Here is a 63921-nt window from a genome sequence, read left to right as displayed (position 1 = left end):
TGTTAGGGCTGTAGGAGTGCTTGACAAATTCTCCTCATCACTTTTGCCGCTCACAGACATTTTTTCTGATATTGACTACACAATTTTGTGACTGAACCACACCCTATAATCAGTATATAGAGGTGAAATCAATCTGACCACAGTGCACCTGATTTGAGGGTCAGTCAGGACTGACATTACACAGAAAAGTCAGCACACATACTAGCAGTCATTCACATGTTAAAGCATTAGACATTGTCATATGAGAATACAACCTCCATAATGAAAATTGTACTTCTGTTTAACTGGTTCTTTTTCAACATAACATGCAGAAAACACAGTAATATACAGGTCTCATATGCAATAGGTACTAAAAATTAACAGTGCACACTAAGAAGTAGAAGGAATTTTTAGTACTGTATACCCTGCCTCCAGGGAGCGGGATACAGGGAGACTCACCACACTTCCATATCCAAGCAAAGACGCTCGTAAGACGCTGAGTGGATTCAGACGCTACTGGTGTACACTGCCGCTCTTGGTAACTGATAACGGACACGGACGCTCACCAACGGACACGGACGCTGAGCGACTCCACGTGCATGCAGACACTAAAGGCCTGCGACTCGGTCTGGGCGGGTTTATATCCAGTGTACACAACCGCAGCGTCTAAGCTGCGACCGAGTACCCTCGTGGTAGCGTCTGAGCCGGAAGTGAGGTCATTCAGTTTATGAAACGAGAGACACGCGGGAACTGGCCATGAACTCGGAGGAGGGACGGCCAGGAGAGCGTCTGAAACCCCCTGTTGACTTAAACTCCCAGGATCGCGGCCTCACCTAGTCCTGGCGCCTATGATCCCCAGAGCTTAGCGCTGTCACAATCAAGATGTTCGGCGCATCAACACACTGTTTGCAGTCTCCACCAAATCAGTGTAGCCGTGTCCTGACCCCTCTAGTAAGAGGAAGTCCATAGACTCAACGTCTCCCCATGCTCCGGCCACAGCCTGGTAACGTCTGCTGGGCCTGCTAGAACATCCGACACAGACGCCCGTCGAGACAGCACTGTACCGCGAAGGTAAGCGTTGTTGCGACCCGGTGGGGAGTTGTTGGAGCGACTCTTTCTAATATGTGTTTTTAAGACGCTGTTAAGAGAAGTCGCTCAAAAACCAAAACAGTAAGTCTATAAAAATATAAAGTAATGAAACTTGAGGCTGCTTTCACAGCAGCCCTGTGACCATGCGGCTCCTGCCGCACCAAGCAAAAAACTGATCTGACTGAGTCAGTGGGCGGGACTATATAGTGGAGGCCCCAATGCATCCTGGGAGGCCAGAAAGCTTGTGACCGTGTTGGTGCCATTTTCGCTGTCGCTCGACAATAACCCAATGTTATCCTGTGGATAATCCTGTGGACCCAGCCAGAGAAAAAAACATATATCCACCGACATGTTGACACACATGTACTAAGTACCCCCCGACACACTTGCCGACGGGAGTAAAACTGACAGAGGACTTTTCCAGCACACAAACCAGCGCCAACCATATACAGTCTGGACAATAAATAAATATATACAGACATGTAGCTTATTATATTATATATATATATATAATTAAGCACCCATATTTTGTTGCACCCTGACTAGTCAGCAGTGAATGAAGGACCAGCTTCTCCCTGAGGAGAAAAAAAATTCGCTGAGCAGTGCTGGTGAGGCGAGGAAGAAGCCCCGCCACCGTAATGGTGCGCTTCCGTCCCGCCATTAATTAATTATTTATACTTGCGGGGGTCGGGACAGTGCCGCGGCACTTATGACCCCTCTGGCCAGTTTAACATAAGAGGAAAATGCTGCTCAGGGCGCACCCCAGCGCCCTGCACCCTGCCGTTGGTGTATGGGAGCATGGCGCGCACTTGATGAGCCGCTGCGCGGTACCTCTAACATGCCGTCACTGAAGAGAAGTCTTCTTTCTTCTTCTACTCACCTGTCTTCTGACTTTTGGCTCTGAAAGGGGGTGACGGCAGGCTGCGGGAGTGAGCATCCAAGCGTACCCGGTGATCAGCACCCTCAGGAGCTGAAGCGTCCTGTCAGCAGAAGTAGAGCCCTGAAACTCACTAGAAGTGGGTCGAACTTCTCTCCGCTCAGTCCCACGAAGCAGGGAGACTGTTGCCAGCGCCTCCCTGAAAATAAAAAAACCTAACAAAGTCTTTTCAGAGAAACTCAGTAAAGCTCCCCCTTGTGTGACCAGTCTCCCTGGGCACAATTCTAAAACTGAGGTCTGGAGGAGGAGGGATATAGAGGGATGAGCCAGGTCACGCCCCTTAAAAGTCTTAAAGTGCCCATGTCTCCTGCGGATCCCGTCTATACCCCATGGTTCTTTGAGTGACCCCAGCATCCTCTAGGACGTATCAGAAATAACATTTTTGCGACCCCGAGGGGTCTGAGGGAAAAATAGCTATGAACATGACATCCTCCATAGATATTTCTACGTCTGTGTCTGGGACACAGATTTATGCAACTTTACTCTGATATGAACACTATATCATGCAAGTTATTACCCAGCATACTTGCCTACCTGACCCTCTCCATGAGGGAGAAAATGCTCTGTTCCTGGACTCTCCTGGTAATGTATGATTTCCATCACCTGTGGTGAGCTAGGTAATTGATAAGAAAGGTGTTTCACCACAGGTGATGGCAATCATACAGGAAAGTCCAGGAACAGAGCATTTTCTCCCTCATGGAGAGGGTCAGGTAGGCAAGCGTGTTACCCAGTCAGTTATTGGTGGTGCCGACAGGGCCACCCACATATGTCTGTGTCCCTAATATAGTTTCCTCTTGGGAAAAAACATACAGCCACCGACATGTTGACACATATGTACTAAGTACCCCCAGACACACCTGCTTATGGGAGTAAAACTGTCAGAGGGACACAGTGGATTTTTCCAGCACACAAAACCAGCGCCAACATTATACAGTCTGGACAATAATAAATAAATATATGACAGACATGTAGCACATTATAATATATATATATATATATATATATATTTACACACACACACAATCAAGCACCAATGGGGGACGGGGCCTTTTGGGGGGGGGGAGTCCGGAGCGGCAACCGTTTCCCCCTGTATAATAATAATAACAGGACACCACGGGCCGCTCCCCCTGTACAACAACAATAATAATAGGACACCACAGGCCACTCCACCTGTATAACAACAACAACAGGACACCACAGGCGACTCCCCCTGTATATTAATAATACCAGGACACCACAGGCAGCTCTCTTTTTAGAATAATAACAGGACACCACAGGCTGCTACTCCAGCATAATAATAAGAATAATAAGACACCACAGGCTGCTCCCCCTGTATAATAATAACAACAGGACACCACAAGCTGCTCCCCCTGCATAATAATAATAGGACACCACAGGCTGCTCCCCCTGCATAATAATAATAGGACACCACAGGCTGCTCCCCCTGTATAATAATAATAATAATAGAACACCACAGGCTGCTCCCCCTGTATAGTAAGACGCCATTACCTGATCACGACGGACACTGGGAGGCTGCAAGAAACGATGAAAACTCACTTCCTGTGTGTGGAACGCACAACCCGATAGCAAGGTAAGGTGGAACGCACAGGCCGGAAGTAAGGCATGATTGGCACAGGCTGTTTCCTGGTGACTGGCCCCTCCCCTCCTACACCTCGGCCACAGATTTGGTATCTGTAATGAATCTTACCATACATATCCTCAGTGCAGGAGGCCGGCGGCCATTTTCTTGTAGACCAGTCCGGCAGCAGCAGCAGCAATAGGTTCCCTGGCCGTGTAGTGACGTCAGGAGCGGCGGCCATTTCACCCTGGTCTGAGCTCCGCCTTCCTTCTATCATTCCCACAATGCAGCAGGAGCAGAGAGCAGCCATTGCTGTGTCTGGTAGCAGGTAATATTATTATTATTATTATTATTATTATTATTATTCTATAGGCTGAGCAGCTCTGGTGTCAGGTTCTGTACTACAGGGGGAGCAGCCTCTGGTGCCTTGTTATAGTGCAGCTGGAGCAGCCTGTGGTGCTGCATTATGGGCTGTGTAGCAGGGGTGAGGATATAGGGCAGCACACCCCTCTGTGAGTATATATGTGTATGTATGAATTGGAGCTATGTGTGTAATATGTATGTGTATAGGGAGGAGAGTGATGGTGACATTTATACTCTGAGTAATAATGGGGAATGACAGTCTCAGTATCTCGTGTGTATTATACACAGAAAGTCACTTATCTGGAAACACCACGCTCTGTCCTCAGTCACTTATTACACGTATTATTACTTATTATGTGTATCTGGCACTACTAGGGGAATTATGTGTATCTGGCATTACTATGGACATTATGTGTATCTGGCATTACTAGGGACATGGGCCCTCATTCCGAGTTGATCGCTCTGTAAATTTCTTCGCATCGCAGCGGTTTTCTGCTTAGTACGCATGCGCAATGTTCGCACTGCGACTGCGCCAAGTAAATTTGCTATGAAGATAGTATTTTTACTCACGGCTTTTCCTTCGCTCCGGCGATCGTAGTGTGATTGACAGGAAATGGGTGTTACTGGGCGGAAACACGGCATTTTATGGGCGTGTGGATAAAAACGCTACCGTTTCCGGAAAAAACGCAGGAGTGGCCGGAGAAACGGGGGAGTGTCTGGGCGAACGCTGGGTGTGTTTGTGACGTCAAACCAGGAACGACAAGCACTAAACTGATCGCAGATGCCGAGTAAGTGTGGAGCTACTCTGAAACTGCTAAGTAGTTTGTAATCGCAATATTGCGAATACTTCGTTCGCAATTTTAAGAAGCTAAGATACACTCCCAGTAGGCGGCGGCTTAGCGTGAGCAACTCTGCTAAATTCGCCTTGCGAGCGATCAACTCGGAATGAGGGCCATTATGTGTATCTGGCACTATTAGGGTTATTATGTGTACATGGCACTAATAGGGGCATTATGTGTACATGGCACTACTAGGGACATTATGTGTACATGGCACTACTAGGGACATTATGTGTACATGGCACTACTATGGACATTATGTGTATCTGGCACTATTAGGGTTATTATGTGTACATGGCACTACTAGGGGCATTATGTGTATCTGGCATTACCAGGGGCATTATGTGTATCTGGCATTACCAGGGGCATTATGTGTATCTGGCATTACCAGGGGCATTATGTGTATCTGGCACTGCCAGGGGCATTATGTGTATCTGGCACAACTAGGGGTATTATGTGTATCTGGCACAACTAGGGGTATTATGTGTATCTGGCACTACTAGGGGCATTATATGTATCTGGCACAACTAGGGGTATTATGTGTATTTGGCACTACTAGGTGAATTATCTGTTTCTGGCACTACTAGGGGAATTTATGTGTATCTGGCACTACTAGGGGCATTATGTGTATCTGGCACTACTAGGGCTATTATATACATGGCACTACTAGGCGAATTATGTGTATATGGGACTACTAGGGGTATTATGTGTATTTGGCACTACTAGGTGAATTATCGGTTTCTGGCACTACTAGGGGAATTTTGTGTATCTGCAACTACTAGGGCTATTATATATACATGGCACTACTAGACGAATTATGTGTATATGGCACTACTAGGGGCATTATGTGTATCTGGCACTACTAGGTGAATTATCTGTATTTGGCACTACTATGTGAATTATCTGTTTCTGGCACTACTAGGGGAATTATGTGTATCTGGCACTACTAGGGGCATTATGTGTATCTGGCACTAATAGGGGTATTATCTGTATCTGGCACTAATAGGGGTATTATCTGTATCTGGCACTAATAGGGGTATTATCTGTATCTGGCACAACTAGGGGCATTATGTGTATCTGGCATTACCAGGGGCATTATGTGTATCTGGCATTACCAGGGGCATTATGTGTATCTGGCACTGCCAGGGGCATTATGTGTATCTGGCACAACTAGGGGTATTATGTGTATCTGGCACAACTAGGGGTATTATGTGTATCTGGCACTACTAGGGGCATTATGTGTATCTGGCACTACTAGGTGAATTATCGGTTTCTGGCACTACTAGGTGAATTATCGGTTTCTGGCACTACTAGGGGAATTTTGTGTATCTGCAACTACTAGGGCTATTATATATACATGGCACTACTAGACGAATTATGTGTATATGGCACTACTAGGGGCATTATGTGTATCTGGCACTACTAGGTGAATTATCTGTATTTGGCACTACTAGGTGAATTATCTGTTTCTGGCACTACTAGGGGAATTATGTGTATCTGGCACTAATAGGGGTATTATCTGTATCTGGCACTAATAGGGGTATTATCTGTATCTGGCACAACTAGGGGTATTATGTGTATCTGGCACTACTAGGTGAATTATCTGTTTCTGGCACTACTAGGGGAATTTTGTGTATCTGGCACTCTAGGGCTATTATATATACATGGCACTACTAGGGGAATTATGTGTATCTGGCACTACTAGGTGAATTATCTGTTTCTGGCACTACTAGGGGAGTTATGTGTACCTGGCACTACTAGGGGAATTATCTGTTTCTGGCACTACTAGGGGAATTATGTGTATTTGGCACTACTAGGTGAATTATCTGTATTTGGCACTACTAGGTGAATTATCTGTATTTGGCACTACTAGGTGAATTATCTGTTTCTGGCACTACTAGGGGAATTATGTGTACCTGGCACTACTAGGGGAATTATGTGTACCTGGCACTACTAGGGGAATTATGTGTATCAAGGAGGATGAATGTTCCTTCTCCTCATTAAGTTAGGCCAATTTGTAATGTAGGAGAGAGAGTATACCTGGTGCAATGAGTGCTACAGTGTGTACTGGATGGACCAGCCTGTGATCACACTATTACATGTGTATCTGGGTAGCAGCTGAATAACGAGGGAGGTCAGTAGCGGCTCAGTACTCAGGTGGTGCAGGGTTATAAGGCTGCGTGCTGGAGGAGGCAGACAGCACACTGGTGTTGATGGAAGCGCTGATTACAGCAGGAGCAGGTGGTAACTCTAGCAGCAGAATGATGAGTACTGATGTAGGCTGAGCCCACAGGAATGAGAGCACTCAGGTAAATGAATGGAGAGGTCGGAGCTCATTAGCCGGGATCTGCTTCTGCCACAGGGGACGAGTAGTCCTAGGAGACTTATTCTACTGGCAACGTACAGGTGACAATAAGCAGTTTAGGTTGGGTTCTAGCATTGGATTGGACGTGTGAGTCATGTGCAGCATAGGGACACTGTGGATGGCTGGGAGCGCTCAGCTGACCTTAGGCAAGATGGCGGCACTCTTGCTGTTCTGGACTGCAGCTACAGGAAAATCCTGACGTGACTGGTCAGCTGTTATGTACAAGCCAGTGAATCTGCAGCGCTGGGTAGGGTTAGAGCAGGGCTGGCCAAACCGGTCCTCGAGATCTACCAACAGTTCATGTTTTCCAGGCCTCCTGGAGACCTGTAGAATTGTCAGTTAGGAATGAATGCAGCACATCTTAATTAGTAATGACTACACCAGCTAGGTGATCTGGAAAATGTGTACTGTAGGTAGATCTCGAGGACTGGTTTGGCCAGCCCTGGGTTAGAGGGTTTAGGTACTCGCTTTGTAACAAGAGAATCCTCTGATAGACACCAGGGCTCTACAGCTTAGGGGGGATGGGAGACTTAATGGTCACTCGTGTTACATATATGACTGTTACATGTGTTCTATGTGATGTGTATTATATTTATTCCTAGACAATCCAGCTGTGAGGAGCGAGAGGTGTTATTACAAGGAGCACTCAGAATGGAAAAGGACAAGAAACACAAGACTGATTTGATAATAAATCTCACACTGGAAATAATCTACCTGCTAACTGGGGAGGTGAGGGGATCTGGGAGTGTCACATTATCATCACCTATATCTATAGTAATAATTCAGGGACATGACTGGCGAGGTGAGGGGATCTGGGAGTGTCACAGTGACATCACTTATATCTATAGTAATAATACAGAGACCTGACTGGAGAGGTTAGGGGGATCTGGCAGTGTCACATTATCACTTATATCTATAGTAATAATACAGGGACATGGCTGGGTAGGTGAGGGGATCTGGGAGCGTCACATTATCATCACTTATATCTATAGTAATAATACAGGGACATGACTGGGGAGGTAAGGGGGTCTGGGAGCGTCACAGTGATATCACTTATATCTATAGTAATAACACAGGGACATGACTGGGAAGGGGAGAGGATCTGGGAGTGTATATTGTAATATTTGTCGTCTCACAATTCTCAGGGTTACACAGTAGAGAAGAAGACATCTGGTGAGTATGAGACACCCAGCAGCCATTCCTGCCTGTCAGGAGGACTGAGCAGGATCCAGAGCCCCATCATGGTGCCTCCACCTCACTCACTGATACATGAGAGGCACAATGACCAGAAGATCCTGGAACTCACCCACAAGATCATTCAGCTGCTGACTGGAGAGGTGACTGCTAGGAATGGGACATTATACAATAGCACCAGTGGACGTGTCTGGGTGATGACTGGAGAGGTGACTGATGGGAATGGGACATTATACAGTAACACCAGGGGACGTGTCTGGGTGATGCCTGGAGAGGTGACTGCTGGGAATGGGACATTATACAGTAACGCCAGGGGACGTGTCTGTGTGATGACTGTATCACTGTGTGTGACAGGTTCCTATAAGGTGTCAGGATGTCACTGTCTATGTCTCCATGCAGGAGGGAGAGTATATAGAGGAACACAGGGGTCTGTACAAGGACGTGATGATGGAGAATCACCGGCCCCTCACATCACTGGGTAAGAGGAGACTGTCATGTATTGTACAGGGGAGAGCAGCTATGGGGGCCCCTATATACACACATCATCTGATAATCACATATATACACTGTACTCAGTCACTGTGTGTCTCCTACAGATGGGCCCAGTAACAGAGATACCCCAGAGAGATGTCCCCGTCCTCTGTATTCCCAGGATTGTACAGAGGAGAATCACAGGATCCCACAGGAGGATCAGGTAGGTGGGATTTAGGATCTCCCCAATATACCAAAGTGACTGTCACTGGGCTGATACTGAGGTGGGAGTGAAGCAAATAAGAGCAAGTAGGTGACACCGTGCTGCAGTGCAGGGGGCAGATCTGGGAGGAGCGTGTCCAATCTCAAATCTGAATGAATCTGTCATAATAAAACTGCCCAGTAGTTGTAGGCTCCGTGCAAAAGCATCCAGTATTTACCCTGCATAGAAACACAAGGTTTGACTAGATGCAAAGTTATATGATGTACAGAGCAGCTGTGTGTCTCATACACTGATATTATACTGTTTCCTCTCCAGTAATAACATCGGGCATTACACTATATTCTCTGATCTATTTAGGGGGAACAGCTGACTGATATGAAGATAAATGATATAGACAGAGAAGAAGAGACGTATGTGACTGATATGAAGGCAGAAGATATAGAGGGAGAAGAAGAGACTTATGTGACTGATATGAAGGCAGAAGATATAGAGGAAGAAGAGACGTATGTGACTGATATGAAGGCAGAAGATATTGAGGGAGAAGAAGAGACGTATGTGACTGATATGAAGGCAGAAGATATAGAGGGAGAAGAAGAGACGTATGTGACTGATATGAAGGCAGAAGATATAGAGGGAGAAGAAGAGACGTATGTGACTGATATGAAGGCAGAAGATATAGAGGGAGAAGAAGAGACGTATGTGACTGATATGAAGGCAGAAGATATAGAGGAAGAAGAAGAGACGTATGTGACTGATATGAAGACAGAAGATATAGAGGGAGAAGAAGAGACGTATGTGACTGATATGAAGGCAGAAGATATAGAGGGAGAAGAAGAGACGTATGTGACTGATATGAAGGCAGAAGATATAGAGGAAGAAGAAGAGACGTATGTGACTGATATGAAGACAGAAGATATAGAGGGAGAAGAAGAGATGTATGTGACTGATATGAAGGCAGAAGATATAGAGGGAGAAGAAGAGACGTATGTGACTGATATGAAGGCAGAAGATATAGAGGAAGAAGAAGAGACGTATGTGACTGATATGAAGGCAGAAGATATAGAGAGAGAAGAAGAGACGTATGTGACTGATATGAAGGCAGAAGATATAGAGAGAGAAGAAGAGACGTATGTGACTGATATGAAGGCAGAAGATACAGAGGGAGAAGAAGAGACTTATGTGAGGGGTGATCAGCAGTGTAAGGAGGAGGAAATCCCTACAGATATCAGCACAGGTGAGTAATAATCACTTATTACATATTCTCCTTGCTCAGTCACTACAGCAATCTCTTATCCTACACCGTCCTCTATCAGCCCCTGTTATACTCCTGCTCTCCCCCTCACATCATGTCACTGTGTTACCATGAACAAGTGAAGTTAGATCAGATGCAGTGCGCTAATCAACAATAAAATAGTACTTCCCTCACAATTCCTTTGTCATGGGGTGTACCATGTATTTCAGACAAATGGAATCCATATATGGGACAGAAAAAAATTCCAAATATAGTGTAGTATGTTCAAGACAAATTTTTTTTAATACAATCAAATAAAAATTGCCAATAAAACCATTCTGTCAAATGATATTACAATCAAATGGCGATAGATGGAGAATTACCAGAGAATGGTATAATAAAAGCCTTAAATGGTGCCTTTAAAATGTGGCTCGCTGGTATGTTTTTCACAGAACAAATAACACTATAATGGAGGTTTACCAGATTTAAGCGGGGTATGTGCCTTTAAGATGCCAACATGGGGAGACACTGGCTCCGGAACCTGCCTCCAAAGATCACACCACTCCGTCCGTCTGGTGAATCTTTCCCATATATGGATTCCATTTGTCTGAAATACATGGTACACCCCATGACATTATTTGATTAGCGCACTGCATCTGGTCTAACGTCCCTTGTTCACGCTAATATCTTGGTATTGGGGATACCTTCTGACCAACTTGTGTGCAGCTTATCTCTTTTTTGGCACCAAGGTACTTTTCTGTCGCCAATAGCACTGGGTGTTACCAGCCCAGAGATCTGACCAGTCTCCTCCCCACAGTCTCTGGTGTATCTCATACATCAGGAGCCATCAGCCCCTATTATACTCCTGCTCTCCCCTCACATCATGTCACTGTGTGTTACCAGCCCAGAGATCTGACCAGTCTCCTCCCCCACACTCTCTGGTGTATCTCATACATCAGGAGCCATCCGCCCCTATTATACTCCTGCTCTCCCCCTCACATCATGTCACTGTGTGTTACCTGCCCAGAGATCTGACCAGTCTCCTCCCCACAGTCTCTGGTGTATCTTACATCAGGAGCCATCAGCCCCTATTATACTCCTGCTCTCCCCCTCACATCATGTCACTGTGTGTTACCAGCCCAGAGATCTGACCAGTCTCCTCCCCACACTCTCTGGTGTATCTCAGACATCAGGAGTCATCAGCCCCTATTATACTCCTGCTCTCCCCCTCACATCATGTCACTGTGTGTTACCAGCCCAGAGATCTGACCAGTCTCCTCCCCACACTCTCTGGTGTATCTCATACATCAGGAGCCATCCGCCCCTATTATACTCCTGCTCTCCCCCTCACATCATGTCACTGTGTGTTACCAGCCCAGAGATCTGACCAGTCTCCTCCCCACACTCTCTGGTGTATCTCATACATCAGGAGCCATCTGCCCCTATTATACTCCTGCTCTCCCCCTCACATCATGTCACTGTGTGTTACCTGCCCAGAGATCTGACCAGTCTCCTCCCCACAGTCTCTGGTGTATCTTACATCAGGAGCCATCAGCCCCTATTATACTCCTGCTCTCCCCCTCACATCATGTCACTGTGTGTTACCAGCCCAGAGATCTGACCAGTCTCCTCCCCACAGTCTCTGGTGTATCTTACATCAGGAGCCATCAGCCCCTATTATACTCCTGCTCTCCCCCTCACATCATGTCACTGTGTGTTACCAGCCCAGAGATCTGACCAGTCTCCTCCCCACACTCTCTGGTGTATCTTACATCAGGAGCCATCAGCCCCTATTATACTCCTGCTCTCCCCCTCACATCATGTCACTGTGTGTTACCAGCCCAGAGATCTGACCACTCTCCTCCCCACACTCTCTGGTGTATCTCATACATCAGGAGCCATCAGCCCCTATTATACTCCTGCTCTCCCCCTCACATCATGTCACTGTGTGTCACCAGCAGCCATACTGTGTGCTAGCAGTACCTCTGCCTATGGTATTACATGCTATATTATGTACGCTATGGATGTGTTAGTGACATACAGCTGTGAGGTCACAGTATACTATCCTGGTAGTGAAGTGCATATTACAGATTATGGGAAAACTAGTCAGGTGACACCGCATCTTGCTGTCAGTATATATGATCCTGCTTGGTGAATTCTCCCATAGATGACACACCCAGGAAGGTCTGGTCCCATGCTGGTACACGTCACTTGTCTTACTGTGTGAGCTCTGTATGCCCTGAGAGTGTCACTATTTGCACTCGGCAGTGTATATATAAACCTCTCCCTATCTCTGGCATGGTGCGGCTGCTTGCTGGGACACAGGCTCGGGGTTCCTAATGCCACATGACACAGGAAATATCCGGTGCAGTCTCTGTCATGTATCCACATGACATTTCTGGCAGTGCATACACATACCATACAGAGGAAAGTGACACTGTCAGATTAATGTGTTAGGGTCTAGTCCTTGGCGTATCATCTACTGACCCATCAGCAGACAGCAGTAAGGAAAGGGTAACAGCTGGTGAGAACGTTCCCTTCCACCATAGAGGTGTCTTCTGTGCAAGATAGCAGGTGTGTAGATTCCATATGTAATACCATGTAGGATCACATGCCGGCATCTTGGGATCACAACGTCTGGTTACTGAGATCCACCAGAAGATGTCTCATCCGGTGTCATGATCTAAAGGTAACGACACAGGGAATGTCACCCTTACACCCAGAATGGCCGATACATCAGACACTGCCACAGGTTCAAGAGCTCACCTCAAGGCAACGATAGCACCAGGTATGTGGTTACGGGAAGAGAAGTGTCACATAAATGTCCTGTAAGTCAGAGCAGTATGTACAGTAGATCAATGTTTCCATCAACAGTTACTGGAGAAACATCTCCGAGTATTCTTAGACAGAGAGTGTGCCAGGAGAGCAATGGGATAGTGGCAGAGCTGATATCTTGTGTAGAGAGAGTCACCTCACGCGTTCCATGTAGCAGGCTAGGAGTATACAGTGGCCGAATAGCTGAAATAGAGGCAGGATGTTCCAAGGAACTGGTCCCTACATCAGGAAGTCTTCCAGCTACTGATAGAAAGATTCAGGCTTCTTCAAGTAGTCATTATGGCAACAAAGCAGAACACAACAGAACCCAGGTTTCCAGGGGCAGTAAGAATGGACGCACGGACTGTTTCCTGGGTGTATCCGCTGCCCAGTGTCCTCTCATCTCACAGGCTAAGAAAGATCTAGAAAGAGAAAGTAGAGGTGATGGCAATGCTTCCATTCTGTCCTCATCATCCTTGTTTCCAGGTAGCTTGGGATATGTTCAGGAAGAACCATGGCCTGTGCCTCGCTGTCCACATTATTGTCCCAGGGCCCAGTCTTTCACCTGAACATAGAACTAGATTTATTGCATGGAAATGGAGCAGGAGCATCAGAGTCTGTAATTGGGGCACTTTTGCAGGCAGAAAGATGAGCTCTACATTAGTATATAACAGAGTATGGAAGACATTTATTATATGGTGTTATTCCACTACAGATCCAACCAATGCAACCATTCCACACGTCTTTTCCCCTATGCGGTGTGGATTCCTCTATACCTCTCTCTATCCATGCACAATGCTTTGTGGGACCTCAGCCTTAATGCTCTGATGGATCTTCCATTTGTAGCACTACATGACGTCTCTCTGAGACTGGTGACACGGAATGTAGTGACACTGGTACCAGTTACTTCTGCCAGAAAGGTTGGAGAGATAAATCGCTTGGGTGAAGACATCCCTTTGTAAATATCTACAAGGGTACATGGTCTCCAAGAACCAGGCCAGATATCTTGTCCTAAGATGTATCTACATCTCACATCACCCAGGAGGTTGTATTACCGTCTTGTTACCTACAGCCGATGGATGGAAAGAAGTGGGACCTGCACCCGTTACATTTGGTGACAGCGATCACTATATATCCATGGCAGAGGGTGTTAGGAAGTCGGATCAGGTGTGTGATTACAGAGAGAGAGTAAGAGTAGGAGCTGCACTATATACCATCACTGCATGTGTATCTAGCCTCTGTACCTAATCTAGACGGGAGTCTCCCACTGTAATGTCTGACATGGAGCATTTCCAGTAACAGGGATAGCTGGTGATAATAGGATTTTATATACCTACCGGTAAATCCTTTTCTCGTAGTCCGTAGAGGATGCTGGGGTCCATATTGGTACCATGGGGTATAGACGAGTCCACCAGGAGCCATTGGCACGCTAAGAGTTTAACAGTGTGGGCTGGCTCCTCCCTCCATGCCCCTCCTACCAGACTCAGTCTAGAAACTGTGCCAGAGGAGACAACATATTTCGAGAGAAGGAAATACACAGATAGTGGCGAGATTCATACCAGCTCACACACACAGTAAATCCGGCAACAGGACGGAAAACTCGGCAACAGCCGTAACAGTACTGAAACAGTAAAGAACACAGAACTTAACTAGGAACCAGGCAGTACTGAACCAAATAACCACTGCAGGATAAAGAAGCGCTGGGCGGGCGCCCAGCATCCTCTACGGGCTACGAGAAAAGGATTTACAGGTAGGTATATAAAATCCTATTTTCTCTGACGTCCTAGTGGATGCTGGGACTCCGTCAGGACCATGGGGATTAGCGGCTCCGCAGGAGACAGGGCACAAAAATAAAGCTTTAGGATCAGGTGGTGTGCACTGGCTCCTCCCCCTATGACCCTCCTCCAAGCCTCAGTTAGGTTTTGTGCCCGTCCGAGCAGGGTGCAATCTAGGTGGCTCTCCTAAAGAGCTGCTTAGAAAAAGTTATAGGGACAGTATTTTATTGACTTTAGAGCAATTAAAGGATGCTTTTCTTTATATGCGAGATGCTCAGAGGGATATTTGCACTCTGGCATCGAGAGTAAGTGTGATGTCCATATCTGCCAGAAGAAGTTTATGGACGCGACAATGGTCAGGTGATGCGGATTCCAAACGGCATATGGAAGTATTGCCGTATAAAGGGGAGGAATTATTTGGGGTCGGTCTATCGGATTTGGTGGCCACGGCAACAGCCGGGAAATCCACCTTTTTACCTCAGGTCTCCTCCCAACAGAAAAAGACATGGTCTTTTCAGCCGCAGTCCTTTCGTTCCTATAGGAACAAGCGGGCGAAAGGACAGTCATATCTGCCCTGAGGCAAAGGAAAGGGTAAGAGAGTGCACCAAGCAGCTCCTTCCCAGGAGCAGAAGCCCTCCCCGGCTTCTGCAAAGCCCTCAGCATGACGTTGGGGCTTTACAAGCGGACTTAGGGGCGGTGGGGGGTCGACTCAAGAATTTCAGCGCACAGTGGGCTCACTCACAGGTGGACCCCTGGATCCTGCAGATAGTATCTCAGGGTTACAGGTTGGAATTCGAGAAGTCTCCCCCTCGCCGGTTCCTAAAGTCTGCTTTGCCAACGTCTCCCTCAGACAGGGCGACGGTATTGGAAGCCATTCACAAGCTGTATTCTCAGCAGGTGATAGTCAAGGTACCCCTCCTACAACAGGGAAAGGGGTATTATTCCACACTATTTGTGGTACCGAAGCCGGACGGCTCGGTAAGACCTATTCTAAATCTGAAATCTTTGAACCTGTATATACAAAAATTCAAGTTCAAGATGGAGTCACTCAGAGCAGTGATAGCGAATCTGGAAGAAGGGGACTTTATGGTGTCCCTGGACATCAAGGATGCTTACCTGCATGTCCCAATTTGCCCTTCACATCAAGGGTACCTCAGGTTCGTGGTGCAAAACTGTCATTATCAGTTTCAGACGCTGCCGTTTGGATTGTCCACGGCACCTCGGGTCTTTACCAAGGTAATGGCCGAAATGATGTTTCTTCTGCGAAGAAAAGGCGTATTAATTATCCCTTACTTGGACGATCTCCTGATAAGGGCAAGGTCCAGAGAACAGCTGGAGGACGTAGTTGCACTAACCCAAGTAGTGCTGCAACAACACGGGTGGATTCTGAATTTTCCAAAATCTCAATTGACCCCGACGACACGTCTCCTGTTCCTGGGAATGATTCTGGACACGGTTCAGAAAAAGGTGTTTCTTCCGGAGGAGAAAGCCAGGGAGTTATCCGAACTTGTCAGGAACCTCCTAAAACCAGGGACAGTGTCTGTGCATCAATGCACAAGAGTCCTGGGAAAAATGGTGGCTTCTTACGAAGCGATTCCATTCGGCAGATTCCACGCACGAACTTTTCAGTGGGATCTGCTGGACAAATGGTCCGGATCGCATCTGCAGATGCATCAGCGGATAACTTTGTCTCCACGGACAAGGGTGTCTCTTCTGTGGTGGTTGCAGAGTGCTCATATGTTAGAGGGCCGCAGATTCGGCATACAGGACTGGGTCCTGGTGACCACGGATGCCAGTCTGAGAGGCTGGGGAGCGGTCACACAGGGAAGAAACTTCCAGGGAGTGTGGTCAAACCTGGAGATGTCTCTTCACATAAATATACTGGAGCTAAGAGCGATTTACAATGCTCTAAGCCTGGCAAAACCCCTGCTTCAGGGTCAGCCGGTGTTGATCCAGTCGGACAACATCACAGCAGTCGCCCACGTAAACAGACAGGGCGGCACAAGAAGCAGGAGGGCAATGGCAGAAGCTGCAAGGATTCTTCGCTGGGCGGAAGATCATGTGATAGCACTGTCAGCAGTGTTCATCCCGGGAGTGGACAACTGGGAAGCAGACTTCCTCAGCAGACACGATCTACACCCGGGAGAGTGGGGACTTCATCCAGAAGTCTTCCACATGATTGTGAACCATTGGGAAAAACCAAAGGTGGATATGATGGCGTCTCGCCTCAACAAAAAACTGGACAGGTATTGCGCCAGGTCAAGAGACCCTCAGGCAATAGCTGTGGACACTCTGGTAACACCGTGGGTGTTCCAGTCAGTGTATGTGTTTCCTCCTCTGCCTCTCATACCAAAAGTACTGAGAATTATACGGCAAAGGGGAGTAAGAACGATACTCGTGGCTCCGGATTGGCCAAGAAGAACTTGGTACCCGGAACTTCAGGAGATGCTCACGGAAGATCCGTGGCCTCTACCTCTAAGACGGGACCTGCTTCAGCAGGGACCGTGTCTATTCCAAGACTTACCGCGGCTGCGTTTGACGGCATGGCGGTTGAACGCCAAATTCTAAGGGAAAAAGGCATTCCGGAAGAGGTCATCCCTACCCTGGTAAAAGCCAGGAAGGAGGTGACTGCACAACATTATCACCGCATTTGGAGAAAGTATGTTGCGTGGTGTGAGGCCAGGAAGGCCCCCACGGAGGAATTTCAACTGGGTCGATTCCTACATTTCCTGCAAACAGGATTGTCTATGGGACTCAAATTGGGGTCCATTAAGGTTCAAATTTCGGCCCTGTCGATTTTCTTCCAGAAAGAATTGGCTTCAGTTCCTGAAGTCCAGACTTTTGTAAAAGGAGTACTACATATACAGCCCCCGGTTGTGCCCCCAGTGGCACCGTGGGATCTTAATGTAGTTTTGGATTTTCTCAAATCCCATTGGTTTGAGCCACTCAAATCGGTGGATTTGAAATATCTTACATGGAAGGTAACCATGCTACTGGCCCTGGCTTCAGCCAGGAGAGTGTCAGAATTGGCGGCTTTATCGTATAAAAGCCCATATCTGATTTTCCATTCGGACAGGGCAGAACTGCGGACGCGTCCTCAGTTTCTGCCTAAGGTGGTGTCAGCGTTTCACCTGAACCAGCCTATTGTGGTGCCTGCGGCTACTAGCGATTTGGAGGATTCCAAGTTGCTGGACGTTGTCAGGGCATTAAAAATATATATTTCAAGGACGGCTGGAGTCAGAAAATCTGACTCGCTGTTTATACTGTATGCACCCAACAAGCTGGGTGCTCCTGCTTCTAAGCAGACGATTGCTCGTTGGATTTGTAACACAATTCAACTTGCACATTCTGTGGCAGGCCTGCCACAGCCTAAATCTGTCAAGGCCCATTCCACAAGGAAGGTGGGCTCATCCTGGGCGGCTGCCCGAGGGGTCTCGGCATTACAACTCTGCCGAGCAGCTACGTGGTCGGGGGAGAACACGTTTGAAAAATTCTACAAATTTGATACCCTGGCTAAAGAGGACCTGGAGTTCTCTCATTCGGTGCTGCAGAGTCATCCGCACTCTCCCGCCCGTTTGGGAGCTTTGGTATAATCCCCATGGTCCTGACGGAGTCCCAGCATCCACTAGGACGTCAGAGAAAATAAGATTTTACTTACCGATAAATCTATTTCTCGTAGTCCGTAGTGGATGCTGGGCGCCCATCCCAAGTGCGGATTGTCTGCAATACTTGTACATAGTTATTGTTACAAAAAAAAATCGGGTTGTTATTGTTGTGAGCCGTCTGTTCAGAGGCTCCTACGTTGGTCATACTGTTAACTGGGTTCAGATCACAAGTTGTACGGTGTGATTGGTGTGGCTGGTATGAGTCTTACCCGGGATTCATAATCCTTCCTTATTGTGTACGCTCGTCCGGGCACAGTATCCTAACTGAGGCTTGGAGGAGGGTCATAGGGGGAGGAGCCAGTGCACACCACCTGATCCTAAAGCTTTATTTTTGTGCCCTGTCTCCTGCGGAGCCGCTAATCCCCATGGTCCTGACGGAGTCCCAGCATCCACTACGGACTACGAGAAATAGATTTATCGGTAAGTAAAATCTTATTTTCTCTTACGTCCTAGAGGATGCTGGGGTCCATATTAGTACAATGGGGATGTACCAAAGCACCCAGAACGGGCGGGAGAGCGTGGAGGCTCCTGCAGAACTGCTTGACCAAACTTGAGGTCATCAGAGGCCAAAGTATCGAACTTGTAAAACTTAGCAGACATGTTCGACTTAGACCAAGTAGCCGTTTGGCAAAGTTGCAGAGCTGAGATACCCCGGGCAGCCGCCCAGGAAGAACCCACTTTACGAGTAGAGTGGGCCTTAACAGATTTTGGACACTGCAATCCCGCTGTAGAATAAGCATGCTGAATGGTGGACCTGATCCAGCAAGAAATCATCTGCTTAGAAGCAGGACACCCAATTTTCTTGGGATCATACAGGACAAACAGAGAGTCCGATTTTTCTGTGACGAGCAGTCCTCTTCACATAAATCTTCAAAGCCCTAACAACATCCAAGGCCTTTGAAGCAATTGAGGAGTCAGTAGCCACTGGCACCACAATAGGTTGGTTGATATGAAAATCCGACACAATCTTAGGAAGGAACTGTGGACGTGTCCTGAGTTCCACCCTATCTTCATGGAAGACCAAATAGGGGCTTTTACTGGATAAGGCCCCCAATTCCGACACACGTCGCGCCGAAGTTAAGGCCAACAAAGTGACAGCCTTCCACGTGAGAAACTTGACCTCAACCTTCTGTAGAGGCTCAAACCAATCCGATTGCAGGAAATGCAACACCATGTCCAAATCCCAGGGTGCCATCGGTGCTACAAACGGAGGCTGGATGTGCAGAAACCCTTTCAAAACGGTCTGAACCTCAGTTTGGGCATCCAATTGGTTCTGGAAGGAAATGGATAAAGCCGAAATCTGGACCTTGAGGGATCCCAATCTCAGGCCCATATCCACACCTGCTTGCAGGAAAAGGAGAAAACGCCCAAGTTGAAACTCCACCACAGGAAACTTCCTGGATTCACACCAAGACACATACTTTTTTCAAATGTGATGGTAATGTTTAGACGTTACCCCCTTTCTAGCCTGTATCAGGGTAGAAATAACTGCGCTCTGAATACCCTTCCGCGCTAAGATCTGGCGTTCAACCGCCATGCCATCAAACAAAGCCGTGGTAAATCCTGATAGGCGAACGGCCCCTGTATTAGAAGATCCCCTCGAAGAGGCAGAGGCTTTGGATCTTCCAGTAGTAGATTTAGCAGATCCGCGTACCAAGCCCTCCTTGGCCAGTCCGGAGCAATGAGGATTGCCGGAACCTTTTGTGAGGACCCCGTGTTCATGTGTGCATTATTCTCGCCTTTTGCTATCTCTGCCTTGAGAGAGGCAGCGTTTAAAGCTCTGCACTGCGCCGCGAGGTCGCTACCGAGTGCCCAAGATCACAAAGTAAAAACGCAATAGCAAGGTACAACGGCACCTTTATTTTCATACACACTAATTATACAGGAAAATCCGTAACACACTTTGTACAATATACACAGGTAGCATTAATAATGATTGATTAAGATTATAGCCGAGAGAGAACCACACAAAAGCAACAACTCCTGCCCCTACAAAGTCACTAACCACCCCAGGGACTACTTGCGTTTGGCGACACCTGGTGGATACTGGTTCCTGGAAGGGGTGATGTCTGTTTTGCTGATCCCGGCCCTGCGGCCTGTGTGAATCCACTACTCTTGCGACTAGGGTAACCTGGAAAATTCACCCAGCTCCTGCTGGCAAAACTTAAGCCAGTTACGTAGGATGGCTTCGGTGGGAGCAATACGCTTGGGTACATTATCGCCTGCTGGGCCTCAGGTACCCACACACAGGCTGACAGGACAGTCTCCTGGCAACAGCTTGCTTTCCCTCATCAGAATCACATTCCCATCTCTCTGCAGGCCCTTTTGAAACCTCCTAAACTCCCATGATGCTTTGCTCACCTGGTGATGCCGCAGGGTGTCCCGATTGGAGGGATTTTCAATCCTAATATGTAAAAGTGTCCAGGGACACCAGGGGACCCATGTGGCTTTGGAGTCACTTAGTCTACTGGCAGGCACTGAATTATGGAGATAGGAAGGTTGGCCGCCCTGAGGCCATAACCGGAGTCAATCTGAACCCCATGTAGTCATTTGTGATGTCACAGCCACTTCAGCTAAGTGATGCTTCCTGTGAAGGGGTGCTGTGACAGAGGGGGGGGGGGGGGTCAGCCCTGCACTTTTGGTACATCACCTGGCTGGGCACCCACCTGACAATAAGCACTTACCTCCATTAGTGCAATACAATACAATCACACATATACATTTCATAGGCATTGTGTAGGGAGCAAATCAGGGCTAGAAAGATATTCCCTCAGAGTCACAACCATATAAAAAAAAAGGGACAATTACCTAAATACATATAGGTCCTACTCCTTTAGGTCCACTGCATACAGTAGTATGGGGTATACAGCTCAGATACGAATGATAGCTGGGTGTTATACAGGATAAAATACAGTTATCTCTGGCATTCTGCCGTTCACTACTGAAGCGCAGGACCAGGCTGGCCAAAAAATATGCGACGTGACGCTAGCGTGGCCACCGTCCGTCACACCTTTGTTCTTCTTACAAGCTGTAGAACTCTTGGAATGAGAGAAAGTGGAGGGAACACATACACTGACAGGAACACCCATGGTGTTACCAGGGAGTCCACCGCCACTGCTTGCGGGTTTCTCGACCTGGAACAGTACCTCCGCAGCTTCTCGTTGAGGCTTGAGGCCAACATTTCTATGTTAGGAATCCCCCACCAACTGGTTACCTCCTCGAACACCTCCGGGTGGAGGCCCCATTCTCCTGGATGGAGATCGTGTCTGCTTCCCAGTTGTCCTCTCCGAACCGACACCCAGGTAGGCTTCAAGACATTCCGGACCATTGTATGTATCACCAACTATTTCTCCACCGGGAGAAACACCCTCTTCACCTCCGTGTTGAGGATCATCCCCAGGAAAACCAGCCTCGTTGTCGGTTCCAGATGAGACTTGGGAAGGTTGAGGATCCAACCGTGATCCCTGAGCAGCTGCATCATGAGAGCAATGGACCATAACGTCTTCTCCCTGGAGGACGCCCTTGATCAGGAGATCGTCCAGATATGGAATTATGTTCACCACCTGCTTGCGGAGGAGAACCATCATCTCTGCCATCACCTTGGTGAAGACCCTTGGTGTTGTGGAGAGACCGAACGGCAGTGCTTGAAACTGGTAGTGATCGTCTAACAGTGCAAACCGGAGAAAAGCCTGATGCGGTTACCAGATCTGAATGTGGAGGTATGCATCCTTGATATCCAGGGATACCAGGAATTCCCCCTCTTCCAGGCCCGATATCACAGCCCTGAGAGACTCCATCTTGAACTTTGAACTCCTTTAGAAAGGGGTTCAGCGATTTTAGGTTCAGAATGGGCCCGACCGAACCATCCGGCTTCGGTACCACCAAAAGGTTCGAATAGTAGCCTTTGATTTGCATGAGAGGAGGCACTAGAACAATGACCTGTGCCTCCACTAGCTTCCGGACAGCGTCTTGTAATACAGTGCTGTCCGCCAACAGTCGGTAAGCCTGATTTGAAGAAACGATGAGGGGGAGATTCTGAAATTCCAGCCTGTATCCCTGGGATACAATATTTAACACTCAGGGATCCAGGCCGGACGAAACCCAAACGTGACTGAAGTGTCCGAGTCTCGCACCTACCGGCCCCACCTCCCGGCCGCGTGGTCCACCGGCATGCGGAGGACTTTGGCGTACCAGATGCCGGCTTTTGTTCCTGTGAACCAGTAGCGGCAGGTTTCTTGGACTTAACGCGACCTCCTTTAAAAAAGGTATTGGACGGTTTGGCCTTTCTAGACTTGTTGGGCCGAAAGGACTGCGTAGCAGAAGAAGAAAAATACTTCTTCTGCGCAGGCGCTGCGGAGGGAAGAAACGGAGACTTACCCGCCATAGCCATGGAGAACCACGCGTCCAGATCTTCTCCAAAGAGAGCCTGACCTGTATAGGGTAGGGACTCCACACTTTTCCTGGATTCCACGTCGGCCGACCACTGGCGCAGCCACAGTCCCCGACGAGCTGAGACAGACATGGAAGAAATTCCCGCAGCCATGGAACGCAGGTCCCTCATTGTATCCAGATCCTCAAGCAAGGTAGCCAACCACATTACTATTGCCTTCGCAATCCATGCATCAGCAATAGTGGGGCGCAAGATGGCCCCTACAGCAGTGTACATTGATTTAAGCGTGTTATCAATCTTCCTATCTGCCGGCTCCTTTAAGGTGGTAGAACCTGGAACAGGTAAAACCACCTTCTTTGAGAGTCTGGACACAGATGCATCAACAATCGTCGGATTCTCCCATTTTTTCCTATCCACCTCAGGGAAAGGAAACGCCACCTGGACCCTTTTAGGGGTGTGGAATCTTTTCTCAGGGTTTTCCCATGCTTTTTCAAAGATAGCGTTTAATTCTTTTGATGCAGGGAAGGTTAGCGAGGTCTTCTTATTGTCAGTGATAAAGGCCTCAACCTGCTCAGGTGTGGTATCATTAACATTTAACACATCCCTGACCGCCTCTATCAACAGTTGCACCCCCTTTGCAAGAGATGCAGACCCCCGCAACATATCCCCATCACCGTCGGAATCCGAATCTGTATCCGTGTCGTCTTGTGTGATCTGCACAAGCGCATGCTTATGGGGGTATATAGCGGCGCGTCCCGAGGTACCAGAACTTGGCCATACAGCCACAGAGCCCTGTAACACCTGGGTTGCTGATTCAGTACTAGGAACCCTGTCAGAAATCTGAGAAATCCAAGATTTGATAGAGGAAAACTACTCTGGTTCTTTTACCGGAATCAGTGCTAAACCAGGGCTATCCTGATTACTTGGAATGGGATCACCCTAGGAGGATAAATCCTCAGCAGCGTAGGACACAGTGTCCCTGGACATAGGCCCTCATTCCGAGTTGTTCGCTCGCAAGCTGCTTTTAGCAGCTTTGTACACGCTAAGCCGCCACCTACTGGGAGTGAATCTTAGCATAGTAAAATTGCGAACGAACGATTAGCAGAATTGCGAATAGACACTTCTTGGCAGTTTCTGAGTAGCTCCAGACTTACTCGGCATCTGCGATCAGTTCAGTGCTTGTCGTTCCTGGTTTGACTTCACAAACACACCCAGCGTTCGCCCAGACACTCCTCCGTTTCTCCAGCCACTCCCGCGTTTTTCCCAGAAACGGCAGCGTTTTTTCGCACACACCCATAAAACGGCCTGTTTCCTCCCAGAAACACCCACTTCCTGTCAATCGCATTACGATCACCAGAACGAAGAAAAAACCTTGTAATGCCGTGAGTAAAATACCTAACTGCATAGTAAATTTACTTGGCGCAGTCGCACTGCGGACATTGCGCATGCGCATTAGCGACTAATCGCTCCGTTGCGAGAAAAAAATACACAGCGAGCAACTCGGAATGACCACCATAGTGAAAGGAGACCACAAAACACACTACACACACACAGGTGAGGGCAGAGTTTCCACCCCAAGAATGGCAAAAGAGACACAGATTGGAGCCAACCCACACACAGCACTATATGTAAAGGGAGACCCCCAACCAGCGCTGACTGAGTTCCTTAATAGGACACACAGTATAATTACAGTCTCCCCTCCCTTCTACAACCCCCTGGTACCGTATACTGATAGCTGGAGCTGCTGTGGAGGGACCTGTTCGGTTTTCCAATGCTGTGCAGGCAGGAAAATGGTGCTGGAACGCTGCTCGGTCCACTCTGAGGAGAAGCTTCACCCCTTCAATGGCGCTGTCTTCCCGCTCTTCCAAGATTATACTGGCCTGAGGTAATACTTGCTGGTTGAGATCCGCAGACCCCGACAGACTTTGTGACCAGTGTGGGGGTAAGCGCTGGCCCAGGGCGCCCCTCACAGCGCCGCACCATGTGCCGCTGAGCCTTCCAGGAGCGCGGTTAATGCCGCGCTCCCTCCCCATGCCGCCATCTTCACACTGGCCCACCACTTGCTTGGGGGGTCGATGACTCACTCACCACTACTTCAGCTCTGTAAGGGGGTGGCGGCATGCTGCTGGGGCAAGCGTTCCCCTGCGGCGGCGAACGATCAGACCCCTCTGGAGCTCAATGTCCAGTCAGTGGATACAGTGGCTCAGACCCCGCAGAACAGACACTGCTCCCCCCTTAGTCCCTCGCTGCAGGCAGGCTGTTGCCAGCAGCCTCCCTGTAAAATAAAAAACTCCAGATAAACATTTTCAAAGAAAGCTCTATAGAGCTCCCCTAGCTGTGACCAGCTCCTCCGGCCACATTTTCTAAACTGTGTCTGGTAGGAGGGGCATAGAGGGAGGAGCCAGCCCACACTGTTAAACTCTTAGGGTGCCAATGGCTCCTGGTGGACCCATCCATACCCCATGGTACTAATATGGACCCCAGCATCCTCTAGGACGTAAGAGAAATTCCTTTCTGTTCTCTCGCTGTTACCTAAATGTATGCACAGGCGATGTTATATTACTGCACAGCCCATGTCACCTCTAATAATCCCACATGTTCTCTCAGTGTTACCTAAATGTATGCACAGGCGATGTTATATTACTGCACAGCCCATGTCACCTCTAGTAATCCCACATGATCTCTCAGTGTTACCTAAATGTATGCACAGGCGATGTTATATTACTGCACAGCCCATGTCACCTCTAGTAATCCCACATGTTCTCTCAGTGTTACCTAAATGTATGCACAGGCGATGTTATATTACTGCACAGCCCATGTCACCTCTAGTAATCCCACATGATCTCTCAGTGTTACCTAAATGTATGCACAGGAGATGTTATATTACTGCACAGCCCATGTCACCTCTAATAATCACACATGATCTCTTAGTGTTACCTAAATGTATGCACAGGCGATGTTATATTACTGCACAGCCCATGTCACCTCTAATAATCCCACATGATCTCTCAGTGTTACCTAAATGTATGCACAGGCGATGTTATATTACTGCACAGCCCGTGTCACCTCTAGTAATCCCACATGATCTCGCTGTTACCTAAATGTATGCACAGGCGATGTTATATTACTGCACAGCCCATGTCACCTCTAGTAATCCCACATGATCTCTTAGTGTTACCTAAATGTATGCACAGGCGATGTTATATTACTGCACAGCCCATGTCACCTCTAGTAATCCCACATGATCTCTCAGTGTTACCTAAATGTATGCACAGGCGATGTTATATTACTGCACAGCCCATGTCACCTCTAGTAATCCCACATGATCTCTCAGTATTACCTAAATGTATGCACAGGCGATGTCACCTCTAGTAATCTCACATGATCTCTGTGTTACCTAAATGTATGCACAGGAGATGTTATTTTACTGCACAGCCCATGTCACCTCTAGTAATCCCACATGTTCTCTCAGTGTTACCTAAATGTATGCACAATGTTATATTACTGCACAGCCCATGTCACCTCTAGTAATCCCACATGTTCTCTCAGTGTTACCTAAATGTATGCACAGGCAATGTTATATTACTAATAATCCCACATGATCTCGGTGTTACTGCACAGGCGATGTTATATTACTGCACAGCCCATGTCACCTCTAGTAATCCCACATGTTCTCTCAGTGTTACCTAAATGTATGCACAGGCAATGTTATATTACTGCACAGCCCATGTCACCTCTAGTAATCCCACATGATCTCGGTGTTACCTAAATGTATGCACAGGAGATGTTATATTACTGCACAGCCCACATCACCTCTAGTAATCCCACATGATCTCTGTGTTACCTAAATGTATGCACAGGCGATGTTATATTACTGCACAGCCCATGTCACCTCTAGTAATCCCACATGATCTCTCAGTGTTACCTAAATGTATGCACAGGTGATGTTATTTTACTGCACAGCCCATGTCACCTCTAGTAATCCCACATGTTCTCTCACTGTTACCTAAATGTATGCACAGGCGATGTTATATTACTGCACAGCCCATGTCATCTCTAGTAATCCCACATGATCTCTCTGTGTTACCTAAATGTATGCACAGGCGATGTTATATTGCTGCACAGCCCGTGTCACCTCTAGTAATCCCATATGATCTCTGTGTTATCTAAATGTATGCACAGGCAATGTTATATTACTGCACAGCCCATGTCACCTCTAGTAATCCCACATGATCTCTCAGTGTTACCTAAATGTATGCACAGGCGATGTTATATTGCTGCACAGCCCATGTCACCTCTAGTAATCTCACATGTTCTCAGTGTTACCTAAATGTATGCACAATGTTATATTACTCACAGCCCATGTCACCTCTAGTAATCCCACATGATCTCTCAGTGTTACCTAAATGTATGCACAGGCGATGTTATATTGCTGCACAGCCCATGTCACCTCTAGTAATCCCACATGATCTCTCAGTGTTACCTAAATGTATGCACAGGCGATGTTATATTGCTGCACAGCCCATGTCACCTCTAGTAATCCCACATGATCTCTCAGTGTTACCTAAATGTATGCACAGGTGATGTTATATTACTGCACAGCCCATGTCACCTCTAGTAATCCCACATGATCTCTCAGTGTTACCTAAATGTATGCACAGGCGATGTTATATTACTGCACAGCCCATGTCACCTCTAGTTGTCCCACATGATCTCTGTGTTACCTAAATGTATGTACAGGCGATGTTATATTACTGCACAGCCCATGTCACCTCTAGTTATCCCACATGATCTCAGTGTTACCCAAATGTATGCACAGGCGATGTTATATTACTGCACAGCCCATGTCACCTCTAGTAATCCCACATGATCTCTCAGTGTTACCTAAATGTAAGCACAGGCGATGTTATATTACTGCACAGCTCATGTCACCTCTAGTAATCCCACATGATCTCTCAGTGTTACCTAAATGTATGCACAGGCGATGTTATATTACTGCACAGCCCATGTCACCTCTAGTAATCCCACATGATCTCTCAGTGTTACCTAAATGTAAGCACAGGCGATGTTATATTACTGCACAGCTCATGTCACCTCTAGTAATCCCACATGATCTCTCAGTGTTACCTAAATGTATGCACAGGCGATGTTATATTACTGCACAGCCCGTGTCACCTCTAGTAATCCCACATGATCTCTCAGTGTTACCTAAATGTATGCACAATGTTATATTACTGCACAGCCCGTGTCACCTCTAGTAATCCCACATGTTCTCTCAGTGTTACCTAAATGTATGCACATGCGATGTTATATTACTGCACAGCCCGTGTCACCTCTAGTAATCCCACATGATCTCAGTGTTACCTACATGTATGCACAGGCGATGTTATATTACTGCACAGCCCATGTCACCTCTAGTAATCCCACATGATCTCTCAGTGTTACCTAAATGTAAGCACAGGCGATGTTATATAACTGCACAGCCCATGTCACCTCTAGTAATCCCACATGATCTCTCAGTGTTTCCTAAATGTATGCACAGGCAATGTTATATTACTGCACAGCCCATGTCACCTCTAGTAATCCCACATGATCTCTCACTGTTACCTAAATGTATGCACAGGCAATGTTATATTACTGCACAGCCCATGTCACCTCTAGTAATCCCACATGATCTCTCACTGTTACCTAAATGTATGCACAGGCGATGTTATATTACTGCACAGCCCATGTCACCTCTAGTAATCTCACATGATCTCTGTGTTACCTAAATGTATGCACAATGTTATATTACTCACAGCCCATGTCACCTCTAGTAATCCCACATGATCTCTCAGTGTTACCTAAATGTATGCACAGGCGATGTTATATTGCTGCACAGCCCATGTCACCTCTAGTAATCCCACATGATCTCTGTGTTACCTAAATGTATGCACAGGCGATGTTATATTACTGCACAGCTCATGTCACCTCTAGTAATCCCACATGATCTCTCAGTGTTGCCTAAATGTATGCACAGGCAATGTTATATAACTGCACAGCCCATGTCACCTCTAGTAATCCCACATGATCTCTCAGTGTTTCCTAAATGTATGCACAATGTTATATTACTGCACAGCCCATGTCACCTCTAGTAATCCCACATGATCTCTGTGTTACCTAAATGTATGCACAGGCGATGTTATATTACTGCACAGCCCATGTCACCTCTAGTAATTCCACATGATCTCTCAGTATTACCTAAATGTATGCACAGGAGATGTTATATTACTGCACAGCCCACGTCACCTCTAGTAATCCCACATGATCTCTGTGTTACCTAAATGTATGCACAGGCAATGTTATATTACTGCACATCCCATGTCACCTCTAGTAATCCCACATGATCTCTCTGTGTTACCTAAATGTATGCACATGCGATGTTATATTACTGCACAGCCCATGTCACCTCTAGTAATCCCACATGTTCTCTCACTGTTACCTAAATTTATGCACAGGCGATGTTATATTACTGCACAGCCCGTGTCACCTCTAGTAATCCCACATGATCTCTCTGTGTTACCTAAATGTATGCACATGCAATGTTATATTACTGCACAGCCCATGTCACCTCTAGTAATCCCACATGTTCTCTCACTGTTACCTAAATGTAAGCACAGGCGATGTTATATTACTGCACAGCCCATGTCACCTCTAGTAATCCGGCATGATCTCTGTGTTACCTAAATGTATGCACAGGCGATGTTATATTACTGCACAGCCCATGTCACCTCTAGTAATCCCACATGATCTCTGTGTTACCTAAATGTATGCACAGGCGATGTTGTATTACTGCACAGCCCATGTCACCTCTAGTAATCCCACATGTTCTCTCACTGTTACCTAAATGTATGCACAGGCGATGTTATATTACTGCACAGCCCATGTCACCTCTAGTAATCCCACATGATCTCAGTGTTACCTAAATGTAAGTACAGGAGATGTTATATTACTGCACAGCCCATGTCACCTCTAGTAATCCCACATGATCTCTCAGTGTTACCTACATGTATGCACAGGCGATGTTATATTACTGCACAGCCCATGTCACCTCTAGTAATCCCACATGATCTCTCAGTGTTACCAAAATGTAAGCACAGGCGATGTTATATTACTGCACAGCCCATGTCACCTCTAGTAATCCCACATGTTCTCTCAGTGTTACCCAAATGTATGCACAGGCGATGTTATATTACTGCACAGCCCATGTCACCTCTAGTAATCCCACATGATCTCTCAGTGTCACCTAAATGTAAGCACAGGCGATGTTATATTACTGCACAGCCCATGTCACCTCTAGTAATCCCACATGTTCTCTCAGTGTTACCCAAATGTATGCACAGGCGATGTTATATTACTGCACAGCCCGTGTTACCTCTAGTAATCCCACATGATCTCTCAGTGTTACCTAAATGTAAGCACAGGCGATGTTATATTACTGCACAGCCCATGTCACCTCTAGTAATCCCACATGATCTCTCAGTGTTACCTAAATGTATGCACAATGTTATATTACTGCACAGCCCGTGTCACCTCTAGTAATCCCACATGTTCTCTCAGTGTTACCTAAATGTATGCACATGCGATGTTATATTACTGCACAGCCCGTGTCACCTCTAGTAATCCCACATGATCTCAGTGTTACCTAAATGTATGCACAGGAGATGTCATATTACTGCACAGCCCATGTCACCTCTAGTAATCCCACATGATCTCAGTGTTACCTAAATGTATGCACAGGCGATGTTATATTACTGCACAGCCCGTGTCACCTCTAGTAATCCCACATGATCTCAGTGTTACCTAAATGTAAGTACAGGAGATGTTATATTACTGCACAGCCCATGTCACCTCTAGTAATCCCACATGATCTCTCAGTGTTACCTAAATGTATGCACATGCAATGTTATATTACTGCACAGCCCGTGTCACCTCTAGTAATCCCACATGATCTCAGTGTTACCTACATGTATGCACAGGCGATGTTATATTACTGCACAGCCCATGTCACCTCTAGTAATCCCACATAATCTCTCAGTGTTACCTAAATGTATGCACAATGTTATATTACTGCACAGCCCGTGTCACCTCTAGTAATCCCACATGTTCTCTCAGTGTTACCTAAATGTATGAACATGCGATGTTATATTACTGCACAGCCCGTGTCACCTCTAGTAATCCCACATGTTCTCTCAGTGTTACCTAAATGTATGCACAGGTGATGTTATATTACTGCACAGCCCATGTCACCTCTAGTAATCCCACATGATCTCTCAGTATTACCTAAATGTATGCACAGGAGATGTTATATTACTGCACAGCCCACGTCGCCTCTAGTAATACCACATGATCTCTCAGTGTTACCTAAATGTATGCACAGGCGATGTTATATTACTGCACAGCCCATGTCACCTCTAGTAATCCCACATGATCTCTCAGTATTACCTAAATGTATGCACAGGCGATGTTATATTACTGCACAGCCCATGTCACCTCTAGTAATCCCACATGTTCTCTCAGTGTTACCTAAATGTAAGCACAGGCGATGTTATATTACTGCACAGCCCATGTCACCTCTAGTAATCCCACATGATCTCTCAGTGTTACCTAAATGTATGCACAGGCGATGTTATATTACTGCACAGCCCATGTCACCTCTAGTAATCCCACATGATCTCTCAGTGTTACCTAAATGTATGCACAATGTTATATTACTGCACAGCCCATGTCACCTCTAGTAATCCCACATAATCTCTCGGTGTTACCTAAATGTATGCACAGGCGATGTTATATTACTGCACAGCCCATGTCACCTCTAGTAGTCCCACATGTTCTCTCAGTGTTACCTAAATATATGCACAGGCGATGTTATATTACTGCACAGCCTATGTCACCTCTAGTAATCCCACATGATCTCAGTGTTACCTAAATGTATGCACAGGCGATGTTATATTACTGCACAGCCCATGTCACCTCTAGTAATCCCACATGTTCTCTCAGTGTTACCTAAATGTATGCACAGGCGATGTTTCTTCTCTTGCGTCCTAGAGGATGTTGGGCAGCATCAAAGACCATGGGGTATAGATGGGTCCTGTGAAGCCTTTGGCACTATAAAATTTGAATAGTGTGGGTTGGCTCCTCCCTTCTATGCTTCTGTTCCAGACCTCAGTTTAGAAATTGTGCCCGAGAGCCGGCAGCACTTCCAGGGAGCTCCAGAAGAGGAGCCCAGTAAAGAATATTTCTAAGTTTTTAAACTACAGGGAGACTGCTTGCAACAGCCTCCCTGCTTCGTGGGACTCATGGAGGGAGCAGGAACCAACTTCCTAAAGAGTTCATGGCTTCTGTTCCCGCTGACAGGACACCATTACCTCCTGAGGGTACTGATCGCATAGCCCCTGATGGCGAACGCTCACTCCTGCAGCACCAGCCGCCACCCCCTGAAACTGCCAGAAGACGTCGGTGGTTAGTATTAAAATGCTAACAAGCCGGCAGCGGAAAGCTAGAGTCTATGGCGGCTGACGGGGGACGGAGACGCAGGTATGAGGCGCTGCACTACACTAGCTTAAACTGCAATCTACTGGGTGCAGAGTGCGGGGGGGGGGCGCTCTGAGCTGCCATATTATCCCTTAACTGGCCCAGCGGCAACCAAGGGTGATTAACCCTGTGTTTGCGTATAAATCCCTCCGGCCAGTATAAATAACAAAAAGAGCGGGAGAATCGCACCATCTTGTGGGCAGCGTTTCCTCTCATTTCAGATCCAGCACACCAGCGCCATTTTGAGACTGCATGCACCGCAGAGGACACGCTGCAGAGACCGCTGACCTCCTCATAACTCACTGTGGTACCAGGGAGTTAAAAGTCAAAGGTGTATTGGTGATGATGTTAACGTATTAATTAACAAAAGCAGAAGGTTATAAAAAAGCTTCTAGAAGCGCTGGTATGCGTCTGGTTCATACTTCTGTATTAATCTGATCTCTGAGGTAACTGTTCTCCAGACCCTCTGTGACTGGGTATGTGGGTGAAAGGTCACATTATCCATCTATAGAGTATATAGCAGAGGATGTGGAATGTATGTCAACTACAGATGAATTCCTGCCATATTAACCTGATCAATCAGTATGATAACTGTTCTGCATACACTGTGTATGTGTGAAATTGCGGTATATCATGTCTATAAGGAATATGTCAGAAATGCAGAATGTAATTCAGCTATTGATTCCTGTCAGTAAGACCGGACGGTGTAATGTTTCCTGGTCCCCATGACAAGGATTTGGAGAACATTAAGTTATAATTTCTCAGTTGAATGATAGATTTGTACAATCTGAAAACTTCTTCAGACCCCTCAGATCCCTCGAGGCGTGCTATTACACGTATAATGCAAGTCGACAGAGGTCGACACGGGGGACGTGGAAGGGGATATGTAGACAGACTGCTACCCTAGCAAACTGTATTCAAACTATGATGCAAACTTCGGGGCAGAGTTAGAAATCACTGTTGTACCTCCAGTACAGGAGAAAAGGGTTTATTTTCATATAAATACGAAACCTGTGATAACATTCTCTATTTCAGATACATTAAATGCTATGTGTGAACACGCCTGGGACATCCCAGGCGCATAAATTCCTGATCTTTAAGGGGATTTTCACAGCTTAGCCGTTTCCTGAAAAGGATAAATCATAATGCGAGACTTCTTCCATGGTGAACACCGCCGTGTCCAGATTATCAGATTACTGTTACCTGGCCCACCCCCGGTACGGATTCACTAAAAGAACCGGCTGTCCGCAAACTTGAGACTACACTCAGATTTATATACACGGCCAGTAAAACTGTCCTCAGGCCACCTATTGTGGGTATATATATATGTTCGATTGACAGGGATGATATTGTCTCAACCCTTGGGCCGGGAAAACAAAATGGTCCCGAGTCCCCCCCCCCCCTTTTTTTTTTCTCCGGGAGAGGAGGGGCAGGAACAGAATACATCTGTCCACCTACTACTTTAGCATGACGCTAAGGCTTCCGACTGGGAGTCAAAGCAGGTGGGAGACAGGGATCCGCTAAGGGTAGGAATTACCTAAGGTCACAAGTCAATGACTTAACAGGCTCCCACCTGGCAGAATTATCAAAGAAATTTGAAAACTAAACTTCTGATTTAAATTCGGAAAGGATGTCTCTAAGACTAGCGGGGCTAGGCCCGCTTCCCAATTAACTTCTGCTTCTTGCCTTCATAAGGTTAGCAATGCTACACTGTTAGAGCAGTTCCGGAGGTTCTTAGACCTCTCCAAGTTGCAGAGGGTCCTTGTCCAGATGTTGACATCTCCCCAAATAACGTAATATCTCACAGCACTGCTGTGGCGGAATTAAACGATTCCAGAGCAAGTTCTTCTAGCGGAATCTCTAGAACAAGTGTTCAGATCACATCTTTGGATGTAACAGTGAGTATGCCGTTGTGCTTCCACCAAGATTTCATTCCCCTAAAAGGGGGAATACGGTACCATCTACTCGAGGGACGCAGGTTCAGGAGTCAGACCTGGATCCTCCTCTATCAGGAGAAAGATTGGAAGACATTCGCGCAAGGGTAGTACTTCCGCGCATTTTCAAACTTCTTCGTACAATAATTCTAGGAAGAAGGTCAAACAGACAAAGTCTCACAATAAAGTTATGGACACATGGGGGTATATTTACAAAGATTCGTGTTTTTGCTGTTTTGAAGGGTGTTTGATCTCGAATGGTATCGGGTGCATTTTACTGCAACTTTTTGAATCCTGATACGGTCATTCACTAAGCTGACGACTTTTCCCAATTCGTATTTTCCAATGTCGATGTGATTCGTAATGTCAGGCAGTGTTTTACGGGAGTGATGAGTAAAACACTGCCTGACAAAACACAAGGAATCCCAGGCGGATCTGTGAGATCAGTGCAGGGCTTCATTGTGTACCTTAAAAAGGTGTTTAAAGTGTTTTAAAATCTGAAAAAAATTGCGTGGGGTCACCCCTCCTAAGCATAACCAGCCTTGGGCTCTTTGAGCCGGTCCTGGTTGAAAAAATATGGGGGGGGGGAATCACAGGGGTTCCCCCATATTTTATCAACCAGCACCGGGCTCTGCGCCTGGTCCTGGTTCCAAAAATACGGGGGACAAAAAGTGTAGGGGTCCCCCGTATTTTTAAAATCAGCACCGGGCTCCACTAGCCAGGTACATAATGCCACAGCCGGGGGACACTTTTATAGCGGTCTCTGATGCCCTGGCATTACATACCCAACTAGTCACCCCTGGCCGGGGTACCATGGAGGAGTGGGAACCCCTTAAATCAAGGGGTTCCCCCTCCAGCCACCCAAGGGCCAGGGGTGAAGCCCGAGGCTGTCCCCCCATCCAAGGGCGGCAGATGGGGGGCTGATAGCCAAGTGTAAAAAATGTGAATATTGTTTTAGTAGCAGTACTACAAGTCCCAGCAAGCCTCCCCGCAAGCGGGTACTTGGAGAACCACAAGTACCAGCATGCGGTGGAAAACCTGGGCCGCTGGTACCTGTAGTAGTACTACTATTAAAATAATACCCCCAAAAAAACAGGACACACACACCGTGAAAGTATAAGTTTAATTACATACAGGCACACCTACATACATACATACATACATACATACATACATACTTACCTATGTTCACACGAGGCTCGGTCCTCGTCTCCATGTAGAATCCTCGGGGTACTCTCCTGATTGGCTGTGTGCTCCTGTAGTGTCTGTGAGGCTGCACACGGCACAGATACAATGTAGCGCCTATGAGCTCCATTGTATCCAATGGTGGGAACTTTGCGGTCAGCGGTGAGGTTACTTTCGGTCAACCGCTGACCGCAAAGTTCCCACCATTGGATACAATGGAGCTCATAGGCGCTACATTGTATCTCTGCCATGTGCTGCCTCACAGACACTACAGGAGCACACAGCCAATCAGGAGAGTGCCACGACGTTGCGCTCCCTGATAGGCTGAAGGGACCCTCTTTGACAAGAGTTAGGGGGGGTCCTGGCAGTCGGGGAAAGGGGTCCCATGTGTAAACATGGGACCCTTTTCAGTGCGTGGTCGGGTTTCCGTTTTTTTGTTTTGCCAACTATGTGGATTATACAAAGGACAGAATCTACACTGGATTATGTGACTATAATTTTTTTCACAGGTCCCCAAGGATTCTACAGGGAGAAGAGGACCGAGCCTCTTGGGAACATAGGTAAGTATGTATGTATGTATGTATGGAGGTGTGCATGTATGTAATAAACTTATACTTTCACGGTGTGTGTGTCCTGTTTTTTTGCGGCCCAGGTTTTCCACCGCATGCTGGTACTTATAGTTCTCCAAGTACCAGCTTGCAGGGGAGGCTTGCAGGGACTTGTAGTGCTGATACTAAAAACAATATTCACTTTTTTTACACTTGGCTATCAGCCCCCCATCCGCCACCCTTGGATGGGGGGCGGGGCAGCCTCGGGCTTCACCCCTGGCCCTTGGGTGGCTGGAGAGGGGGACCCCGGCCAGGGGTGACTAGTTGGCTATGTAATGCCAGGGCCGCAGGGACCACTATAAAAGTGTCCCCCGGCTGTGGCATTATGTACCTGGCTAGTGGAGCCCGGTGCTAGTTTTAAAAATACGGGGGACCCCTACGGTTTTTGTCCCCTGTATTTTTGGAACCAGGACCAGGCGCAGAGCCCAGTGCTGGTTGATCAAATATGGGGAAACCCCTTTCATTTTTTTCCCCATATTTTTTCAACCAGGACCGGCTCAAAGAGCCCGAGGCTGGTTATGCTTAGGAGGGGTGACCCCACGCAATTTTTTTTTCACTTTTGACTCTAAACACACCATTTCTCCTAGATAACCATGCACAGATCTCACTGATCCGTGCGTGGTTATCCAAACTCGACTGGAAAAAGCATGTCTATTTTTTTCCTGCTTTTTTAACGATTCGAAAAAAAATAGACCCGCACTTGAGCACTCAGAGACTAACACCCAAATACGAATGAATAGTGAATACCCGTATTGTATGAAATAACAGCCGCATTTGACCGATGGTCTATTCATTCGTATTTAAGAACTTTGCCAATCAAACCATTACAAATAGACCAGACACTGCCGAGTTTTCTGCTTAGTGAATTCCCGGATTGGGACTTAGAAAAAAAAACACAAATCGGCAAAACTCGGATTTTTAGTAAATACTGGCCATGGTTCCAGAACAAGCCCACATACATTGACAGCCCTCTGTTGGTTCAGGGGGCGTTTTAGTTAATGGAGGTGTTCCCTCCAGTTACACTAAATGGAACATAAAATCTGGCGTCCCTCATTGCCCTGAGACGGCCAAGGAGAACTTGTTATCTGGTTCTCAGGTTACTTCAAAAGGTTCCAAGGCTTCTTCCTCGTCAAGAGGACCTGCGTCTTCAGGAGCCAGTTCTTTAATTAACACTTACCACAACTAAGTTTGAAGGCATGGAGGTTGACCACCAGATATAAGCTCGAAATATTATTCCGAAGTCATCCCTACGCTTATTCAGGCAGGAGAAAAAGGAGTCACGTCAAGACATTACCATTGAAATTGGAGGAAAGATGTCTTGGTGTAAATCCAAGAATTCCCTTTGGTGGAGTTTCATTTGGGTCATTTACTTCTCTTTCTACAGTCACGTATGGTTGTGGGCCTACGATTAGGCTAGCTCAAGGACCAGATTTCGGCCTTGATTTCTTCCAGAAACACGGACTGCACTTCCTCAGGTACAGACTTTCTTGAAAGGGATTCTGCACATCCAGCCTCTATTTTTTTTTTTTTGTGTTCCTCCTATGGTGCCGTGGGATCTTGATGTTATGTTGCAAGTCCTGCATTCGGATTCATTGAACCTTTACGAGAGGCTAACTTTCAGTTTCTTACATGGAAGCTGGTCACTTTGTTGGCTTTGGCATCCGCAAGGCGGGTGTCAGAATGTGGGGCTTTGTCTCACAAGAGCCCTCCTTGTTTTTCATGAGGTTGGAGTTGAGCTCAGGACGCGTCAATCTTCCTTCCAACGGTTGCGTCAGTTTCTCATATCAACCAACCTGTTGTGATGTCAGTGGCTGCTGACATTTCTACTTCAGCTAAGTCATTGGACGTCTCACAAGAGGCTTTGAAGATATATGTGAAGAGGACTGCTCCTCTTAGAAAGTCAGAAGCGTTGTTTGTGCTTCATGATCCCAATAAGATTGGGTGTGCTGCTTCAAAGCAGCCTATTCCTCGCTGGATCAGATGTACTATTCCGCATACTATCTACGGCAAGATTGCCGGAACCTAAATCGGTAAAGCCTCACTCTACTCTTAAAGTGGGCTCTTACTGGGCGTCTGCCCGGGGTGTCTCGGCACTTCAACTTTGCTGCGCAGCTACATGATCAGGATCAAACGCATTTGCAAAGTTCTACAACAGGCTTTTTCAACCAGTGTGCCGTGGCACACTGGTGTGCCGCGACCAGTTGCAAGGTGTGCCGCGGAGCCAGAGCAGCTTCCTGCACCTTCAGAGTGAACCGTTGGCCCGGGCTCTTCTTAGAGGATCAGTCGTGCTCCGGCCGTGACGTATGCCTTGAAGACGTGGCGGTGCAATATCATAGGTCAGGGCCGCCGCGTCTCAACATCCAGCCAGCACACCCGCCTGTATACACATCTTCCAGTACCCGCCTGCATACACAGCTTTCCTTGCCCACCCACATCCACACCTGCCCGACCGCCCGCTGCTCAGTATTCGCAGCACTCCACTATGAACAACGCACTGAGGGACAGGGAGGAGGACAGCTGACCAGTAGGGGCTAATATTTGTTTTTTTTCTTCTCCTGTGGGGAACAACAGGATTTATGGGGGGAACAATGTGAATAATTCATGTGGGGAGCAATAGGATTTATATAGGGAGCAATATGATTTATGTGGGGAGCAATGTGATTGTTTTTTTTGTGTAGGCCAATGTATGTGTGGATTTTTTTTTACTATGAGGGCCAATGTGTGGTTTTTTGTTTTTTTTCTGTGGAAAACTGATGGTGTGCCTTGGCAATTTTAAAATATGGTTCGGTGTGCCGCGAATAAAAAAAGGTTGAAAATCACTGTTCTACAAGTTTGATACTTTGGCCTCTGATGACCTCCAGTTGGTCTATAAGTTTTGCAGGGAACATCAACACTTTCCCTCCCCTAGTGGGAGCTTTGGTATAGGCCCCATGGCATTTGATTCTCCCCAACATCCTCTAGGACGTACGAGAAAATAGTATTTTAATATACCTACCAGTAAATCCTTTTCTCGTAGTCCGTAGAGGATGTTGGGCGCCCGCCCAGTGCTTCTATTCTCTGCACAGTTACTTGTTAAATAAATGGCAGCGGTTGCGGTCTCTCTTTGGTACATGTATACTGACATGTTTCCATTGAGTTACATGTGGTTGCATGTTATAAGTTCAGTGTGAGTTAGTGTGAATCTCGCCGCATATCATTGTAGTATCCTCTCTCGAGGTTGTCTGTCTCCTCGGGCACAGTTCCTAAGCTGAGGTCTGGAGGAGGGGCATAGAGGGAGGAGCCAACCCACACTATTCAAATTTTATAGTGCCCAAGGCTCCACAGGACCCATCTATACCCCATGGTCTTTGATGCTGCCCAACATCCTCTACGGACTATGAGAAAAGGATTTACCAGTAGGTATTTTCTCCTGCAGGGTCCACAGTAAATTCCACAGGGTACCTTGGGATATGAGGTAGCATCAGTGGATTGGCACCAAAGATCAAAGTTTTTGGCCTCCCAGAATGCAATGGGCCAGTCCCCTATATCCCCACCTCCTGGCTCAGGCGATTCTGTTTTTTATGTTGGTGCGGCAGGAGCCGGACCACGATCTTTGGGCTGTTGTTCTAGCAGCTGTAAGCTTTGTACCAGCCCGTTTTCAGTGGAAGCGAAGGCCAGGGCTTTACAGGAGGCAGTTCAGAAGTTGGTACAATCAGGGGTGATAGTACTAGTCCCACCTGCACAGCAGGGACAAGGTTTCTATTCCAACCTGTTTCTAGTACAGAAACCAAATGGGTCATTCCGGAGCATTCTCAATCTCAAAACTCTGAACAAATACATTTGAGTGCCTCGGTTTCATATGGAGACTTTACGTTCCATTATCTTGGTCATGGAGCCGGGGGATTTTATTGTATCCCTAGACATTCAGGATGCTTACCTACATGTACCTATAGCAGAGTCCCATCAGTATTATCTCAGGTTTACTATCCTCCGGCAACATTTTCAGTTTCAGGCCTTAACATTTGGACTGGCTACAGCTCCAAGAGTGTTCACCAAAATGATGGTGGTGATGGCGGCTTATCTCCGTCGTCAGTGGGTAAGGAATTTCCCATACTTGGGTGACCTGTTAATTCTGGCTCAGTCCCAGGAAACCAGTGCCATCTGCAACTGACAATTGCCTATTTACAAAGCCACGGCTGGCTCATAAATTGGGCAAAAGTCATCCTTGGTTCCATCATAAAGTATGACGCACTTAGGGGTTGTATTGGATTCCGGTCTTCAGAGGGTGTTTCTCCCTCTGAACAAAATATCCACAATACAGTCAAGGATTCGGGAGCTTTTACACAGTCGAAGGGTGTCCATTCACGCAGCGATGCTTGTGATGGGATCTATGGTATCGACATTCGACATGGCGGAATATGCTCATGTCAAAGTCAAAAAATATAATGTATATGCCTTGTGCTAACCCCATGCACATGCCCGCTGCGCGTGCACTCGCTCTGACGTGCGTGCGCATATCCGCACTTTGCGTAATGGAGCTTTCACGGCCATGCGCCTTGGCGCGTGGTATGCGCATTTACGGTAGGGTTTGTGAGCGTGTAGTGTGTTATTAGAACATTGCATATTTAACCCAAATAGCGTACATTTTAGAAGTAGTTCCCCTAGACCATGTCAGCGAGTATTATTAGTTTAAACAGTTCCTGGACAAAGGGATTTGCCTTTTCATGATAGGAAGGGTCAGATAAAGGTTGGAAGGTGATGTCTAGTATCCAGCTGTAGGGTATTTTGAGGGTAACATTCCGGTGTTAGTTAGAGAAAGATAGCTTGCTCCTGCGTATAGTTATGTACAAAAGTAGAATATGAACATTAACTGTATTTACTGTAAATTACACATGCGGCGGGAATCCAGAGGATACCACCCACAAGAGCAGATGGGGAAAGACATCGCCCACCCTTTCAAATCCACCTATGACCTTTACTGTAATGTAGAGACATGTCCCTGTGTCCAATGAACAATGAGATTACAGTGAACATTGTATTGTGTATGCATGTTGTGTATAAAAAGACCACTGTTGCCTGGCCGGTCAGAAGACTCTGAACGCTATCTACCTGATGAGCGGAGGACCGGATTCGGGTTGCGCTTGCGAATATTCTCACGTACGTACATTCTCTGTAGCCATTAATCTGTTTAGATTTACTTGTTAGCCTGTAGTGTATACATTTTATTGTTTTTATCTTTTGGAATCAAACCACGGTGGCCTTAGAACCCTGTGGTTTCAACTACAAATCAGTGTTGTGTTTTCACTTTCCTGCATGGGCTTTAAAGTAGTTTAACCTGTTTAATGTGTATAAGCATTGTTAAGGTGTATGCACTGCGGGTACTTTGTATCGCCAGCGCTACTTAAGGTTTAAAGGTATAACATCATTACAGTACTGTTAAGGGTTTTAAGTGCAAGCATATTACATTATATCGTTAACAAGGTTTAAAGTTTATTAATTGTGTGTGCGCTCGCTGTGTGTTCTCTGTACACTCAGCGCGGCGTGTGTACGCCAAGTGCGTATCGCGTGCAGGACTCTGTACGCAAATAGCGTACAAAGTGCGTAGCACGTGCACGTAGTCTAGCGGCTCAACAGTAAAAGTGTATTTAGAGGTATAGCTTTGCGGTCTAAGATAATACCGACATTATCACTCAATTCCACTTGAGGCTCCTTCTGCGTCTGATTCCTTCCAAATGGAAGTGGTTACATCAGACAATTAAAATTCAGAATTTGGTCCTTCCTTTGGAAGTTTGTAGGTCATTAGCCTGGTGGCTACAGACGTCCCATCTGAACAAAGGGCGACCCTTTTGGATCTCGGATTGGGAGATTCTGATAACGGACGCCAGCCTTTTGGCCTGGGGAGCCGTTTCAGAAAAGGGTTGCTTTTAGGGGCAGTGGACCAAAGAAGAAAGTTGCTTGCCGATTAAATATATTGGAGCTTCGGGCCGTGCATCTGGCTCTCGCTCAGGCGAAGGACATTCTTCAGGAAAAGCCGGTGCAGATTCGTTCGGAAAATGCGACGGCAGTAGTGTACCTCAATCATCAAGGAGGAACGCGCAGTCAAAAGGCAATGAAGGAGGTAAGTCGCACACTAAGGTGGGCAGAATTTCATTATCCGGCCTTGTCCGCAGTATTCATTCCGGGAATCCTAAACTGGGAAGCAGATTTTCTCATGCGACACACCATTCATGCAAACGAATGGGCTTTACACCCAGAGGTCTTCCAGAGCCTGGTAGACAAATGGGGGTTGCCAGAGAGAGATCTCATGGCTTCTCGGCAGAACTTCAAGGTGCCCACATACGGGGAGAGGAAGCCACATGGTCTTACGTCAATACATTCATTAGACTTTACGCCTTTGATGCCTCTCAGGACACTGCATTCGGGCGAAGGATTCTGTCCAATCAGGAGCATCCCCTCCACTAAATGTTTGCTTTGGAACGTCCCAAGGTACCATGTGGACTACACTGTGGACCATGCAGGAGAAATATCGAGTTGTGATAGACCTACCGTTGATAACTCTATTTCTCCGAAGTCTATAGTGTCCACGTGGGTTCCCACCCTGACGCACCTGATTTGAGGATGCTTATATTTACTAACCCCTTCCTTTTTGTATGGAAGTGTGTATGTGTGTTCTTCTCGCCTGATTAGGGTTCTCTATGATGCTTCTGCCTTGAGCTTTGGAAAATAACTGAATTGCCTGAGCCAAGAGGCAGGGATATAGGGGACTGGCCTGTTGCATTCTGGGAGGCTGAAAGCTTTGATCGTTGGTGCCAATCCGCTTAAGATACCTCATATCCCAAGGTACCCTGTAGACACTGTGGACTTCGGAGAAAGAGTTATCAAGGGTAGGTCTACCATAACTCGATTTATTACTGCACAGCCCATGTCACCTCTAGTAATACCACATGATCTCAGTGTTACCTAAATGTATGCACAGGCGATGTTATGTTACTGCACAGCCCATGTCACCTCTAGTAATCCCACTTGATCTCTCAGTGTAGGTTGCACTCCAGTCCAAGCTTCCTAGTATTGTTAATTAAGCAGAAAAGCAATGATTGAAATATAGTACGGATTACAATGTCATTTATAGAATTATATATTGTACCATGTAACATCCTGGGTCTTGTCTACTAATTTTATAGGGATTTGCCATTTTTTTACCATTATTCTTTACAAGATTAAAATTGTTACAGGAAAATTAATATTTCCATAATGTATTTTATTTCCAGCAGATGGACACAAAAGTAGGACTATCTCAGAAGGACATCTAATGTTATCCCCGGATTGGGAAATAAAAGATAATGACAGTATACAGGATTCTCCAGGAGCTGACCCCATTACCCCAATTGTACATCCAGCTCTATCAGCTGATCCCTCTGATCCTGGGAAATGTTCTCCTGATCACTCTGATATTGGTGCATCTGTTACAGCTCTGACAGTAGATACAGTGTTTCCCTGTTCTATAGATGCCAAATGTTTTACACCGAACACAAAGCTTATTACCCATCAGTCAGCTAAGGCATATGAGAGGCCATTTCCATGTGCTGAGTGTGGGAAATGTTTTACATGCAACTCAGCTCTTGTTGCACATCTGAGAATTCACACAGGTGAGAGGCCATTTCCATGTTCTGTGTGTGGGAAATGTTTCACACACAAATCAGTTCTTATTACACATCAGAGAAGTCACACAGGTGAGAAACCATTTCCATGTTCTGAGTGTGGGAAATGTTTCACACACAAATCAGTTCTTGTTACACATCAGAGAAGTCACACAGGTGATAATCCATTTCCATGTTCTGAGTGTGGGAAATGTTTCACACACAAATCAGTTCTTGTTACACATCACAGAAGTCACACAGGTGAGAAACCATTTAAGTGTTCTGAGTGTGGGAAATGTTTCACACACAAATCAGTTCTTGTTACACATCAGAGAAGTCACACATGTGAAAAACCATTTCCATGTTCTGAGTGTGGGAAATGTTTTACAGCGAAATCAAAACTTGTGATACATCAGAGAACTCACACAGGTGAGAAACCATTTAAGTGTTCTGAGTGTGGGAAATGTTTTACTAAGGCATCATATCTTGTTATACATCAGAGAAGTCACATAGGTGAGGAACCATTTTCATGTTCTGAGTGTGGGAAATGTTTTACTAAGGCATCATATCTTGTTATACATCAGAGAAGTCACACAGGTAAGGAGCAATTTTCATGTTCTGAGTGTGAGAAATGTTTTGCAAATAAATCAGCTCTTGTAATACATCAGAGAAGTCACACAGGTGAAAAACCATTTCCATGTTCTGAATGTGGGAAATGTTTTACATGGAAATCAGCTCTTGTTATACATCAGAGACTTCACACAGTTGTGAAGCCCTTTGCATGTTCTGAGTGTGGAAAATGTTATACTACTTCATCACAGCTTGTTATACATCAGAGAAATCACACTGGTGAGAAACCATTTCCATGTTCTGAGTGTGGGAAATGTTTTAAAGCGAAATCACGTCTTGTTAGACATCAGAGAAGTCACACAGGTGAGAAGCCCTTTGCATGCACTGAGTGTGGAAAATATTTTGCTCAGAAATCACATCTGATTAGACATCAGAGAAGTCACAGGTGAGGCCATTTGCATGTTCTGAGTGAGAAATAAATCAGCTCTTGATGCACACTGTAGACATCACACAGGTGGGGAAGCATTTTAATCTTCTAGAGTAGACTCGTCTTCACCATTTCCCTGCATTGTTCCTTCAGGTGCTATTCTATGTCCTATGTTTTGTTTTTTGGATTATAAAATCTTCATTGAAGCATGAACATAAACTATTGAGGTATCTCGTTCCCTTTCCGTTGGGCACCAGATTTTTTAGTGTATTTGGTACTCCGATTTCCAGAGGATATATCCACTCTTTATTTGGTTAGTTTTACTTATTTTATTACTCAAATGTTGACTGATTTTGATAAATGGCGTCATTTGCCGTTATCCTATATCGGCCGTTGATGGTTTCCTTTCCCAGACTTCTTTACCCAATCCAGATGTTGCCTTTCCTTCTGACTGACCGTGATGTTGCACATATTAATAGGGCTATAACCAAATTAATATCGTCTGGTAAACGCCCCAGGATATCACTGTATAAATTGCAGGAGCCGTTGCTGGGAGGCATTAACTTCCAGAATGTTCAGGCTTATGCCCTGGCATCTAACCTACGATATGCACTGGATTGGGTAAGGAGTGTGGACAATTATGTTTGTTATTCTCTTGATCAAGCGTTTCTTTCTGCTGTTACTTTGGATGCCTTATTACATTTACCGATAACTTATTTTCCAGTGGAACTATGCAATAATCCATTACTCTACTCTACTCTATACCCTATATTTCTCTTACGTCCTAGAGGATGCTGGGGTCCACATTAGTACCATGGGGCATAGACGGGTCCCTTAGGAGCCGTGGGCACTTTAAGAGTTTAATAGTGTGGGCTGGCTCCTCCGTCTATGCCCCTCGTACCAGACTCGGTTTAGAAAATGTCCCCGGTGGAGCTGTTCACAGCTAGGGTAGCTCCTTGAGCTTTTCTGGTTTTATTATTTTTTAAGAGATGTTAGGCACAGGGAGGCTGCTGGCAACAGCCTCCCTGCTTCGTGGGACTTAGGGGGGGGGGGGGGTAGTGTCAAACCCTTGAGGTTAATGGCCACTATCTCTGCTGACAGAACACTAAGCTCCTGAGGGTGATGATCTCTAGCCCCCGAGGCAACCGCTCCTGCCACCTCCTAACCAAGCCAGAAAATTACGATGGTGAGTAGGGCACCATCGACCTGACAAGCGGGGAGCTGGTGAGAATGGCGGCATCATGGTGGGAGCACAGTACTGAAGCTGCACTCCGGTGGGCTCAGCGGTACTATGGTGTGGCGCTGGGAGGGGCCCCCTGGGCCAGTGCAATACCCTAACACTGGTCACTTCTAAGCTATCAGGGACTCTGTCTGCTGCCAGCGATCATTTACTTCAGACCTGTATAATCAAAGTGCGGGAAGACGCACCATTTTAGGGGGCGGAGCTTCTCATAGCAGACCCATCAGCTCACCAGCGCCATTTTCTCCCTGCAGATCATCACACTGAGGCGCCGACCGGGAGCGCTGCCCCTCCACAGAACTTCAGCTATCCTGTGCGGTACCAGCGGGTTATAGAGGGAGAGTGTATATTCATTATAACTGTGTGGTCTATTACGGGTGCACAGTCAGCGCCAGGCACTTATTCTATAACTGCCTACTGGGGCGCTGTGTGGGTGCTGGCTCCATTAACTCTGTTTCTCTGAAGGTACTTGGGGGAAACTGACATTTTCCTGTGTGTGTGTGTGTGTGTGTGTGTATAGTTTCTCACAGTACCATGTCCAGGGACTCTGTGTCTTGTGCTGCAGAATATGTATCTTCCTCAGAGTAATCCATTCCATGTACTCAGGAATGTAATATGTCTCAGCCTTCCGAATCCGAACACCAGTGGGTGGCTTCCATAAAGGGAATGATATCCCAGATTTCTACTAGGATAGCACATAATGAGACTGAAACACAGGTTTTGAATTTATCTGGAGGTTTTGTCTGGTTCTGTTCTCACTACCATATCAAAATCCCCTGGTATAGGGGGCGTGGCTTCGGCGGACATGAAGTAGCACACAGGCTGTGTGACTCCAGCTAAATAATCCTGTTGCCTCATCCTGTCTCCACCTGGGCCTGAAAACTGCCCCAAAACCTGTGTGAAGGTGAGTGGGACCCTTGTGCCACTCTGAGACCTGCTCATCAAACTCCTGCTGCAGACGGACGACATTTGTGTGCTGGGCTCCTGGGACGGATCACTCACGTGGGACACCGCCATCCTGTCTCCCCGCACTGAGTTATTGTGCCCGGATGCCGCACTGTACATTGCCTGCATCCGCCGTTGCTGCCTCTCCTGTGAGTGACTGCGGCCGGGGAGAGCTCCGGTGAGCGCTCCTCTCCCCCCTGCTTGTGTCCGGGTGCGTGTCAGCGGGATCTCCCGCTGCGACCCTGACACATGACCCGCCGCCGCTCTCCTCTCTCTCTCTCCTGCGGCTCTAGCCTCTGATCTCCCTCGTTGAGCCTCTGGACGGTGCGGCTGAGGAGCGGGGCTTGGAGGGGCTGTGTACTTCTCTGTGCCCCCTCTCCATTTTCTCCAGTCATAGGTGTTGCCCTGCTGTGCTCTGCGCTGTATTAACCCCTTGAGGGCCTGCTTGTGGTTCTGCCCAGTGCCCCGCACTCTAGGATCCCCTGGGGCTCAACTGGACAAGTTGCCGAGGGGCACGTTTGGCCGGGTTGCATGCTGTATGCGTCCCCTGTGCTGAGGATTCTCCTTCATGCTTCAGGGCAGACAGCGGCTGGATGTTTCTGATATACTAAAGGTCCACGTGAGCGCCTACTGGTCAGTTTTGATATACTACATTTATCCGCGGGCAGCGACTGGACAGTTTTGATATACTATATTGCATTGCGGGCGGAGACTGGACAATATTGATATACTGCATTCCCCTGATTCCCGCCGTCGGCAGGCTACCATGGTTAAGCAACACCAGAATGCTGCGGCTGCAGCAAAACTGGAGAAATACGCCAGAAACCCTCGAGCGCAGTCGGCCTCGTCTCCGTCACCACCGTCGCCTTCCAATAGCTCCTCTGTGGAGGCCACGGATTCGGCCCTACAGAAAGTACTGGAGGCGGTTGCTGCCAGCGAAACCCGCCTGGCAGACCAGATCGGCCAGGTCCAGGCGGACCTATCCATCATCCACCAAGACCTACAACGGGTGCGGGAGAGGGTCGGTGAGGTTGAAACACGCATCTCCACGCTGGAAGACACGGTACCACCAATTGATAGACGTACCGCTGCCCTGGAGTCCCAAATGTCGGAGGTACACAAGAAGATGACCGATATGGAGGGGAGACTGCGGCGGAACAATGTCCGCTTCGTCGGCTTGCCTGAGAAAGGAGGAGGGCGCCTCCCCCAAAAAATTTCTTGAACGCTGGTTGCGGGATGCGTTTGGAGCAGAGGAGCGCGCTCACAGAGTCCCGATGCGTCCATTGCCTCCGGGGGCGCCTCCTCGTACACTCATAGCCAAGCTCCTTCATTACCGTGATAGGGATGTGATTCTGAAATTGGCCCGTACTAAGGATCCTCTCAAGTGGAACGGATCTCCGGTCTCAGTCTTCCCTGATTTTGCCATTGATGTTCAAAAAGATAGAGCTCAATTTGTCCCTGTGAAACGCAGGCTGCGTGAACTGCACATCCCCTATGCCATGCTCTTTCCGTCTAAACTGCGGGTGGTTTCAGACGGAGAAACTAAATTCTTCATGACCCCCCGCGAAGCATTGGTGTGGTTGGACAGACGCTTTCCGGCTCGGCGGGCGCTGGCCGCTGACTGATCTCCTGCACTTCGTTCCTTAATTAGGAAGTATATTGCCCCTTGCTTGTATGTTGTGCCATACATGAAGATGGTCTAGGGAGGGGGGGGGGATTTCCTGTTGATGTTTTGAGCTGGGTTGCTGTGCTGAGTCTATACAGGCTCTCTGCTTGGCGCGTGACATCGCCGGGGTCATACGGCCATGTGTAGACGAGGAGAGTGCTGATTGCTTTCTCTGTACTTTTGTTATGTTCTATGTTATGGGTATTTGTTTTGCTGTATAGTCTAGTCTCAGATATTCTATATAGCTGGGGTTGTTGCGGGGGCCTGTGTGGGGGGTTGAATTTAGCTGGGGGCTTCTCTTGCCTTAAGGTCATTAAATTCTTGGCCCTCTCTTGGTTTTCGGGATAGTGGATTCTGGGGTTTTGTTTTTGTGTTTGGGGTTTTTTGTTTTTTTTTACTGGTGGGATATGCATAGGTGTTTTCTGCCTTAGTTGCTATTGTTAGTGTTTAGAGAGTTTTGTTTGTTAGGGAACCAGGTATGCTGCAAGTTTTAAGTGGTGTATGGGGTGGGGGTGGGGGTTATTTTAGGAAAATTATATTTTTATTTCCATTTCCTAACATGTATTGTGTTTGTTTCTGATATGCATGTGTCACAGCTACTAACGGGCTTCGTTTCCCTTATGTGTGTTGGAGTCGGCTGGTCGCGGGTAGTTTGCTTTATTAAAGTGATGCTTTGGTTATCCACGCGATGGATAGGCTTTCTGCAGCATCCTCCAACCCACAGCCGAAGAGGTCTCAGTTTGCAGACACTGTCTCTGAGCTGGGTTTGGTCGATCCTTGGAGATTGCGGTACCCCGATTTGAGGCAATATTCGTGTTTTTCACTCTTCCTTCTCTAGGATAGACTTGGCGCTCCTTTCCCGGGAGCTTTTGCCTAAGGTTCATAATGTTAAATACGAGACTAGGGGTATTTCGGATCACTCCCCTATATCGCTACATATCGACTTAGCTTCTCAGCGGGGACAAGCAGTGTGGCGGTTTAACTCTTTCTGGCTGACGCATATGGGTGAGGGGTCAGAGTTGGAGGCTAGCTGGCTAGAATTTTTTGCTTTGCATGACGACACTACTAATGTGTCTCTGCTCTGGGACACCTTTAAGGCATTTCTGAGAGATACTTTGATCAAGAGGGTGGGAAGTCTTAAATCCTCCTTTAGAAAACATGAGGCTGAGTTGGAGGCTCGGGTCGATGCTTCAGAGTTGGCATATTTGCGGGATGGTTTGGATACTTCTAGGCTGGAATGGCTCCATGCTCGGGGGGAATGGAAGGATTATCTGTGGAGGAAAACCCAGCACAGACTTCTCTTCTCCTCGCATGTCCATTATGCTACTGGGCACAGACCGAGCTCCTATTTGGCTAATCTTGCAAGGGGGGATCGATCCTCTCGTACAGTAGTGGAAGTATTGAACTCGGCCGGGACGGTGCTGGACCGTACCCCTCAGATTGTTGAGGAATTTGTTTCATACTATCAGGCACTATATAGCTCCAAGTTGACCTGTTCCCCGACGGAACTGTGTGATTATTTAAATAACATCCAACTGCCCCGTATTTCTAGTGAAGCCAGAGCGCTTCTTGATGCCCCTTTATCACTGGAGGAGATCGAAACGGCGACCTCTGCTTCCCCTGATGGTAAGGCCTCAGGCCTTGATGGCATTTCATCAGAACTGTATAAGAAACACTCTAAATTTTTTGCCCCTCAATTACTTAACTTATTTAATACAATCTTTGCCCAAAACATGCTTCCCCCATCTATGGCGGAGGCACTAATTATAGTGATTCCTAAACCGGATAAGGACCCCGGGAGGGTTGAATCCTACCGCCCTATCTCCCTACTGCCCACGGATATTAAAGTCCTGGCCAAAGTTTTGGCCTCCAGGCTTAATCAGGTTATAACTCAAATTATTCACCCTGACCAAACGGGCTTTATGCCTGGTAAGTCCACGGCTGTTAACCTGCGTCGTCTGTTTACTCATTTCCAGGTTTCTCGGGAGGGGGGGGCTGCTCCTCTGTAGTGGCCTCTTTGGATGCCTTTGACTCGGTGGAGTGGGCCTTTCTGTGGGAGGCTATGGATAGATTTGGTCTGGGCCCCAACTTTATCAACTATGTTAGATTGCTGTATTCCCTACCCATGGCCAGAGTTTCCGTGAACGGGTATGTGTCCTGCTCCTTCCCCTTGCCAGTGGAACGAGACAGGGATGCCCTTTGTCCCCAGCTCTGTTCGCCATTGCTATCGAGCCTTTAGCATGTTTAATTAGGGCTTCTCAGGATATAGTGGGCATTAGGGTGGGCGCCAGAGAGGACAGAATAGCACTATATGCTGATGATCTCCTATTGTTTGTTGATAATTGTTTCATCTATGCCTAAACTCCTTGATTTGATAACTACCTATGGATACTTTTCTGGGCTTAAAATTAACTGGGATAAATCTACAATTACCCCACTTAGTGGCCCGATCCCGATAGCCCCACTAATCCATACATCGCTTAAATGGGTAGATTCTTTCAAATACCTCGGCATATGGGTGTCAAATGATCCGTGTACTTACGTTTCTTTCAACATTAAGCCGCAGATTGTGTATCTTCGTTCAAAGGTTAAGGTTTGGGGGTCTTTGCCTCTGACGGTTACTGGTAGGGTCAACTTGGTGAAAATGGTGTATTTGCCTAAGCTTCTGTACGTCCTCCAGCAGTCCCCTGTCTATATTTGCATGAAGGTGTTCAAACAGATTGACAGCCTGCTATCTTCCTTGATCTGGGCCAGTAGGAGAGCACGGTTGAGGCTTGACATCTTGTCCAGACCAAGATTGCTGGGCGGTTTGGCCCTCCCTATCTTTAAATTCTATTACTACGCTGCACAGTTGGCACATGTGTGAGAATGGGTGACTGATACTGATACCCTTACTATACACTCGCAAATGCTTTTACAGGAATATCCGGATGGCACTCACAGATGCTTCTCTGTAGGAACCCTAAATTGTCCAAGATCCCTATAATCAAGCAGGCCATTCTTGTATGGAAACAGGTACATGTTCTTTTATTAGGCCATGGTATAGACCCAGATACTCCTTTGGACAATGTCCTTGATTTCCCAGAATTGGCCTCGCTGCAACCTTGGGCGGTGTGGGGGAGATGGGGTGTGACGTCCCTGGGACACTTATATAATGGCAACGTACTGAAATCCTTCCTGCAGCTCCAGCAGGACTACAACATACCCTATTCTCATTTCTACCGCTACTTGCAATTGAGACATGCGATTAATGCCCAGTTTCCTGATACCCCTCCAGTCCTTGTCGATTCTCCAGTCAAGTCCCTTTTACAAAGCCTGGGGAATAGACGTTTGGTATCCAATATCTATACTACTGTGCTTCGGACTCATTACTCCAACCCATTATCCCTTCTCAGGACTAAGTGGGAATCTGATCTGGGCCCTGTTTCTGATGAGATATGGGAGGGTGCTTTGGACTCCCCACGACTATCCACCACCACCACTAGATTTCAACAAATCCAATTGTTTATCATACATAGAGTATATATGACACCAGTGCGATTGTGCCGCATGGGGGGTACTCACTCCACTAGTTGTCCTAAATGTGGTAATTTGGATGCAGACTTCTGGCACACTCTCTGGCTTTGTCCCAAGATGGCTATATTTTGGTCTGGTGTTATTAACTCCCTGGTGTCGACCGGAATTCCATCTTCTGTATGCTCCCCGGTGACTTGTGTGTTCTCAGCTATGGAGGAGGATGCCCTGGATCCTCCTGCCAGACGATACGTAATTAACCTTTGTGGCTTGGCTAAGGTGTGTATTGCCAGACGGTGGCTGGCTAAAGATGCTCCCACATTACAGTCCTGGGTTTCACTTGTTAATGATACAGCTGCTCACGAGAAATATATATATTTAGCCAGGAAAGCAGGGGAAAAATATCAAGATCTGTGGGGTAGATGGCTTGAGTCCTCGCACTCACTGAATCGGAATGTTTGAGTACCGGCCACTGTGTATCCGACACCTGGATGTGTAGAGGAATAAGACACTTATCAAGTGACCTGTGTTAATATATCGGACATAGCTCTGCACCGGGAGAGTCTTCTCTCCCCGTGAAGTTCCCTGGCACCTTCGACCAGCCGCTCCCTTGCCCACACGTTCTGATATGTTGTGTGTTACATAACTGTGTTTCTTCGATACAAGTAATTTTATGCACGATATTTGAATAATCTATGACAACCTGTGACACTTCTTTGAATTTGTAGATGCAGATTTTTAACCTTAAGCCTGCATAGTTCTAATGATATTTCTCTAACGTCCTAGTGGATGCTGGGAACTCCGAAAGGACCATGGGGAATAGCGGCTCCGCAGGAGACAGGGCACAACTAAAGAAAGCTTTAGGTCACCTGGTGTGCACTGTCTCCTCCCACTATGACCCTCCTCCAAGCCTCAGTTAGATTTGTGTGCCCGGCCGAGCTGGATGCACACTAGGGGCTCTCCTGAGCTTCTAGAAAGAAAGTATATGTTAGGTTTTTTATTTTACAGTGAGACCTGCTGGCAACAGGCTCACTGCACCGAGGGACTAAGGGGAGAAGAAGCGAACCTACCTGCTTGCAGCTAGCTTGGGCTTCTTAGGCTACTGGACACCATTAGCTCCAGAGGGATCGACCGCATGGAACTGGCATTGGTGTTCGTTCCCGGAGCCGCGCCGCCGTCCCCCTTACAGAGCCAGAAGCAAGAAGAGGTCCGGAAAATCGGCGGCAGAAGACATCAGTCTTCACCAAGGTAGCGCACAGCACTGCAGCTGTGCGCCATTGCTCCTCATACACACTTCACACTCCGGTCACTGAGGGTGCGGGGGGGGGGGGGGGGGGCCTGAGCAGCAATAAAAACACCATGGCTGGCAAATATATCACAATATATAGCCCCAGAGGCTATATATGTCATAAATACCCCTGCCAGAATCCATTATAAAGCGGGAGAAAAGTCAGCGAAAAGGGGGCGGGGCTATCTCCCTCAGCACACTGTCGCCATTTCACCCTCACAGCTCCGCTGGAAGGAAGCTCCCTGGCTCTCCCCTGTAGTCTGCACTACAGAAAAGGGTTTAAAAGAGAGGGGGGGCACTAAATTTAGGCGCAGTAAATATAATAGCAGCTATAGGGGACATAATTCAGTTAGTCCCTGCATTATATAGCGCTCTGGTGTGTGCTGGCATACTCTCACTCTGTCTCCCCAAAGGTCTTTTGTGGGGTCCTGTCCTCTGTTAGAGCATTCCCTGTGTGTGTGCGGTGTGTCGCTACGGCTGTGTCGACATGTTTGATGAGGAAAATGATGTGGAGGCGGAGCAGATGCCTATAGAAGTGATGTCACCCCCTGCGGGGCAGACACCTGAGTGGATGGTCTTATGGAAGGAATTACGTGCAAGTGTCGACAGCTCGTGCCTGCCCAGGCGTCTCAAAGGCTATCAGGGGCTCTAAAACGCCCGCTACCTCAGATGGCAGATGCAGATGTCGACACGGATACTGATACCAGTGTCGACGACGATGAGTCTAATCTAATGTCCACTAAGGCCATTCGTTGCATGATTGAGGCAATGAAAGAGGTGTTACACATTTCTGATACAAACCCAGGTACCACTAAAAAGGGTATTATGTTTGGGGAGAATAAACTACCCGTAGTTTTTCCCCCATCGGAAGAATTAAATGAAGTGTGTGTAGAAACGTGGGCTTTCCCCGATAAAAGATTGGTAATCTCTAAAAAGTTACTAATGGCGTTCCCCTTCCCGCCAGAGGATAGGGCACGTTGGGAAACACCTCCTAGGGTGGATAAAGCGCTCACACGTTTGTCTAAAAAGGTGGCACTACCGTCTCCGGATACGGACGTTTTCAAGGAGCCTGCAGATAGGAAGCAGGAGCCGATCCTGAAGTCTGTATATACACACTCAGGCATTATACTTAGACCAGCTATTGCGTCAGCATGGATGTGCAGTGCTGCCGCTGCGTGGTCAGATTCCCTGTCAGAAAATAATGACACCCTAGACAGGGACACTATTCTGCTAATCATAGAGCATATAAAAGACTCAGTCTTGTACATGAGAGATGCACAGAGGGAGATCTGCCGGCTGGCATCTAAAATAAGTGCATTGTCCATTTCTGCTAGGATAAAAGGCACATGGAAGTTTTGCCTTATAAGGGTGAGGAGTTATTCGGGGATGGTCTCTCGGACCTAGTTTCCACAGCAACAGCTGGGAAGTCAGCATTTTTACCCCATGTTCCCTCACAGCCTAAGAAGGCGCCGTTTTATCAGGTACAGTCCTTTCGGACCCAGAAAAACAGGCGAGGAAAAGGCGGATCCTTTCTGTCCAGAGGCAGAGGTAGGGGGAAAAGGCTGCAACAAACAGCAGGTTCCCAGGAGCAAAAGTCCTCCCCCGCTTCTTCCAAGTCCGCCGCATGACGGTGGGGCTCCACAGGCGGAGCCAGGTACGGTGGGGGGCCGCCTCAAAAATATCAGCGATCAGTGGGCTAGCTCACAGGTGGATCCCTGGATCCTTCAAATAGTATCTCAGGGGTACAAACTGGAATTCGAGGCGTCTCCACCCCACCGGTTCCTAAAATCTGCCTTGCCGATTACTCCCTCAGACAGGGAGGCTGTGCTAGCGGCAATTCACAAGCTGTATTCCCAGCAGGTGATAATCAGGGTGCCTCTACTTCAACAAGGACGGGGTTACTATTCCACACTGTTTGTGGTACCGAAACCGGACGGTTTGGTGAGACCCATTTTAAATTTGAAATCCTTGAATACATACATAAAAAAATTCAAGTTCAAGATGGAATCGCTCAGGGCGATTATTGCAAGCCTGGACGAGGGGGATTACATGGTATCCCTGGACATCAAGGATGCTTACCTGCATGTCCCCATTTACCATCCTCACCAGGAGTACCTCAGATTTGTGGTAAAGGATTGCCATTATCAGTTCCAGACGCTGCCGTTTGGACTGTCCACGGCACAGAGGGTGTTTACCAAGGTAATGGCGGAAATGATGATACTCCTTCGAAAAAAGGGAGTTTTAATTATCCCGTACTTGGACGATCTCCTAATAAAGGCGAGATCCAGGGAGCAGTTGTTGGTAGCGGTAGCATTATCTAAGGAGGTGCTACACCAGCACGGTTGGATTCTGAATATTCCAAAGTCACAGCTGGTTCCGACGACATGTCTACTGTTCCTGGGTATGATTCTGGACACAGTCCAGAAAAAAGTGTTTCTCCCGGAGGAGAAAGCCAAGGAGTTGTCATCTCTAGTCAGAGACTTCCTGAAACCAAAACAGGTGTCGGTGCATCACTGCACGCGAGTCCTGGGAAAGATGGTGGCTTCTTACGAAGCAATTCCTTTTGGCAGGTTCCATGCCAGAATCTTTCAGTGGGACCTGTTGGACCAATGGTCCGGATCGCATCTTCAGATGCATCGCCTAATAACCCTGTCTCCAAGAACCAGGGTGTCTCTGCTGTGATGGCTGCAGAGTGCTCATCTTCTAGAGGGCCGCAGATTCGGCATACAGGACTGGGTCCTGGTGACCACAGATGCCAGCCTTCGAGGCTGGGGGGCAGTCACACAAGGAAGAAACTTCCAAGGACTATGGTCGAGTCAGGAGACTTCCCTACACATAAATATTCTGGAACTAAGGGCCATTTACAATGCCCTAAGTCAGGCAAAACCCCTGCTTCTACACCAGCCGGTACTGATCCAGTCAGACAACATCACGGCAGTCACCCATGTAAACCGACAGGGCGGCACAAGAAGCAGGATGGCAATGGCAGAAGCCACAAGGATTCTCCAATGGGCGGAAAATCACGTACTAGCACTGTCAGCAGTGTTCATTCCGGGAGTGGACAACTGGGAAGCAGACTTTCTCAGCAGGCACGACCTCCACCCGGGAGAGTGGGGACTTCATACAGAAGTCTTCACACTGATTGTAAATCGTTGGGAACGGCCACAGGTGGTCATGATGGCGTCCCTCCAAAACAAAAAATTAGAGAGATATTGCGCCAGGTCAAGGGACCCTCAGGCGATAGCTGTGGACGCTCTAGTGACACCGTGGGTGTACCAGTCAGTTTTTGTTCCCTCCTCTGCCTCTCATACCAAAGGTACTGAGAATAGTAAGAAAACGAGGAGTAAGAACAATACTCGTGGTTCCGGATTGGCCAAGACGAGCGTGGTACCCGGAACTTCAAGAGATGATCAGAGGACCCATGGCCTCTGCCGCTCAGACAGGACCTGCTGCAGCAGGGGCCCTGTCTGTTCCAAGACTTACCGCGGCTGCGTTTGACGGCATGGCGGTTGAACGCCGGATCCTAAAGGAAAAGGGCATTCCGGAGGAAGTCATTCCTACGCTGATTAAAGCCAGGAAAGATGTAACTGCAAAACATTATCACCGCATATGGCGGAAATATGTTGCTTGGTGCGAGGCCAGAAAGGCCCCAACAGAGGAATTTCAGCTGGGTCGATTTTTTGACTATGGGCCTAAAATTAGGCTCCATTAAGGTACAGATCTCGGCTCTGTCGATTTTCTTCCAAAAAGAACTAGCTTCACTACCTGAAGTTCAGACATTTGTAAATGAGTGCTGCATATTCAGCCCCCTTTTGTGCCTCCAGTGGCACCTTGGGATCTCAACGTGGTGTTGAGTTTCCTAAAATCACATTGGTTTGAGCCACTAAAAACCGTGGATCTAAAATATCTCACGTGGAAAGTGGTCATGTTATTGGCCTTGGCTTCGGCCAGGCGTGTATCAGAATTGGCGGCTTTGTCATGTAAAAGCCCTTATCTTATTTTCCATATGGATAGGGCAGAATTGAGGACTCGTCCCCAGTTTCTCCCTAAGGTGGTATCAGCCTTTCACTTGAACCAACCTATTGTAGTGCCTGCGGCTACAAGGGACTTGGAGGATTCCAAGTTACTGGACGTAGTCAGGGCCTTGAAAATTTATGTTTCCAGGACGGCTAGAGTCAGGAAAACTGACTCTCTATTTATCCTGTATGCACCCAAAAAACTGGGTGCTCCTGCTTCTAAGCAGACTATTGCTCGCTGGATTTGTAGCACAATTCAGCTGGCGCATTCTGCGGCTGGACTGCCGCATCCTAAATCAGTAAAAGCCCATTCCACAAGGAAGGTGGGCTCATCTTGGGCGGCTGCCCGAGGGGTCTCGGCTTTACAACTTTGCCGAGCTGCTACTTGGTCAGGGGCAAACACGTTTGCAAAATTCTACAAATTTGATACCCTGGCTGAGGAGGACCTTGAGTTCTCTCATTCGGTGCTGCAGAGTCATCCGCACTCTCCCGCCCATTTGGGAGCTTTGGTATAATCCCCATGGTCCTTTTCGGAGTTCCCAGCATCCACTAGGACGTTAGAGAAAATAAGATTTTACTCACCGGTAAATCTATTTCTCGTAGTCCGTAGTGGATGCTGGGCGCCCATCCCAAGTGCGGATTGTCTGCAATACTTGTACATAGTTATTGTTAACAAAAGGGTTATTGTTGAGCCATCTGTTGAGAGGCTCAGTTATATTTCATACTGTTAACTGGGTATAATATCACGAGTTATACGGTGTGATTGGTGTGGCTGGTATGAGTCTTACCCGGGATTCAAAATCCTTCCTTATTGTGTCAGCTCTTCCGGGCACAGTATCCTAACTGAGGCTTGGAGGAGGGTCATAGTGGGAGGAGCCAGTGCACACCAGGTGACCTAAAGCTTTCTTTAGTTGTGCCCAGTCTCCTGCGGAGCCGCTATTCCCCATGGTCCTTTCGGAGTTCCCAGCATCCACTACTGACTACGAGAAATAGATTTACCGGTGAGTAAAATCGTATTTTTTGATATTAGTTATAATGCGGGAATCTGCGTATTCCCTTAATCTGGAAATGTTTATTTGTTGTGTTATTTTCTGATTTTTTTTGTTTGTCTGAGATCATGGAAAAAGAATAAAAAAAATATTGGATTAAAAAAAAAATCCCCTGGTTTATGCCCAAAGAAGCGTGCTCTTGCCCAGATTATGCAAGTTGAGGTGGATACAGACTCTGATACGGGAGACAGTGATTGAGATATGAGGGGGTGAGGCATCGCTGGCCAGGGGGGAGCAGCTCATGATTGAGGCCATTACTGACAAAGCACCTGAGCAGGTCGAGGAGGCTTACTTTACGGATAATAAGAAAGCCTCCCTGACCGTCCCTGCGTCTAAGGAATTAAACGCATTATTTGAAAATTCCTGGGAAAATCCCTAAAAGGGTTCTAGTTGTTTTTCCAGAGGAGGATAGGAAAAAGTGGGAAAACCCGCTTATAGTAGACGCTTCTGTATCTAGACTGTCAAAAAAAGTGGTTTTACCTGTCCCTGGGTCTACCGCTTTGCAAGAACCGGCAGACTGCAAGATTGAGGCTATGCTCAAATCCGTTTACACTGCAGCCCACTATTGCTTGTGCATGGATTTCTAAAGCCCATAGTAAAGTGGTCAGGCACATTACTGGAGTCATTAGATTCTATGGATAGAAGTGACATTGAAATGTTTTTATGTCACATACAGGATTCTGCGGGTTTCATGGTGGAGGCCATGAAGGACCTGGGTCATCTAAATGCAAGGACGTCTTCCATGGCTGTCTCGGCATGCATGGGACTCTGGCTGCGCCAGTGGTCTGCAGACGCGGAGTCCAGGAGAAGTGTGGAGAACCTACCCTTCACAGGTCAGGCTCTATTTGGGGAAGCATTGGATGGGTGGATCTCCACGGCAACCGTGGGTAAGTCAACCTTTCTTTCCTCAGCCATGCAGACACCGAAGAAACCTTTTTCTACGTTTACTATGCAGTCCTTTCGGACCACAAAGGTTTAAGAAGTCCAAGCTTCCTACCACTTCAGAAGTGGGTGGGGAAAATAAAAAAAACCTGTACCGAAGGTTCCCAGGAACAGAAGCCCGGCTCTGTTTCCTAAAAATCCTCAACATGACGGTGGACCTCACTGCCTGGAGAGCGGGCAGATGGGAGCGAGATTCAGACATTTCAGTCACATCTCGGTGTTATCACCAGGCCTGATAACACCCAGATGTGACTGAAATGTCAGGATACAGGATATTGTGTCCCAGGGGTACAGACTGGATTTTCCAGAGCTCCCACATCACAGATTCTTCAAATCAAGCTTACCAGCTTTGCTGACAGAAAGGGCTATCCTACAGGAAGCCATTCAAAAAAGTGGAAAAGGCAAATGTCATTGTTCCAATTCCACCTCATCTGGAAAGCAAGGGTTACTATTCAAACCTATTTATGGTACCGAAACCGGACGGTTCAGTCAGACCGATTTTGAACCTGAAGTCATTAAACCCTTATCTGAGGGAATTCAAATGGAGTCTCTGAGAGTGGTGATCTCAGGTCTGGGGGAGGGGGAGTTCATGGTATCCATAGATCCGATTTGGCTGTCACACCAGGCTTATCTCAGATTTGGACTGTCACTATCAGTTCCAGGCACTGCCATTCGCCCTCTTCATGGCATCGAGGTTGTTGTCAAAGTCAGAAAAATATCACGCTACACGTTGCCATATATTCACCTCATGCTCTTGCCCGCTGCACATGCACTTTCCCTGGCGTGCGTGCACATACTCGCAGTTACGTGACGGCGCCCGTACGGGCATGCGCTTGAGCGCATGGTATGTGCATTTACGGTAGACTTTGTGTGCATCTAGCGAGCGACTCAGTCGCTACTTAGTAAATCCATATAGCAGGTTTTATAGGTAATGTTCCCCTTAATGATAACTGTAAGTTTGTTTAATGTGACTTGTTCACGGACTTGGGAATCCCTCTTTACGTGGTACAAAGGGTCTGATTAAGGTTGAACAGTGGTGTCTGGTACCTAACCGAAGAGTATTTTAATAGCAATAATCCGGTGTTGGTTAGGTAAAGATTAATCGCTCCTGCATGTAGTTATGGCCATTAGTAGTTTCTGGACATTTCCTATATTTGCGGTTCATTATCCATGCGGCGGGAATCCGGCGATTCCCTCCCACCTGAGCAGTTTGTAATAGCCACAGCCCACCTGTTCAAATCCACCTATGACCTTTTGTTACAGTGCAGAGAGACATTCCTGTGTCCAATGAACAATAAGATTGTAGGGCCCTTTGTAGTGTACTGTATATTGTGTATATAAAGGACACTGTCCCCAGACCGGCCAGTACTCTCTCTCTTCAACATTTATCTCTGATAATTGGAGGACTGGATTCCGGTTGCACTTGCGAGTGTTCCCCGTATGGTATGTTTCTCTGTGACCATTTTGTTACCCGTGTAATGTTAGCCATTCATTCTTAGTCTATGTATTTGTATTTGTGATCGTTTACTATTGTATATTTCGGTCTAGATATTCTGTTAGACTTATATGTTAGATTGTAGTGTATGACTTGTCAACTGTTTCCCCTTTTCGATATAACTAATAGCTTGTTAGTAAAGGTGTTGGAACCTTAGCACGGTATCGTGTGTTCATTACATTGCAGAGGGTAATAGGAGCGTCTCGATCGCTCAAACAGCTTTAGTATTAACAAGGTTAAGCAGCGTTACATCACTACAGTATTTCAATACAAGGTTTATAGCATAAGAGTATCCTTTTTTTTGTGTCGCATACAAGGTTTACTGATTGTTATCCTGTGAGCGTCTGCGCCGCTCGTGATCTCCTCGTGGTCTCGAGCGTCCGCTACGCTGGTAGCGTATCATTACGGTAGTCGACCGCCTATAGCGTGCTCGACACCACGCATTAAGCTGTGAGCGAGCGTGTCGCATGTGCGTCTCGATCACGGCTGAGCATACGCTACGCTAAGTGCGTACCCTTACGGTACCCCATACGCCAATTGCGTACTGAGTCTCTTACCCATATATAGTGAAGGTTATAAGGTAATCATTTGGTATTATCATTGTTCACCAAGGTGATGGCAGAGATGATGATACTCCGCAGGCAAGGAGTGAACATAATTCCATATCTGGATGATCTCCTGATAAAGGCATCATCCAGGGAGAGGTTGTTACAGTCCATTACTCTCACGACTCGACTGCTCAGGGATCATGGATGGTTCCTGAATCTTCCAAAGCCACATTTGGAGCCGACAAGGAGATTATCTTTCCTGGGGATGATCCTCGACATGGAAGTGCAGAGGGTATTTCTGCCAGTGGAGAAGGCATTGGTGATACAAACAATGATCCTTGATGTCTTGAAGCCAGCCCAGGTATCTGTTCATCAGTGCATTCGTCTGCTGGGGAAGATGGTCGCCGCTTATGAGGCTCTACAGTATGGATGGTTTCATGCGTGGTCCTTCCAACTGGATCTCCTGGATAAGTGGTCGGGATCGCACCTACACATGCACCAGAGAATACGTCTGTCGCCGAAAGGCAGGATTTCACTCCTATGATGGCTACAACTGCCTCACCTTTTCGAGGGATGCAGGTTTGAGATTCAGAACTGAATCCTTCTAACCATGGATGCAAGTCTCAGAGGTTGGGGCGCAGTTGCCCAAGGGGAAATCTTCCAGGGAAGGTGGTCAAGTCTGGAATCCATTCTTCCAATAAACATTCTGGAACTAAGCCGTGTATAATGGTCTCCTACAAGCGGCACATCTTCTGCAAGATCAGGCCATTCAGGTGCAGTCGGACAATGTGACAATGGTGGCCTACATAAACTGACCAGGCGGAACGAAGAGCAGGGCGGCAATGTCAGAGGTAACGAAAATCCTCTGGGCAGAAAAGCATGCGATGGCACTGTCGGCAATCTTCATTCTGGGAGTAGACAACTGGGAAGCGGATTTCCTCAGCAGACACGATCTCCATCCAGGAGAGTGGGGACTCCACCCCAAGGTGTTTGCAGAGGTGACAAGTCTTCGGAGCGTACCTCAGGTAGACGTGATGGCCTCACGCCTCAACAAGAAGCTTCGCAGGTACTGTTCCAGGTTGAGAGACCCACAGGCAGTGGCGGTGGATGCACTGGTAACTCAGTGGTTCTTCCAGTCGGTGTATGTATTCCCTCCACTTCCACTCATCCTGAGGATTCTCAAACTAATAAAAAGGACAAAAGTTCAGGCGATCCTCATTGGTCCGGACTGGCCAAGAAGGGCTTGGTACACGGATCTTCTGGAGTTACCGCTGGAAGATCTAAGGCCTCTTCCTCTTAGCAAGGACCTGTTACAACAGGGGCCATTCGCTTATGAAGAATTACCATGGCTTCGTTTGACGGCATGGAGGTCGAAAGCTCGATCTTAACGTGGAAAGGCATTCCAACCATGGTTATTCCGACCCTGATACAGGCTAGGAAAGGAGTAACGTCTAAACATTACCTTCGCATTTGGAAAAAATGTGTCTTGGTGTGGATCTAAGAAGTTTCCTCCGGTGGAGTTTCAACTTGAATGGTTTCTCTTCCTGCAAGCAGGTGTGGATGTGGGCCTGCGTTTGGGATCCATAAAGGTCCAAATTTCGGCCTTATCTATTTTCCAGAAACAATTGGCTGCCCTCCCTGAAGTTCAGACTTTCTTGAAAGGGGTTCTGCACGTCCAGCCTCCCTTTGTCCTTCTTACAGCACCCTGGGATCTTAACGTGGTGTTGCAGTTCCTGAAATTGTATTGGTTTGAACCTTTTACAGGAGGTTGAGGTCAAGTTCCTCACATGGAAGGCTGTCACATTGTTGTTCTTAGCTTCTGCTAGACGTGTGTCGGAATTGGGGGCTTTGTCCTGTAAAAGCCCCTACTTAATTTTCCATGAAGATACAGCTAAGCTCAGGATGCATCAGCAGTTCCTTCCAAAGGTTGTGTCAGCTTTTCATATCAACCAACCTATTGTGGTGCCAGTGGCTACTGACTCCTCAATTACATAAAAGTCCTTGGATGTTGTGAGGGCTTTGAAGATCTGTGTGAGGAAGATTGCTTGTCACAGGAAATCGGACACTGTTTGTCCTTTATGATCCCAAGAAGGTTTGGTGTCCTGCTTCTAAGCAGGCGATCCAGCATGTGTATTCTATGGCAGGATTGCCATGTCCAAAATCTGTTAAGGCCCACTCTACTTGTAAGGTGGATTCTTCCTGGGCGGCTGCCCAGGGGGTCTCGGCTTTACAACTTTGCTGAGCGGCTTCTTGGTGTGGGTCGAACACGTTTTCTAAATTCTACAAGTTCGATATGTTGGCCACTGAGGACCTAAAGTTTGGTCAAGCAGTTCTGCAGGAGCCTCCACGCTCTCCCTCCCATTCTGGGAGCTTTGGTACATCCCCATGGTAC

The 63921-nt window shown here is 47.2% G+C and overlaps 1 protein-coding gene across 1 annotated transcript; it reads left to right on the top strand.

Moving 5' to 3' along the window:
- The first annotated feature begins 3873 nt into the window (after window positions 1-3873).
- Window positions 3874-45808, top strand: LOC135037055 (zinc finger protein 345-like). The gene is made up of 7 exons (XM_063954503.1): window positions 3874-3912; window positions 7754-7880; window positions 8297-8488; window positions 8745-8823; window positions 8942-9039; window positions 9397-10273; window positions 43465-45808. Exons 2-7 carry the CDS (start codon window positions 7803-7805, stop codon window positions 44847-44849), a joined length of 2709 nt encoding a protein of 902 aa, XP_063810573.1. The 5' UTR covers window positions 3874-3912; window positions 7754-7802; the 3' UTR covers window positions 44850-45808.
- Window positions 45809-63921: the final 18113 nt, after the last annotated feature.

The sequence above is a fragment of the Pseudophryne corroboree genome, unplaced genomic scaffold (assembly GCF_028390025.1).
Source record: "Pseudophryne corroboree isolate aPseCor3 unplaced genomic scaffold, aPseCor3.hap2 scaffold_665, whole genome shotgun sequence".
In the NCBI taxonomy this organism is placed as follows: Eukaryota; Metazoa; Chordata; class Amphibia; order Anura; family Myobatrachidae; genus Pseudophryne; species Pseudophryne corroboree.
The sequence above is the reverse complement of the archived record's forward strand: the minus strand, read 5'-3'. Positions and strand labels throughout refer to the sequence as shown.

Coding starts and splice junctions, on each gene's coding strand:
- LOC135037055 (XM_063954503.1), top strand. CDS start 7,803: ATGGAAAAGGACAAGAAACACAAGACTGATTTGATAATAAATCTCACA. Junction 7,881..8,296: donor TCTACCTGCTAACTGGGGAG/GTGAGGGGATCT, acceptor CACAATTCTCAG/GGTTACACAGTAGAGAAGAA. Junction 8,824..8,941: donor CCGGCCCCTCACATCACTGG/GTAAGAGGAGAC, acceptor TGTCTCCTACAG/ATGGGCCCAGTAACAGAGAT.